At 38.5% G+C, this 59,535-nt stretch overlaps 1 protein-coding gene across 1 annotated transcript; it reads left to right on the forward strand.

Annotated features, from left to right (window-relative positions):
- Positions 1-30,308: 30,308 nt before the first annotated feature.
- LOC128361046 (alpha-2-macroglobulin-like) lies at positions 30,309-54,307 on the forward strand. The gene is made up of 35 exons (XM_053321600.1): positions 30,309-30,409; positions 30,523-30,703; positions 30,845-31,001; positions 31,969-32,021; positions 32,628-32,648; positions 33,725-33,890; positions 33,976-34,060; positions 34,164-34,308; positions 35,022-35,139; positions 35,252-35,361; positions 35,448-35,615; positions 36,050-36,277; positions 37,109-37,172; positions 37,268-37,413; positions 37,808-37,957; positions 38,888-39,028; positions 39,126-39,216; positions 39,579-39,747; positions 40,054-40,279; positions 40,744-40,870; positions 41,035-41,156; positions 41,255-41,306; positions 41,468-41,551; positions 42,085-42,261; positions 42,897-42,972; positions 43,246-43,402; positions 43,952-44,026; positions 49,946-50,108; positions 50,428-50,615; positions 52,026-52,238; positions 52,546-52,670; positions 52,874-52,964; positions 53,051-53,119; positions 53,202-53,307; positions 53,460-54,307. Exons 1-35 carry the CDS (start codon positions 30,324-30,326, stop codon positions 53,498-53,500), a joined length of 4,371 nt encoding a protein of 1,456 aa, XP_053177575.1. The 5' UTR covers positions 30,309-30,323; the 3' UTR covers positions 53,501-54,307.
- Positions 54,308-59,535: the final 5,228 nt, after the last annotated feature.

A 59,535-nucleotide genomic window follows, 5' to 3' on the forward strand; every position in this document is an offset into this window, starting at 1 on the left:
GATGGTCAAATGGGCATATACATTTGCAAAATATATCTCCCTTTCAGAAGCTAATAAGCAGCATTGCAGTAGCTAACATCACCAGTTTTTGGAGGGAAAAAAGTTTCCGTAAAACTTCTACAATACTTCTGAAAAAAAGACACAGAAATGCGACAACACAGCTGGGACCAATCACACACAAACAGGCATGCTAACATTACTTTTATAAAAAGTGAAGCTAACGTTATCACAAGCTGTTGTAGTAATGTTACATTGCTTGCAGATAGCCAGCTTTTGTGCTTATAGCGTAAAGTTGGAACGAATGCAGGATTAATGTACACTGTTTACAATCTAAATCTTTCCCTTTCAGAAGCTGATTTGGCTGCAGCTAATATGTAGCATTGCAGTAGCTAACGTCACCAGTTTTTAGAGGGAAAAAAGATCACATAAAAATTTGTCTACAATACTTCTGAAAATAAGACAAGGAAAAGTGATGAAACAGCTGGGACAAATCACGAAAACAAGCATGCTATCACTGCTTTTATTAAAAGGGAAGCTAATTTTATCAAGAGCTGTTGTTGTACTGTAATGTTGCGTTTCTTGCCGTTTGTTAGCTTTAGTGCTTATAGCGTGAAGTTGGAACACAGTGCAGGATTAATAGACACTGTTTGCAAACTAAATCTTTCCCTTGATGTTTGCTAACGTAATAAAATATAAACACAAGGTATAATTCGGTCATGTTCTTGGGACAAAATAACAAATGAAGATAACAAGCTAACAAATCAAAATCCACCTCCCTGAGCTGTCAGGCATGGGTCCTGCTGGCTGAAGGAGTGGGGAATGGAGGGTTGGGGCAGCTACAGAGGAGAAAGAACATTTATTCGAGCTCACATGCACCTCTCACACGCCTCATGACAAAATAAACATTGTCTGTGGTGCTTGGCCCAGCGCCAGTATTCAAGGAGAAACAGCTAGAAAAAACCCCAAGAATAAATAAATACATCTCTCTCCATCAGCCCAGTGTCACGCTTCTGCTCAGGACCTGGCACATCGTTCATTATTGCATTCAGCAGGAAACCTGTTACTAAACATCAGATACAAGACAGTCACCTCACCTCTGATATGATGAATCTGATGAATTTGTAACAAGACTAACCAGGGATAAAGACTTCCCATAGAAAAGTGGTGGACAAAGTATTAAGATCCTTTACTTGAGTAAAAGTACCAATACAGCCACCTTAAGATACTCCAGTAAAAGCATTAAAAAATCCTACTCATGTTAAAGTACACAATTATTATGAGCTTGAGTAGTTGTGGGTTACAGTTAAAGGGTTACAGTAAAAGTACTGCAGTATTATGAGTGATGTAGAATGCAGTATTACAGTAAAAGTACTGCAGTATTATGAGTGATGTAGTATGCAGTATTACAGTAAAAGTACTGCAGTATTATGAGTGATGTAGTATGCAGTATTACAGTAAAAGTACTGCAGTATTATAATTGATGTAGTATGCAGTATTACAGTAAAAGTACTGCAGTATTATGAGTGATGTAGAATGCAGTATTACAGTAAAAGTACTGCAGTATTATGAGTGATGTAGTATGCAGTATTACAGTAAAAGTACTGCAGTATTATGAGTGATGTAGTATGCAGTATTACAGTAAAAGTACTGCAGTATTATGAGTGATGTAGTATGCAGTATTACAGTAAAAGTACTGCAGTATTATATATAACAATATTATTATATATGAGATCAACAGATTATTAATAAATAATTAAACAATTAATGCTGTTGTAGCTGCTGGAGGTGGAGCTAGTTTATACTACTTTATATACAGTTAGCTAGTTTATAATACTTTATATACAGTTAGCTAGTTTATACTACTTTACAGTATATACAGTTAGCTAGTTTACATTACTTTATATACAGTTAGCTAGTTTATACTACTTTATATACAGTTAGCTAGTTTATACTACTTTATATACAGTTAGCTAGTTTATACTACTTTATATACAGTTAGCTAGTTTACACTACTTTATATACAGTTAGCTAGTTTAGTCCAGTGGTTCCCAACCTAGGGGTGGGGGCCCTCCAAAGGGTCAGCAGATAAATGTGAGGGCTGGTGAGATGATTAATGGGAGAGGAAAGAAGAAAAAACAAAGTTCTGATACACAAATGTGTTCAGTTCTTGGCCTTTTTCCTCTAATCTGAAATATTGGACCATGTGACCATATTGGACCTTCTTACCATTTGTGTTGTATTTTAAAAGCTTGTTATTACTATCCATTGTGGCAAATCTTCATCTGAAAACTAACTAAAGCTGTCAAATAGTGGTAGTCAAGTAGTGGAGTGAAAGTATAATACTCAAGTAAAGTACAAGTACTTCAAAACTGTACTTAAGTATAGCAATTGAGTAATTTACTGCATTTGAGAGACCTTAAACATGAACACCTTTTAATCAGTTTCTGCATACTGTAAGTACAATTGATACTGTTCAATATATAGCTGTAGTTGTTTTTGTTTTTAAATCCCATTTTTAGATGAGAGTTGTAAAATGTAACATGTAAAACCCTAACTACATGGCATTTGTTTGTGTGGAAATTGTTCAATTTAAGGGGTATGGTACACTTTAAAGTCATGACAGATTTAACATAATTTAAGATTAATAAATGAAGGAAATATTACAAGGGGTAGGTTCAGGTTTAGGTTTAGGTTTTAGAAGGGTTTTTTATTAGGGTTTGACATGGCAGCTACCACTGCTCATGTTAACTAGTATATAGTTTCTAGTATATACCTATTTTTGGGTGCTAAGACGTGGTACACTCAGGTACTGTTTAAGTGGTCTTTATACATCATCAGAAGTGATTGACAGACGGTCCAACGGCTTCTGAAAACCCCTCAACCTGTACCTTTATAACATCTGAATCAGAAGAGCTGCTTTCAACAATTTCTGTAACTTTCTCAAACCAAAACTACAACATTCATGCTTACTTGATGCAATGATTGGCTTGGTATGCCAAGATAAGAAAGAACTTACTCAAGGTCTTCTTTTCATTAGTTGATGACTGTATATGCCACTTCTCGTGTTAACAACAGGTTGCAACTCAAGGAACGGCTTCCAGGAAAGGCTACTGAAAGTGTGCATCATTATCTCGATATTTAAATGATGACCATTGGCTTTTCACCCCACCTTATGTGGTAGTTCGGAACAGCTATAAATAGTTTTTCATTCCAATGTGGTCATGCAACACGTTGTACAAACTCATTTTTTTCTAACATAATCCAGCCCTGAGTAAGCAGCTAAATCCCCTCAGCTCTACAGAGATTCTTAGCATCTTCCAGCTATTTATTGTGGTTGCTTTGTCCATACGACATTATTGCTTTGGTTCATTATCATCATTCCCATCAGTGTTATTTTCAGCGCTAGCAGACACTGAGGATCTGAATCTTTAGGAGTCTCACGATTTAATTTCATTCTGATCCTTGGTGATGACATTTGATACTGAATCACTTCCATTAATTACATGTAACTTGTTTGTGGCTCTTATTCCAGTGCAATGTTTGCTAAATAACAGAAGGCCAGTGGCTCACCAACAAATACAGCAAAGTAAAATTGTGTGGGAATACACAATTTGCTTTATTTTAAAAAGTCTTGTGCTTGTCTAAGAATAATGAAATTAAAGTGTTATTCATTGACCAGGTGCAGGTCATTTTAAATGAAAAGAACTGTAGACACACTATGGAAATATTTGACATTTATCTTACAGGGCTGAAAGGCATTAAATTAAAAAGGTGGCCAAACACTAAAGATGAACTCTATTGTGCACATTCTGTACACAATCTGGGTTGCGTTCTACCTTCTCCACTCTGTCAACATGTTGTTAACAACCCCACACTTACACAGTGGCAGTTTTCAGACAAAAAACTGTAAAACCCACTTTACTGTATGTAATCTGTCTAGGTTAGAAGCTAATATTCAATTTTAGAGACATATCTCTAAAATGTTAATATTGCTGGATGTGTATATTAGACACTGCCTGCTAACATGCTCCAATATTAACATTATAAGGTGATAATATGTCATCTTTGTTTGGATCAATAAAAGCAGGTTTAAATAATAATTATCAGCGTGCACATTTTATTTTTTTTACTTCTCATAAACTTATCAGCCTCTAATATGCAAAAAGCCCTATTCTGATCCAACCCACATTAGTGCAGGTGTCAGGGCAGCCGTACAGACCTTGCAAATACACATGGGATCTAGCTTTGGGGCTCCCCAGCCTGCACGGCCCCTCCACCCCCACCACCTTTGGGATTCAGGGTAGTTAAATCATATTTAACAATACTGCTGGTTTACTTTTCATCCCGCCAGGAGCCAAATGTGACCGCCCTATAATTGCTTCCATACTCCCCTTGCACTGTACAAATGTAAACACGTGAGAATGGCAGGTAGCGTGGGCTCCTCCAATAGAAAACACAGGCTTTTACTGTAAACAGAATTCTTGTTTGAACCCCATGCACCCTCCACACTCCCTCTCTGACACCTAATATATAACTTGTGTGCATGTCTCAGAGGACCGCTTTGAGAGGCTTGATGGATTCTACCCAGACCATAACTCCCTTTACTAAGAAATAAACAAATATGATTGAATTATGATGCAAGGCGCCTATAAATTTTCCAACACACTTTGGTCTTGTGTCTTTTTTAAATCGGTCTGAGGGCATGTCACTACTCTCTCTGAGGCCTTCAACAACATTAGTTTAGCTGGAAATAGCCGTCTCCTATTTCCCAGAATTACCGCCGTGGGTGGATGTTGAAAGCCGTTTGAAAAATAGCACCTCTCATTTCTTTGTCTTTCCTGAAACAGGACACTGAACAGGAAAATGTGGCAAAGTTAAGTAGAGTAACTGCTTATGAAACGTGTACACCTCAGTCAAGGCTTGAGACTCGTGCTGCCATTTACGCACAGTGAGATTTTATTAACAGGATGTTTTTCATTTCCTGTAAATATATCACAATTAAAAGCTACATTCTTTTAGGACTTTCAATGTCGCACAAACAAGGTGCCTTAACCAGAGAGTGTATGTGTTGTTAACATCTTCTATAAATGTGACAAATCCAGCTCTGACTCATGCCAAGGACACAAATGTGTGTTTTGAGGGAGCATGGCAAAGGGTTGTATTCAGGTCTTTCTGAAGAAGAAAAAATGCTCTCACTGCTATTCAAGGTTACACACACACAGTCTATACATAAAAATAAAAAAAAACACTACTACCTTAACAAGGTCATTCCCACAATTCCCACCTAGGAGTTATCTACCCGCAACCTTGAGTATCCGGCACAATTACTCCACGTGTAATTTCACATGTAATTTGACTTTTACAGACTTGGGTGAAAAGGATAACACACTTTATTTGATTAGAGTTCCATAATTAAGACATAATTTGTGAAAATTGATTGCAGCGTATGATGAAGTGTTCAAACATGTTTACCGGGTTGTGTTGGATGGGGCTGGGGGGTGTCCAACTCTGAACTGACAAGCCTTTCAAGCTCTAAATTATGAGCATGTACACCAATGAGGTATTTCTCTAATCAGCAGCTTGTTTATCTACTATATCAGCTATTTTCTGAACTGTTGGTAGCAATTTCTGAGAGAAAGTGCATGAAGCAGTAAAAGGTCAGTGTGTGGTGCGGTACTGCAGGTCTGCAGAAGAGAAGGTATTATACAAGGAGCTAGACTTTCTTAAATGGATGTTTGCCTCAAAATACAACTAAATGTAATTTTCCTATTACTCAGAAGTGAAATATCAAAGTAGTTTTCAGTGTTAATTGATGAAAATCCAAAACAAAACTGTCTATAACGCATAGATATCACGCCTTCTGGTTTGCAGTACTCCAGAAGAAAAAATATATCTTTTTTTTTAAACTCGCCAGCATTGCCTTTCAAATGACAGACTTTCACATCAAGGCCTACAGATTATCAGCAGTAAACACTTCATAATACCTGAAACTTTGAAGATCGCAAACCAAATGCTATTGACCTGAGGTGAACAACAGTATACAGCTCAGAACGTTGGTAATTCACATAACATTTCAAAAGGAAATTACTCTGATAAAAACTACTCAAATTCCAGGACTAATAGTTTGGGTGTTTTTTTCATATGTCCCTTTTAAATGGTCCTCAGCAAACCCTGAGGTGGCAAAGCCTTGGGTCAAGCCAAATCTCAGAATACATTCAGAATACGTTCACCAATTCAGAAAAGGGCCTTTTTCCTTAAAAGTTCAAAATCTGTTCATCGTCACCCTGCCTTGAGCTGCTGCTAACACAGCAAAAGGAGTTTCATTAGTTCGCTTTTCAATCCACACGGCCATGGGAATAAATTCCATATCGTACAAGTCTACAGCTCATGATTTCTATCCAGCGGCAATGTCAGGTACCGAAGCAGGAGGTCATGTGCCTTCTATGTAACAAACCAGAGACTGTAGAAAAACCAACAATCTGACAAGCATGTCCCCTTCACACAGCTATTGGCCAGGTAAGAAGCAAGCAGGATTCCATTTTTTCCTCTAAAGCTCTCTTTTTTAATTCTTCACACAGCTTCTTCTGACTACATTTCATATACATGACAAAGTGCAACAGTTCAAAATCGTGCGCCATTATTCCCATTTGCACCATTATGTGCAGGTTTTTCACCAGGCTTTTCAGTCTCAGTAATAAACTCTTAAACCATTGGACATGGTAGGACATTTTTCCATTTGTTTTAGGAAGACCCCAATCCTGAACAGTATGGTGGTCGAGATAGTATATGGGAGAACAGAAGTTTACATCAGTGACCCCTAATCCTGATCTGCTTTATTAGTCACTTTTCTTTCCCTAACCAAGTATTTTAGTTTATTTGCCATAATCACAATCTTCCCCTAATGCAAAAATGCTGCCATTGAATGTCAAAGGTTGTCAATGAATGTAACCTGACATTTTGATGAATTGTCCAATATCAACTTTCTTATCAGGTAATAGGGTGGTGTTAAAGACTGTTTCAGTGGCTTTTCAACCACTTCAACATAGATAACTTTGGCATAAACATTGATTAATTGCAGAATTAAGACATCAGTACTAATAATTTGTCTAAATTAAAAACACTAAATTAAAGTCATAAGTACAAAATTTCATTTATCTAGGTAATTTCAAATCCAACAGTCTTCGTATTATTCTTGCCAATCAAACCTTAATTACAAGTTAGATCTGGCATGGTTCCTTTCAGACTTGGCTCAGCTTAAAATGTACTATCCAAGCCTCTCTTACACCCAGGAACTCTGACTACACAGAGAGCCACAGCTTGCACCCATCACCATGGTCAGGACAGTGCAGCCGTGCACAGTCCAGCCCAAGGCCAGACTCACTGGGGAATTTCAGCTGAATTCAATTTCACCTCTGGCCTCTGTCGCGGCAGCTTGAGCCGCGGCTACACAAAGGGCCAAGTTTCACATTGAACGTGAGAACCCCCTCATCTCCTGACCTCTATTACCATATGAATGGACCAGAAAATGGAACTGGGAGCAAAGAGAGAGAGAGAGAGAGAGAGAGAGACAGGGGCGAGAGAATCGAGGCAAAATGGCTCATGTTTTTTTCTGAGTGCTTGTTTACTTTTCGCACTGGCTCAGAATAGGGATTTGTGTCTTTATGTCACCCTGAGACAAACATACATGTACAGATGTCATCCAGAGTGTCACCTGGAGAGGATACTATAGCTATTCAGTGTCTTAAATCCTAAAGGGAAGTCTTGTGAGCCTTTAGCATTCCAAGCACCTCATGGCCAAAAGCTCATAACATCAACAGTTTGAGACCTGAACAATGAGAATCTACAGGAAAACCTTAATCCAAGAATCAGCTCAGACTCCTCACATTGCCTTAGCTCTTTGTTCTCTTACACTACAGCTGTTGTACTCTCAGTATTTGTCAGTATTCCCTCTGCTTTCCCCATATTACACTTCCCATTCAATCATCATGTGCTCCCACTGGAATGAAATGCAAATAAGCACCAACACCAAGTAAGCACACAACTATATATGGCAATTTGTGAGAGTCTGAGAAAAAACAGCATTAGAAGGTCATGTCAGATGATACACACTTAGTCAAAAAATTATATTCTAAATTAGCTGGCAACAAAGAACATGATTTGTCAATTTTGGCTGCTGACTCTTGTTTCGACAGCATCTCCCTATGAGTGACAGGATCCTACAGAAAAATACACTTTTCTGCCAAAGTTAGATCCGTTTTGGATATTTCTCTATTTGTGTTTTTGCTTTCCTTACTGGTTTGAAGTGGGAGAGGCTCAGTTGGAAAAAGGTGACGTCACAGACTTTTTAGCAATGTTAGAATCAGGATCTGATCAGTCTAAACTCAAAGATATATTTTAAGATAGCAAAATAACATATGCCATATTAAAAGATGTGATTATTAGCAGAAAAATGTACAGTTTCACAAGAAAAATGAGGTCTGAGCCTTCCTCAAACTCATATTACTCAACATTTATAGTTCTTGGCTTTTATTTATAGCAACCAGTAGTAAGTTACTTTTATCAGTGTTGTCCTTCTGTAACCCTGAAGCACAGATGGGAGGCAAAGGACGAGAGGTGGAAGTAAAGACAGGGTGTGGGGGAGAGCAGGTGTGAGGATGAATGAAGGTGGTGAGCGGAGGGGAGGGGAGGTGTGTGTGTGTGTGTGTGTGGGGGGGGGGGGGGTATGGGGTTGTGGGGGAGTTGAAGCAGAGGATCAGTAAGAAAGGAGAATGAAACACTCAGCCAGCCTGTGTGAGGAGCTGCAGCCACGCCCAGGAAGAAGTGAGCGTACTCACTAACCTCTGGGTTGGTGTGTGTGTGTGTGTGTGTGTGTGTGTGTGTGTGTGTGTGTGTGTGTGTGTGGGGTGGGGGGGGGGGGGGTACAGTTACAGTTACAGTTCGTGGAAAAATCGAAAATAACACTAAAGGATGTGGAACAAAATTGAACACACTGTACATGTATAAATAGATTAAAGTGTTTAATCTATCTTTACTATAGATTGTGGGCATTTAAAGGCCAGTTCCAACATTTTTCTTCTACTTAGGCTATAAAGATATGAATCACTATCTTTAGATATGAGGCTATGGGGGAAAAAATAACCAAAGAAAGACACAATCTATTTGAATCATTCTTCATTAGCAAGGTAGAACCCAATGGAGCAAGTTACAGTAATAATATAATAGTGCTGATGATAATTCATTCATGAATCAATTACACAACAGATTAGATATATAAAAGATCAGATTATGTATGGTTTTTAATAAAAGTTCAGGCTATAAACCGTGTGAGGCCACAGGTGAAGTGTGACAGGCAGAGAGGGAGGGACACTTGATCTATAACTGAGATAAAAGATAACAGCATGACCCTCGCTGAGAACACACCATATGTTCTCTATTATCTCAACTCTGCAAGACAGGACCATCAACTGCTTCAATTCCTCCTCTGCATCAGTACACGTCTTCCTCTTCTTCTCTTTTACAAGAAGAAGAAGCAACAAACTGTCAAAGTACGTCCAATTTTAGCAAAAACAGTTAAACAGTCAAAGCAGCTGAGATATTTTTAAACCAATCGGTGAACAGGGCTGTAGTTGAAGTAACACCGCTTTTAGTTTTAAACTGCCAGCGTCCGTTTTTTAAGGCTAAAATTCCAAGATGAATTCATCACAGTGAGGTGAGCCGTCTCAGACTGATGAGGCAACATATTGACACTTCTGGTCACACACGTTCCTGTAAAAACCACATATTTTCATATCCTATCCTGTAAAAAAGACCATTTTTTCGTAAATAGAAATTTCAGTTTTTGTGCAATAATTGTTGCCACACCTATGTGCTTCAATTTAGGTTCAAGGTTTTGGGATTAAGGTCAGCTTTTCATTTACTTTAACATAGAAAAATGTAGGTAAAAATATGGTATTTATTTTCATACATATGTGAGATCTGAATCTACTTTAATGCGTATTTCCTACCAGTACCAGTCAAAAGTTGTCTCATTAAAGTAAATGGGAAGGTCCAAACCTTTTATATATATATATATACATATATGATATCATTCTTGATTACGTAACACTGAGTTGGTGAAGTTGTAAGGGCAGGGTTTGGATTATTAGTTAATAGTAATTAATATTTTTATGAAAATATAAATGGTTGCTGGGAAACAGAGAGATTTGGATTTAAAGTTATATAAACACATATGAATATTTTCAGCAGTGGACTTTGAAGGTAACTTTTTCTGTTGTTTCATTGGATATAAGGTGAAGTCATTGAGGCAGCACGGTGAATGATCAGAGGCAGAGCAAGTGGCCAGACAGAGCCTCCTCCCTCCATCCCTCCATCCCTCCATCCCTCCCTCCCTCTTCCTCCTGCATCAGAGCCTGTGGTCATTATTGCCCTCCAGACTGCTTTTATCATCTCTATAAATCTCTGCTGGCTCAGACACGGCGTAATGAGGAGACCTGCGAGGCTGTCAACCTGCGACTCTCACCCCTGCCGAGAGGAAGAAGAGGGGTATGAAAAAAAAAGAAAGAGGTGGAGGGAGGGAGTCTGGAGGGCCGCAGACAGAGATGAAGAGAGGGAGGGAGTTAAAAAAGAGAGGAGTAGAAATTGGTTATACTACACATACACCACACAGCAGCCTCCTGCCTGTTAAAACATTAGAGTCGGCTTTTGGGCATTTAAAGAAATAATCTGTGACACTTTCATATAACTGTCCATTTTTCTTCCCATCTCTCTATCAGTGATTTTAACATGATTCAACCTGCTGCCCCGTTTCATGAGCATCATTAACATTTACTGCTCTAAGGCCTCTCCCGATAGAAAATCCTACCGTGCAACAGAAGCTTCTGGTGTGTGAAGTAGAACGGGAGTCATTTGGACTATCTTTAATGTAACTGAACGAAGATTAGAGTGCCAGCTAAAATCAAAAAGAGCAGTTATTGGAGCCACTCATGCATTGGCAGGTGATCTCTGGGAAGTATGATGCCAAAACACAACCACCATACACACATTTCTCATAAGCTGCTAAATTAGAAAAATCTGTTATAATACAGTAAAATGAAGTACCGTAACATATGTTCTGCGTTCTCACAATTTAGTCATTTGTTCTCTCTAATATTGGATTAGTTCCCTCAAATTAAATCGTTTACACTCACAAAAGTACTGAACTGTGGTGTCAAATCACCTGATTTATCGCCACGATTTACAAGCTTTGAAATGTCATTGCAGTTGTCAGTTTCTCTTTCACACTCCTGCTATCACCGGCTGTAACACACATTTATTTTGATATTGGATTGAGGTTTTTCAGTGCACTTTTTTTTGGCTGTTAAACACAAAGCTGTTATTTTCCTTTTTGAAGGGATTTTTATGGGATGACAAATGATATTTCACAGTAAAAGCTTTGACGTTATATGGGTGTCGGTTCATAAAATCTCTGCTCCGGTGGCTATTCGTCGCAACGTGGCAGATGAAGTTATTTAAAAAGGTGTAAATGATTAATTTTTAAGAGCCTGTTTATTCATTTGAGGCCGAGTATCTCAGGAAATTCAGGAGTGCATCAGTATGTTTAGCAAAGGAAGGCCGTGATATGTAATTTGAGGGGATTGCTAAATTAATAACCTACAGTTTATTAAGCATTTCTGGGCTGTATAAATGTGATATTTGTAAACCGATGTTTAAAATGCAAAATGGGTTATGTTTATCATGTTTAAAAGCTGTCAGTTATGTGTAGTTTGATGCTTGCAGCAGCTGTTCAGGGCCTTCAGCCAATGTAGACAACAAAAGACATGATTTTTTTTTTTCAATTTGATAAATACAATATTATACAACTAAATACAAATATGTAATGTCATTGGTTTTGCAAGTAAGCAAGCTTGTATCATATTTGACATTTGATAATTATAATGTATTTATTCATAAGTAATATTATCAGGTCTGATCAGGTATATTTTTTGCACTTTACTCTTTTGCACAGTAAATACAATGAAACCAAAACTGTACTGAACATAAGCTTCTTTCATGCTTTTTAAATGCTGCTGTGCTGTCCATTAAACATACAATACAATATTTTACACCTAATTGATCAATGTCACCTTTCACTGCACCACAGTGCCTAACACAGCTTTTATATAAGTGATCTCTACTGTTGTGATAAGGAGATATATAGACGCTGTACAGTATGTTTAGGCCTATATTAGTCACATATAGTCACACTAGTAACTAAATAATCCTAGGAGAGCAGGTTTAGGTTAAGTTCTGATCCAGAGAGGCCTGCACCAGCTCTGTATGTCATCACTGTGAATCCTCTCATCCCTTCATATTTGTTTTCTCTTTGGCAATTTGCTGCTACAGATGCCAAGTGTCAATGTGACTAACTTTTCACCCCATTCGAAAAAACAGCTTGAAGACTGATGGATTCTGGTGTGAAGTCTAAAAAAAAACCTGTCCAAACCCTTTTAATGATTTACTGAACTGTCCTAGTATTCTGCGAAAATGTCGTCTTTCTTTTTTCTAGGAACTGCATGTCCACCACAGCTGGCTGGTACAACTGCTCGGGGGGGAAAACGGCTCTGAGAGAGCGGGACCGACGGTTAGCTCGGTGACACACAGTTTTGTGTTTTGTGTGTGCATGAGAGAGAGAGAGAGAGAGAGAGAGAGAGTGAGAGTGTGTGGAAAGCGTGCGAACCCTTCTACCTCTGATGTCAGACAGGGAGAGCCTTTGCGTCGCTGCTGACGCCCGCGCAGCCGGTAAACCAAACACACTCTCCGACAGCTGATGCATAGTATGGACTTTGACCCGTGCTGAACCTCGCAACGGCCCCCGTCATCCAGCGTCAGCCCGGCGCTTCCTCCGGTCCGGTCTGATGCCCTCCCACACTGTCAGGAGCCATCTCCAAAAAAACGCCCACGCTGGGTTATGTAAGGGGATAATCCTGTGCTGTGCAGTCTTTAAAATGATGCACGGCGCTGGAGGTGTAGAGGCGCATAACTATTTGATGCCTATGGGTGAAATCGGTGCATTAATGTTTGATAATCTTAATACCTCAGAGCAGATTAGACCTCCACATGTTTGCCACAGAAATCTCCTTTTAACTTAAACCCTCTCAACCTCCGCTGTATCTAAAATGCAGAGGAATATTTTGAAGTGCTGCAGCCTCTCTGACATTTTAATGACCCCTTGCTCCTCCAGACTCCCTGGCTCTTTCTCAGACATCTCAATCACCTTCCCCTCTGGTTCAAAAAAAAAAAAAAAAAAAAAAAAAAGTGGAGGAAGAAAAAAAAAACCCTCATTTCACATGAACGCTCGCTGTGTGGCTCCTCCAACAGAAACAAAAAGGCAGCCTCTCCATCATCCAGCAAACCATAAGCTTCCCTTTATCTTCCCTCCCTCATTAAACTCTGAATAACTCAGCAGACAGGCAGAAAGAGGAGAGAAAAAAGTGATTGAATTCTGCCGGAGGAATAAAAGCCCCTTGAGGTTGCCATTTTGAATGTGTGCCATGTTGAACAGGCTGGATCCAGAGATCCCAGAGACAACAGAGCTGGGGGGAAAGAATGGTCTATAGACAGAGCTCCAGGCCAGCTGACCCCACTGTAGATAATGTACCATGGATGTAGTGTCATTGTGCTGAGAGACTGGAGTCATGATGATGACCCGTCACGACCTCGCAGGGAGGCAGGCAGAGGCGGAGGAAGGAGGTTTGAAAAGGGAGGTCAGAGGGAAATCATGGCACCACACTTGATATCTCTATTCAAAAGCTGCACTGGCAACCTGGCCGCTCTGAATGCAGCCCGATCCTGGGAAGGGGGGAAGACTTGAGAAAGGGATACAAGAAAAGAAAAATGGCTTTGACATTCAGGCGGGCGGGTTGAGGGAGGTAACAAGTTCACGGCCCTTTCAGAAAACATGGCCGCCTGCTGTGTGATGGATCACGGAGCCTCAGATTGCCATCAGGGGTGGGACCCGGGGAGGAACACATGGGAACCCAAACTCCCAGGAAGAGAGGAGTCACCCTGACGTTTGAATAAGTGAACTCCTGTTGGTTCGGATAGAAGCGGCTCCGACTAAGACATGCAACGATACCACAAGACTGATGCTTCTGACAGCACCTCCACTGGAAGAATTCATTCACTCCATTTTCACGCATTTATTCTGAAATATAAGACTCAAAAGAAGAGATACTATCCTTAATGATACTTGCAAGTGAATGGAGTTGAGTTGAAAAGGTAATTACTGAAAAAAAACACAAAGAGCTCACAATAGTGGGGCCCGGCTAATTAACAGAACAGATGGTTTCATTTAAAAAAAAAAAAAGAGGCAAACCAGATTAGTTGAAGTTTTTCACTTTCAAGGAGTTTTCCAGCAATTTAGCATTACATCCCCATACAGCTGGAGGACTTCAGAGAGACTGATTTAAAGTGAATGGTCAAACTCTAACAACTCTAAAAGCAAAAGGCCAAGCTATCCTTTTCCCCCCCAATATAAGGCACATTTAAAAAAACGTTTCCCATAATGCAAATCAGTTGCATCTTTCATTAGACCTCATGCTCTTGTCTTTGAAACGTCTTGCCTCCTGTTTGTAACACACATTAAATGTCAAAAAGTTGAAGTCCAAAGCCATGTTAGATTTTTCAAATGTCTATTTTACTATAAATCTGCACACCTTTAAATTTGGTAAACTGCTTAGATTTAAGAAAAGAAAAAAAAGACTACTTATTGATAAAGTCTAGTTGTGATGCATTAGTTTTAAAAAAAGTGAATTATTTGAATTTTAACTTGAAATCTCTAAAAGAAAAAACATTGTATGTATGTATGTCTGTAGTTCCAGTAATTTTCTTATGAATTTTGTCAGGGAAATACAAGAGTCCAGCTCACATGCACTAACAGTTTCTAACAGAAAAAATACTGTAACATGGTCAAACATTTGTCAGAGAAGAACACAAACATCTTAGCAATTATATTAAATTGTCAATAAAGAATATTACTCCTTTCTCCCAGACAAAAGAATTATGCCACCAAAAATCCACTTCCTAAAACACAGCTCAATTCTACAGTATAATCATCCATCCAGAACAAGTCAATAGAAAGCAAGCACGATTTACTAAAAAAGTGTTGCTGTGATACTGAAGGAAACACCCATTGTAACCATTACAAACGTCAGGATTGAGCAGAGAAGGTCAGCTAAAGTATGTCTGGTATGCCACAGATGACGACAACAGCCACCACCACTGTAAACATATTGAAGTATTGCTTATCACTGAGAAGTATGGAGGAGGAAGAGGAGGAGGAGGAGGAGGAAAAGGCAGGAATGTACTGTAATACTGACAAAACATTCATCATATCCACACGTTGAACAAAAACTGTGAGAGATATGAAGTCAAAATATTTACATATGATTTAGTTAACTAATGTAAATTTAAAAAATAGCTGGTGGTCATATTGTGCATTAAAGTGTATTAAAGGAAGTTGAACTGAAAGTAGAGTATTGGTGAAATGAATGGTGGATTCTGTGGTTTCAGTTTCTCACATGTGATGATTTAAATATATATTTGACTTTTAAACAGAGGGTTGGATAAAATAAGCAATCTGAAGACATTACTTTGATACTGGGAAATTATAATAGGTATTTTTCACTATTTTCTGACATTTTAAAGGCAAAATAATCAATCAATTAATCAAGAAAAAAACCTTAAACAAATACATTATTAATTGCAGCCCAAGCTTAGTATTTTGCTCACATTGTTGTAGTGAGCCAGCAGGAGAAAAATCTGAAAATGGAGGAGCATCTGACATTAAAAAACAAAATAATAATAATAATAATAATAATAATAATAATAATAATGATGATGACAAGCTTTCAACACCAACCCCTTTCTGTTTGCTGCCCTATAGTTCCATAGTATCCCTGGTGTGCCCCACTTCCACAGTCCACGAATAATAAACCTGTCAACAACAAGTCTCCTGGGAGGCCACTGCTGACACTTTGTTGTCAGTAGCAAAGCATGCTGGGATAGCTAATGGGACAGGTCCTGAGGAGTGCCTCAACAGACAGGTGAGCTGTCTGACAGGTCCAATATAAAATAAACATCATCAGTATATTTACCTTTGTGGGCTTACGGTCTCTAATTGACTGCTGCTGTATTAATGTTATCCCTGGATCACTGTTAATCCACTCTGATTAAATCAAAGAATATCATTGGATTTGGGAGATTTAGGTTTCAGGCCAAGATGCCATGAAACTGAATCAATATGAATAATGAAACCTATTTAACTGTTGTGAGAACAATGCCAATTTACACAGAAAAAAAATGCATCTTTGAAAACAAATGAATCAACATCCTCGCTGCTAAAATTCAAATTTGACATTTCTAAAAACAAAATCGAAGCAACCGCTGCTGAAACACTGACAACTTAAAAACACTATTTTTGTGACAGGACTAGAAAGAAGTTCTCTAACAACCCCCCCCCCCCCCCCCACACACACACACACACATTCCAAACTCCCACCTCAAAACTTGAAATTGAATCAGGTATTCTTTGTACCTCCGCCGCAATCCACCCACCCTCCCGCCCCCACGTGAGCGCCCAGCCTACGGTGCGTCTCCGTTATTTCTCTCTTATCCTAACCACGTGGCTGGATTTCGCTGAGGTTTGTCCTCCCTCAACACGTGCACGAGTGTGAAACATCTGAGCTGATCAACTAAAACGCCTCCTGTATGTAAAGCGCTGGCAGGGGGGGGGGGGGTTGGAGGGGGGAGCAGCTGGAGTTTCGGCACTTCGCTCCGCTTTGGATGAGGTGACACCGGTCGGATGGTGCGCTGAGAGAGAGGCGGTGTGCGGTCTGTCAGTCAGTCAGTCTTTTTTTTTTTTTTTTTTTACACAATTCTTCCCTAGTACAACCACTTTTTTTTTAAAGTCAGAGAACAAGCAGATGTAAAAAGCATCATTTGCACTATGTACACTTAGTCAACAAGAGTTTGGAAGCAGGTAATGGAAATGAGTGAGCAGTTGTTTGGTCTTCCTGGGCACTGACCTGGACAGCATAGCAAACACAGCGCCGGTCAGCCTCTCATGTTGCTTCTCTTCTCAGATTTCACACTCCAGCTCCCTCCTGACTGCCTTTTGAAGTTGGTCCCTCCGCTATTTCTGAGGTAAAAGTCGCTGGCAGAGGAGGGAATGAGGGAGAGGAAGAGGGAGCTGGGGGTGAAGTCTTTCTCTCTTGCCTCTTTTTTTTCTTCCCCTCCTCCTCCTCCTCCTCCTCTTCCTCTTCATCTTCTTCTTCTTTTCTTTACTTCCCCCTTGCTGTATTTTGCACTAGCTGAAATCTGCACCTCCTCTTGCTCTCTTCCATAGCACACTCTCCACACACTCACTACTGGGAGAGGAAGGGAAAATAACATTGCGAGAGAGAGAGAGAGAGAGAGAGAGAGAGAGAGAGCGAATGAGAGAGAGCCAGAGAGAGAGAGAGAGAGAGAGAGAGAGAGAGGAAGAGAGAGAGCAGCAGCAACAAAAGTCTGCTCAGTCACCTCGTCTCCCTCCTGTTCAAATTTAGAGGCTGGATTTCTGGCTGCAAGGCGAACTCTACTGGGCATGCCCACAACCGAGAGGCACACTTTGTAATGAACACTCACTTCCTCTCTAGTTCTTGCCACCCCCCCACCACCACCCACCTCCTCCTCCCCCTCCCTCACAGCTCCTTCTCTCCCTCCCTTTCTCTCTATAGCTCTCAGTTCAGCAGGAATCAGGAATGCTGCTGGGACCAAAGCGCACTTGGCTCCAAGGAGGGAGCCCCCCCCCACCCTTCCCTGCCCCCCTCCCCCGCCCCCCGCTTTGCAACGACAAAAAACACAATCTTACACTTTTAAAAAAACACAACAGGCTGAAAAAAGAATCAGAAAAGCAAGAAATCAAATAAAACCAATCATCTCCAACATATAAGACATACTTTTGGGACTAGCTGCAAAAACACTAATAGTGTCAGTTCGCAGCACATTTCCAATCCATCGAATTCAATCATGTGCACATTTGATGGCTGTCTAGACTTTCAGTGATGTAATATTAAATCCAAAACTAATAGACATGCCACTCAAAATGGCGAAGCAATCAAACAGTCAATTTTGATAATGAAATGTGCTCATGTGAACAATTTCCTGCATCACTTCTGCTTGAGCCTGATAAACATTATCAGGACCTATGTGGCATCCTATTTAAAGTCTGTCTGAACTGGTCTCTACTGTGCCTTCTAACCGATCCCACCAGTACATATACTGATACCGCTTCAATTGGAGCAGGTATGTATCCCATAGGTATGGTAGGTGTATGGGATTTGCTGTTAGAAAAGCAGCAGATCAGTATTGTTTTCTCTAGTCTTTGTACAGCAGCATGTGACGTATTTCTAGTCAGCCTTGTGTCTGTGCTATCTCAGGCTCCCCACACTGACCCAGATTCTCCCCAGCAAACTATCAGGACACTATGTATCAAAACCAGGCTGTGGAATGAGGACAGCGAGTTCAGAGAGCGACAGACAGAGAGCGAACGAGAGACGGGCAGAGAAAGTTCCCTTGGCATCTGTATTGTGCTAGTTGGGGAGGGAAAGAAACACATTGGAAATGCCATCGAGAGAGGCAAGTCATGATTCATTAAGAAATGAATAACATGAAGGCAGCTGATGGAAAAATATTGAACGTACTACATATGAGCTAGCTGCTGCTCAGACCTGGAGCTTCCTGCAAACCCCTCTGTTGAGACAACATGGTAATCCGGCAGACGTCCTGAGCAGAGGCTAATCCATCTGGGCCATCTGAGGGGTGGAGATAGGGGCCAGGTGGAGGAGGAGGAGGTCCAGACGGCTGCAGGCTTGACCCTGAGAGGTCAGAGGTTATGGGAAACAGCGGGTCAATATGAAGATGAGAGGTCAATGCCACGGCTGGATAAGCCAGGGTCGCATTGGTTGATGGATTGGTGGGTGAAGGTGGGGGGAGGAAAGTGTAAAGAGATCAAAATTAAAAGCTACAAAGTCGAACAAAGGCAGAGATGGGCCAGTCAGGCTTGAGGGAGTCACAGTGGAAGCTTCATGCACCGAAATATTGTCAGTATTGATTTAACTGTCGGAGAATTGTTAAAGCAGGAGGGGTCGAACATGCTTCGTAAGACAAGTCGTCCAACCAAATCTAAAGATGGTGTTTATACCTGCTCCCAACCACATCAGCAGCCTCCTCCTAGCTGCATCCCACTGCCTCTACACTATCTCCACAAATCTGTCTTTTGTATGTCTTTAAAGTCTCGACATGATGAATTGTAGACATGGGGATGAGGGGGCACCCTTTCGGACAGTCTCTTCTTGAAGAAGTTCATGATGTTACGCTAGGTTGTGAACAGGAAAAGGTGAAAGCAGTAGTTGTGTGAATGAAAAAAAGCTAGCTAGCTTGAGAGAGATTCTGCGGTCAGATAGTGTCTTTCAAGACACTAAAAAAGATACTGGGGATTTTATACTTCTGCAGAAATGCATGTGAATGTCTCTGTGGATCCACAATGGTAGCTGTAGGTCACACAGGCAGAGGACCTGACATGAACAAATCCAAAATACTATCAGTGATGTTGGCTCATTAAACCAATCCACCTTCCTATTAGAAGTTGGGTTCAAATTCGACACATTAATGTTACAACCAAAATCCATAAAGTTTAAGAATATAAGAAAACATCCACACCAAAGAGACAGAGAGTCATGTTTCAGCTACAAGTCTTCATAGGTCCACTCGGTTCTAAGTATTCAAGATTGGACCCAGGACCCCAGTCAAACAGGGTCCAAACTATATTCAGTCTAATCTGACCTGGGTTTCTGTATGTTTATTATCCTAGTATCACATGGTGCATCACATTCATACAGGAGAAAGTTGCATTGCTGCTGTCTTTGACTGTAAATGTGCTTGACCACTGGTACATAACCCTACTGCCAGTGCCTTTTCTCTTTTACGGTTCTCTTTTACTGTCTATCCTTGGGTCTCTTTCAAATTGAGTCCACTTTTGTTTTTAAATGAATGGATTTTGATGGGTTTTCCACAGGTACTTTTCTGATCAGAATATGTCAGGCTTGAGATGGCATGTAGTTCCAGCTTTTAGACCATGTTGAACAAGCAGTCAGCTGTATGAGTGACTAAACAACTCTCCACTGAGCTCAAATAATTGCCCCTGAAAAGTCAGCCACTGGATGTGTCAAATGGTTGCTGATAAGACCAAAACATGGATGCTCTGCAGCCTCCTGTCAGGAACAAAACAGACGAGTTTTCCTTGGCTTGTGTCAGAACCATCTGAGCCGGGGGCTGCAGACCACACTGGTCTGCTCCTCTTAGCTCAATACTGACTCATTAGCCCTCTCACCCTGGGTCTCTGAGGACCTGTGACCCCAGCTATTGTCTGGCCCAGGCCTATCTTGACAAGAGCCCCAGAGCTGAACAAAGCCCTGTCATTAACTCCAGCAATGCTGCCCCCTTGGCCACAACCTGCAGCCCCTGCTGCCTGTCTAGGATGAAATGAAGTGGGTCAGACAAACACAACGCACCGTTCATCAACTTTAACCCCCATGACAACCACCAGCCCGCTGCCCCTGCCATCTAAAAAAAAAGGGCAGGGAGTGACAAACTGTTTAGAGGAGAATGGAGGAACAGTGTCCATAAACCTACTCCTATGCAAACACAGATGTGTGAGGTATATTGGTGAACTGCAGTGAGCTAACACTAATTGCATAGTGAGGAGGTGTGGAAAGCAATAATGGTGGCAAGTCAGTTGTTTGTTTTCTCGTTCCCTTAGTCAATAAACCAATACGAGTAGCTAAAGAACACACAGACATGTTGAACTTGCTAAGCAGTGTGGTGCCTATATTCAAGTATGACCCTGCCTCGTATTGATTGAATGTTACTTGTATGAAATAAGAAATACATTCTATATACAATATTGACATCAGCTCACTATTATGACTCATGTATTATGATCTAATTTTTAATGGCTATTAAAATATTGTATAAAGCAATTAAAATCAATGAAAATATTTAACTGTTACCACCACAGTGCTATTAGCCCAGAATCAATTGTCACCTTATATTTCAACATTTTTTATAGTTCCCAAGAGGTTCTTTAAGTCAGAACAGGCACATTTTAATAAAACATAAAGGATCCATTTTGGTTAAGTAGGATATCCATTTAAACCTGAACCAGCAAACTCTTACAACTCTAAAAAGATATCGTATTAAATGCAGCAGTTCCTTGAAATAAACAAATTAAAGCAAACAGGCTGGCCTAAAAAAAAACTAAAACCAAGGAAGGACAAAGAGTAATTACATTGTCCAGGTTTAACTAATTGTGAGCGGATCTGATATTTAAATGTGCTCGGAAACACTTTCATCCATTGATAGAACGATTAATTGATTTTGCAAAAGTATTGATCATTGCTCACCAGGCGTTGATGGACGTGGTTATAAGCTTTCATATTGACAAAAAGCTCAAAGCATCATTAGCAACAAATGCCCAAACAACTTGTGTTTTTTTTTTCTTTACCACAACTGCGTGTTATAACAGCACACAACACAAAGACATGTGATATGGGCTTATCAGCACAGGCGGGACTACAGTGAATGAGAGCAGCAACTTCAAGGGTCAAACTGAGATAAAGCATGTTGTGCACTATTAAGCGAGGCTAACACTGAAGACTTTGAGAACTATTCAGATAATATGGTGATACACAGTGTTCAAGACTTCCCTCTTGTGCTTTGCAGTGACTGTTTAAAATGTAGGGTACATCCGCAAACATGGAGCACTAGCGCCCTCATTTGGACCTACCACATACTGCAGTGAGTCTAACAGCAGAATAACTTTCCTTGAGTGTGAGTGTGGCAGCAACTGACCTTTTTGACCACAGACATTTTAGCTGTGTCCCAACTTTATATTACATAGTTCCATATTCTGAGCAAGTTTTGGAAAATGAGGAAAATGAGTATGAATACTAAACATTTGAATTTAGTGTGTTGCTGTTGCTGTATGTTAGTCTCTCAAGAAGCCACCCAATTATGGAGCTACTTACAGCTGAAAATAATTTAAATATTGTGGATGGTTTGATGAAGATCACTTGAAAAACAATAACAAAAAAGCATAAAACATTTTGTTTTCTTTTTATGAAGTGTCTCAATCCCACTCTGACTGCTGTATTGCATTAATTTTCTTTTAATTGAGAAGAGGCTTGATATTGACTTTTTTGTATACATTACCTGTGAAAACAGTATACTATGAAAAATAGAAGTACATGTTGTATAAATTTAGTATGTGGTATGTAGTAGGGAAAGAGATTTTTAAGTATTATAGCAACAGTAGCAGTATTAGAGGTGTTTGGTACATGTACGCACACATATTGAACACCAAGTCTTCAAACTGAAGTGAATCATCATTGTTATGGAACTTGTAGCATTTATAAGTGGAGCTCCTCTCAGTGGTGACTGAGAGTACTGCTGTCAGCTCAGCCCTGATATAAAATATGCTACTTCATGGTTAAAAGCTTATTGAAAGACTACAAAAGCCACAATCATCATAATGCGCAAACTGTGTTGCAAACAGGAGGTTACTGAAGACAGTTGTAAACTATTGATGTATTCCCTTACTAAAGCCCATAAAACAATTAAACTACATAGTCAGTGACCACCAGTCTTTGAACTGAACAAAAAGATTTAAATCAGCAACATGATTCCTAATGTCCCAGGGACCAGCCCACTTGAGTGAAGCACCATCATCATTAATTTTATTAGTTGCACCTGTGATTTTTAGTGCTATAACTAATTAAAGTGCCTGCTGTGAAATAGGCTTGTAGACTTTTCTATAGATCTCCCACTTTTAAAAGAAAACGATCACTTTCTGTGTATTATCCTAAATCTAGAAATTAAAACTCAATGCATTATATTCCCCATATAATAAACACTATATTGTTTTGCAAAAGTTGAATTATTAAAAAGATATTCCAGACAAGCCTCTGTAGCCCCAAAAGCTTCAATAATTATAACTGACAGACTATTATCAAGGAGACTGTTGTTTGTTATATTCATAAACTGGTCTCTTGCACTTCTTCAAGCTTCTGCCTAATCTAAATTACTTTCTATCTACTGCCTTACAGCTTCTTATCATGGCCCTGTAAATTGTTCTATAATCTTCTCATCAAAAATACCTCATCAGCTCTAACAGCCTAAATGAAGTTATTTCATGACCTACCTGCTCAATCTGAGTTTTCCATTTAAGCTGTCATGGGTGACTGAAAAGCCTTCATAGCGCCTCTTCTTGAACCGGCAGCAGCTCTGATCAGCAGCACCACACCAGCTCTACTTTTATAGTCTGGATCCTGCAGCAGAGAGCAAATTGAGGGAATGGATTTCCAAGACAAAACCTAGACCACGATTGATCCAACCTTGAAAAAGAATAAATACATTGTTATCGATGATGCTCATTGTCAATGCTTTTGTTGGTGAGGCCGAAGAGTGATTCACATCCGATTAGCCAACATCAATTGGTGTGCTATTAAGAGAGACTTCTGTCATTACACGGAGAGGGTTATCAATCTGATGTTTTTGACTCAAGGGGCTTGAGGAATAAAGTTCAACAGCTTAGGCGTATGGAATATTATTATTATTATTTACCTGCGCCTCAGAATATTGCACCATCCAAACGGTAATATTGGGTTTCCAATGCTTTATTATTGGGTGGCTCCACCTTCTTTATTGGGAAAAAGACCACAATGATTATTCAAACGTCTTGAAGACTATTGAGCTGCCAGATCAAGGAGCAGAGTCGACTGTTTGAAAGTTATAGCCGATTTCAAGCTGTGAAAAAGGAAGGAGGGGCTCAGCTGTCTCTAGGGGCCCCGTCACCAATAATGAGCGATCAATCACAAATTAGTTTAAAAGCCCGAAAAGAACACTGAGAGCACTATTAGGTTGCAAAGATTCACTGCTGTCCAATAATTGCTTTGGATTTTTTTTTTTTTTTTTTTTTGTTACAGGGAACTGAGATCCTCCTGTTTGTTTATCATGGTGTCCTACCACTGCCATAAACTAGAGCTGAGGAGGATCCACAGTCTCCCAGCATGGATCTTGAGCAAAATATATATCTAAATGTCTATTTGGTTACTTGATGTATTGATCTATGCATATTAATAAACCTAATGAGACAGACTGAACTGCAGAGTTATACTTTCATCTGCTTAAAAGGACAGTGATCAGTGAATTACAACTTTCCTGTATAGAATTAAATCAAATAGACCAACATAGAAAATTGGGTTTAGCTAGGTTCAAAACACAATACCCTACAAATACAAATATACATTTTCTGAAAGAGACCCAGCAAGAAACGTTGTTGAATTCAGTTGTAATTGAATAATGCGTTCAAGCGATATTTTGGGGTTGTATTACTCAATGATTTCATCATGTAGGTCTGGTGCACTGCATGCTACAGCCTCAGTGTTTCAGAAAATGACAGACTTATATCCACAAGTACTATCAAGAGTCAAAATAAGTGTAATATTCATTCTTTACTGACGCTGTTCTGGAAATAACTTTTTTAGCATGCTCTATTTCATACCCAAATTTAGCCCGGCTGACATTTTGAGCATTGATGAAATAACATTCTAGACTGCATCATTGATTAGTAGACTTAACTGTGTTCCCTTATAGTTACAGTTTAAATGGGTCAGAATACAGTTACTTTCTTTAAAAAGATTACTGATTACTATACTGCACCAGGCAGGTTGCACTGCGCGCAAATACGCTGCAAATCAATGCCAGAGCACTTTCCACACAACACCAAAAAAAAAAAGCCTTTTTGGCGTAGAAATACAGAGAACATTTTACCTACACACCTGGTAAAGAAGGTCACAACATCAAAGTAGTGCAAGCTTTGTTTACCATCAAGAAGCTGCTTTCAGCATGGACTCTAATTTGGAGAAGCATCTTGAGTTAAGTTGGCTAATTAGCGTTAGCTAGCCGGTCTGGTGACGTAAGTTATAACCATTGGGTGGGGAGTGGGGACTGACCAGCAACTATTAACCTGTCAAGCCCGACAGCCCACGCCAGCGGGGGCAACAGCGCCCCCCCCATAACTTAAAAACATCTCAGGGCAGTTAAACAAGCACGAATATAGTCATATATGATATATCCCGGAATAAACCGTCAAAGAAAAATCCAAACAAACTTCCCAATGTAAATATACAACCACAAATTATATCATACCTTTGCTATTTCTATGGTTAAAAATTGTGTCTGGTTGCATAATATTCCTAGTAACAGCTACTCCAATGTCTCTGGATCATTTTGAGTCGATTCAAGCCAGTTTCCTCACAGTTTTTGTCTCCATCTAGTGGTTGAACTGTGCTATTGTGACAGATAAAGCCAACTGCAACTACTTTCTAGAGGGCGTGAACTTCCTGCTGGAGGCCAATTTTTTCTTAATCCACCAATATTTAAGAATGAAAAATTTAATTTTAATTTCCCTAATTTCTGAGCTGTGGAAATTAATAAAGGTAAAATAAATTGAAGAATGTTGACTCTTGGATGCCATTTTTCTTTAGATAGTATCAGTTGCAGGACAAAGCGTACTGCATTTGTGTTTTGTGTATTTGCATAACTTTTTCTCTGAAGACAGGAATAAGATCATTCTCTAAAGCGTTAAGTGTTAACTAAAATCAGTGTCCCAGATAAACACGTTCAACTAGACGATTTTGAAGTAAGCTAAAAGTAATCCAAAAGTATTTAGAATACATTATTTTACATTACAGATTACATTTTAGGACATCATGTAATCAGTAATCTGTGGGAATACATTTTAAAAGTAACCCTCCCAACACTGACCACCAGGCACAGACCATGCCAAACATGCGCGCAGTTGCTGTAACCACATCTCCAGAACAGTCTAAATGTAATCTTAATGGTAAAATAAATATAAATTGAATATAAATTAACCCCTTCATTAGAATAAATGAATGTTATATTCTATAGAATGATATAACAAACAAAACTATAAAATCAACAGCACTTTTTTAAAAGTGACATGTCATTGATCACAATTCTGCTCATCTCCTTCTTCAGTTGGCAGTGGAGCTGGTTGATTATTTTGGAGGGATAGGAGGGCTGCTGAGACTCAAGCTGCATCTGTTGGTACTGGTGCCAGGAGCAGGGACAACTGAGTTAGTATGAATAGCTGCTATAAGATTACCTGCATTGATTAAATGTCAGTGAGTGAAATGCAAACACTGAATCTTCTGTGAAGATTTAGCAGTAACTAATGTTAGGAGAGCAAAAATAACATGATGCTGTTTCACTGTGGACTAAGTTTAGCTGTAGCTGCACCTGGTTTGGAGATAGAACTGAACCATTTCATGTAAACAGAGAGGATTGTTTTGGCATTGCAGAGGCTTTGGATGGTAATTCCTTTCCAAAAGCAAGAAATTTAAACCGCTGTTTAATGAGTACATTAAATTAATTTTCTGCCCCTATGGCGTCCCCTTGCCGTTCTCTCTAGGCGACTCTTTCTGAGGGACCATAGATAGGATGCATCAACCGTTGTTAAATGGGACAGTCTAGCCTTCGGAATATTTCCTGGTTGCATTACGAGATGTTAACGCCCTTACCGTTACGTCACAATTTCTGAAGCCCAGGCCCACGAAAGTAAGAGAGAAAGAACAAAAGGAACTTCTAAATTCATGAGACATGCTATAGTGACATGTATGGTTCTCCAATGTTTCTCATCATCAACATTGTGAAAGGCAGAGGCCAAACATACAACTGACAGTCATAGCCTCACTGGAGAGCTGACATACAGAGTAGGTAAAAGCATGTTGAGGATCTCCCCAACTCAAACTTTTGTGTAGGTCTTGCAGTGTGAAGGCAGGTTCACACTGTCAGTCAAGTGAAGGTTATCGAACTATTGAAGTGATTGAATGCTGCCCTCTGCTGAGAACATGTGACACTTACTTTCCTGTGTTCATTTGTCGCTTTATTCTCAAATCGTTATAGCAGAGTCTCTCAATCTTTTCTGGCCTGTAACCTTGAGTACTTTATTTTTTTTTAGAGCAGGGATCTTGTAGTGAGCAGTATCTTTAAGCACACAAGCCCTACATCACAGACACACCCACCAACCATCCATCCATTGCCAGGCTTTCCATTCTCAGGAGTCTGCCACCTAGTTCGGACTGGAGCACAGGAGGACTCTGTAATTCATTCTGTCTACATTTGGGAAGTTCCAATCTGCAGATTGATTGTGAAAACCATGAAAATCTCAACTGAGCAGAGAACATGAATATGTTGTAAATAGTGACACAGACTGACACAAAGACAAAAGATTGAGCAATTCACTCTGAGGTTGGGTTGAACAGGACACGGTTTGTTGGAATTTGTATACAACACTGTGGGGAATATTGAATTTTGTTGTGACGTGCGTTACTTGCTCACTGATGGAGGGGTTAATACCTGTATCAGTGCCTTTGTAGGGTTTTGCTGGCTGTAAACAAATAATTTTTATTTTGTCAGGATGAGACTATGACTGACCAGTAAGAGTCATCTTAACCACCACTGCAGAAAATATTGTATATTTTGAGAACTGCTTGTCTACTGATATATTGTTTAACACAAAAAGAAAGTAAAATAGAATAGTCTGTGCTACATTGCTGGAAGCTGAATAGTATTATCATTCCACCAAGACCAACTGGGCCTGCAGCTGAGTGCCACTAGCACAGGATGCCAATGAGAGAGACAGGAAAGAATATGGATAGAAATGATAAAAACCAAAGTAGGTCTTAATGCAACATACATATGTAGGATATGAACAATGTGATACTTGATACCTGTTGGGAATAATTACGGTATTATTCTACTTTGTAATTATAGTTATCATGTCTTTTGTCCAACTAATAGCACTTATCAAATTCAGGCCAGCAACCAACTGCATCTGGGAGTAACCTCGGCACTTGTCATTTGTGAGTGACTCTCCCTTGGTGTGCACGTGTATGGGGAGACATATGAACTTTTATAGATCTTCTTTAAGCATGTGAATCTGAAGATGCCTTAGCACTTCTTATTTGTAATTATGATTCTTTTTATGTTTTGTGTGTGAGGATTGATACATTTCAGCATATCTTTTAATATTATTAATGGGTGGATATTTATTTCCTGTATATAGGCATCATTCTTGGCAATTACCTAGACCTCCAGCCCACAGGGGCAAGGGTTGATCCCAGACTGCAGGGGCGCTGTTGATCTTTTTTTTTGTTTGACAGTAAATACAGGGCAGATTTTATAGCTGATATACATACACTAGAAAATTATTTTATTGACAATACTGACAGTATTATGTACACATCTGTTGCCAGTGCACTAGACCAACAATAGTGGCAATTTAAGAACCATCCCTTCTAACCTAACTAACTTTAGCAATAAGGATAAGAATACATTTATTGATCCCATAGTGGGGAAAATTCATTGCTACAGAAGCTCAAAAAATAGTGATATAGAAAAAAAACAAAAAAACAAATGTATACAACAATAAAAATTAAAAACTAAATAAAAGACCCTAAAATGCAATTATAACATACATACACACACATATACACACACGTTAATGCTTAACCCTTAGCTTAACAAATACAATTTACACCAAGCTTTGGTCCCCATAAGGACTATTCCCAAGATCACAAAAACATGTGTACACACATACACACACACACAAATGCATGCATAGCATATACTTGTGTTAATGTTCATGTTACTGTGTACTGTCCAAATATTTGGACAACTTATACTTTGATGCTTTGGTAACATTGTTCTTGAAACCTTCATGCAAATAAAGCCCTTTGAATTGAATTGTTAGGGAAAGTAAGTAGGTTTAGATGTGGCAACCCTTCCTTGACTTTATCACAGCACTGATGAAACCCAAGAAGACACCTCAATGACTTTTATTTTCAGTTACACATCTGTCTTGCTTTTCAAATTACAATTTAATTGTATAAACAGACGACTATAGAAACCGATGTAAAAGAGTCTTCTAATTGTTTTTGTCCTTATTTCTCCTCCCTCACATGTGAAGGAGAGATGGGGGGAGGCGTCTAATTTTCCTGTTTATTAACCAAATGTCATGTATTTTTGTTTTTTTCTGAGAACATCATTCATAAACTGGAGAAAAATGATGGTTTTCACACCAAAATACTTCTGTTTCATGCAAAGTAACATTTACAATATTTTCAGATTTCAAAGAGTTTAATGACCTCTCAAAATTGAAAATCCTTTTAGGAGAAGGAGACAGACAGACAGACAGACACACACACAGACACACACACACACACACACACACACACACACACACACACACATACATATATACATACATACATAAGGGGGCGCTGAAGGGGAGTTCACCCAGGCTGCCATACAAGGACAATTATCATAGTGATATTGTTGCATCAAAGAGAGAAGGCCCATAAAGTTTTGGCCCAAAAGTGACAATAAAGTCAGCAGGTCATTGAATGTTGTTTCACTGCAAGCACTCATACTGGTTGATAAACATAATGACATTATTAAATGATACTGAAAATGATTTCAATAAAATAAACATAAAATGTGGTAGAACACAATGCTTTTTATCTTTTGATGTGTAGTGTATTTACTGTTGCACTGTTTCAGACAGCTAACAAAATAATTCAATCAAAGTCAATCAGCAATGTTTGACAACATTATAAGCCAACAGAGTTTTACTTACTGGAATGCTTACTTGAGCTGTTTGCACAAACGTCCTACACTGGGTAAAGGGCAATGTTGCTGAAATCTTCGTAGTGTAATACTCCACATAATTAAAGGAAAAAAGTGACTGCAAACCCTTACATCACGGCACTGTTGCTATTGGAATGGTGAAATATCTTAGATCACATTACAGAAAGTCTTACAGTAAGATATAACACTGCACTATAATTAAATAGCTTTTAAATACTTCTACCCATGTAAATAATATAATGTTCAATTCTTTAAAAACTGCCAGATAGATGTAAATACATGCTCATTATCATTTCCAAAACTGAAAAGTGTCACCTGTTGGATTTGAATTGCAGTCAGCTTTACATACTACATTCAACAACATGTCTACAAAAGATTGACTAACGGGATGCCTGTAAATCATCAAATAAAGGGGTTGCATGGTGTGTCGGCTGTTTGTGTAGAGCGGGGGTGGGTTTCTGTATCAGGCACTATTTAAGAGATGCTGAGACTGAGGCTGATCACAGTCAGTCATGGGTCGTCCTGGAATTCAGCTGCAGACATGGACACTGTGTGTCCTCTTGAGCTGGATTTGTGTGGGTTTAACAGAGGCAAGACCGTAAGTTTCTCTGTACTGTTTCTCATTTTGTTTGTGTAACAACTAGTCGGTGTTTCTTCCTCTATCAGACCAAGTGAGGTATCTGCTGTATGTGTATGTTTCTGTGGCTGTAGGCAGTATATGGTCACCATTCCTGCGGTTATGGAAGCTGGAGCTGAGACCAGATTCTGTGTGAGTCTCCTGCAGTCAACTGAGACTGTGGACATGACTGTCACTCTGATGTCCAATGTGGAGAACACAACTCTCCTCAAGCAGTCAACCGACAAAGACCTCCATCAATGCATTTCATTTACGGTCAGCTCTCATGATAGGAAATATGTTTATTTGGAAATAGATGAAGTTAAATATTACGAGACTCTTGGTGAATTCTGTTTTTACAGTATGAGATTGTGTTTTCTTTTTGGGTAGTGTCTATAAAATATATTTCTATTATAGTCTCCTACAGTGCAGGATACAGAGGTGCAGACATTGGAGGTGGAGGTACGAAGCAACAGATATCACTCAAGAGAAGTCAGGAAAGTCATGTTCAAAGCCTATCGACCAATGACATTCATCCAAACAGATAAACCAATCTACCTTCCTGGACAAACAGGTAACCATCTATGATGTTGAACCCAGTATACTACCATATCCCTGTGAAAACAGCTTAAGATAGGTAGAAAACACTTTGCCACAATGTCAAAATACCACATATATGGACTTTTTCAGAATTTGAAAAACAAAGTTTAAAACTATTTTTATGACTGTTTAGAGGTAAATTGGTATGTGGCATCTCCCATTTCTCAACCCTTTTTTTTCTTATGACACTCGTTGCTACATATGTTGGCTCTGGCTAGCTAACATAACTGCAATATAGAAGTGCTAAATGCCAGCTATAAGCAGTAATAACACTAGTCCACTACACAGAGTTTATACTTACAACTAGTGGGAAATTACTTGTGTCTTTATTTTAAACCATTAATGAGCATTACAGGTTAAAGCTTTTTAAAGTCATGCTTATATATGAAAAAAATTAACATTAGGAAGAAGTTCCTGCTGTTTAGGAGATGCACAAGCTAAGTGTATACATACATACAGTACCAGCCAAAGGTGTGGACACATCTTCCCAAGGCTTTTGACTGGTATTGTACATTACTATATATTAAATTAGTATTGCTAGCATACATAAAAATCATGCTTTTTGCATTAATCAAAATGTACCAGAAATATGTGTCAGATGTGTTATGTTTATGGAATAGCTCATATTGCATACTTAGATTAAGCACTTACAAACATGCACCTTATGAAAATCCAGGGCTTGCTATTCACTCTCAAAGAGATTAAATGGAGGTTTCCTTTTTGTGATATTGAACAATTTCTATGTTACTTTTGCATTTGTGCAGTTTGTAGCATAGAAGCAACTTCTTATGTTGATTATCTTACAAGCTATCATCAGTCATTCCGGTTTGTTTCCCCCTGTCTAACAGTGTCTAACCCATACATGGGATAATAATGATTTAGTCTTAGTAGACAGATGTTTAACACTGTTTGATATGAGCTTTGTGTAATCTCTTTTTCAGTCAGTTTCAGAGTCCTTTCAATGGATACCAAGTTCAGACCTGTCAATAGTGTGGTGAGTGAACTGTCTCTTTTTTCTTTCAGATTTAATTTATACTGGTGATACTGTATGATGCCCCAGTTATACACACCAGTTAGTTGAACTGAACAAATGTTGCATAATAAAATTATCGACATGGGTGTGCTATTTAACCAAGCATGTTTCTAGTCAATCTGATCCTGGACAAGGGTCAATAGTACAACCTAAAGGGGCCCCTTTAGGTAAACCTGCTTGTGCTGAGTCAAACGATTTTCACTGATCCTGTGATAAATCTGTCAACCTCTCTCTGTCTTTTGTATGCAGCACATAATCCTGTTTTCATAAGAAATAACTAGAACTATGCTAAAAATTAAATAAAAATGTCTTTGTTTGTTTTTCCAGAAAGACTATTAATCAGAATGTTTTATTTGAATGTCTGTTAAACCTGTTTCATTCAAAAATATAAGCATTCTAGTCTATATTGACTGTGTACAGTACAACAATGATTGTAAAGTCCTGAGTATGTGTCATCACTGATCTCCTAAATAAACTTCAAATACTTTAACTTGAACTCACAGGATAATGTGTGATGAGAACAATAAACTAACTCATTTAACAAATCTCTCTCTTTCTGTTTTGCAGTACAATATCATTGAAATTGAGGTAAGGCTATAAAGAAAATATTCACTATCCAATATCCATTTTTGGAAGTCATTAGCAGAGGGGGTTGGGTTGGGTTTTTTTATTTTCACACTATCCAATTGCCACCCCTTAAAGCTCATGAAATATTCATCATAAGTGGGACTTAAGTTCATATTTCTCTCAACATTTTTAAACTACGGGTCAGTGACAAATAAGGATTGGCAAGATGAGCATTTCAAAAATATCTTCAAAAATTGTCTTAAAAGCAGCATAAGTTTTTTTTAAATATACATTTTATATTTTTGTTGGTTTTATGTCATTTGAGATGACATTTACACAATTTCTTTTTTACCAAAAGTAAGACTGAATGCTCCTGAAAATGTCAAATGGTGTAACCACAAAATAATGATAAATATTAAATATTTGATGCATCTACAGTTTACTTCAGTGGACTTATAAAAAGAATTACTTCATTTAAAGAAAAACTTGAAATGGTTTCTGATTGACATGATTCCCCAGATTAAATGTAATATTTAGAACAATTGTATTCCATTAGCTTTATTTAATATAAAAAGTTATGATGTCAGATCATGCTATGGTTATACCACTTAGACATTTTTGCCATAATCCTCTAATATATTCTCTCAAAATGGAATAATTAGCTGAAATTTGATGCTGGGTCCACAAAAATAGAATGTGTGCAAGTTATTCATGCATTTATTTTCACATTTTAAACCCTTTACATTTGACTAAACCACATGGACACAAAAAATATAAGTGACCTATATTAAGATTCTTAAGTACCAAATTCTGTTGCAAGATATTATCAATATTTACTGATAACAATATACCTGTCACTGGACTTTTAGCTTGTCAATACATTCATCTGAAACTATTTATTAATAATTTCAGATAATAAATATAATAATTAAATACAATGTCAAGTACAATTTTACACTATGTAAATGTCAGCCCAGTGTCATATGAGTGACTGAGGAAGAAGAAGATTCAGTGAGCAGTATGGTTAGGGCTGTGTTTGACATGAGTTTCCTATTTGTGTCTTAAATACATACTTCCCATTTCCTTTCATTTAACAGGATCCTCAGAGCAACCGGATTGGACAGTGGCAGAATGAAACATCCGATAGTAAAATACTGCAGTTTTCTTACTCCTTGAACTCTGAGGCCCGTGAAGGAGTCTACCAAGTTATTGTGACGTCTGGTGAAGTCAAATTCTACCACAGCTTCAAAGTTGAGAAATATGGTAAGTAATGGTTCATTTCTTTTTCCTTCCATTTGAATCTATTTGTAATGCAGCAAGAATGCTGATGAGTATCTTTTTCCCCCAGTTTTGCCTAAATTTGATGTAACATTGAAAGTACCTGATGAAGTAAGTATTGAAGAGGAATACATCACAGTTGATGTATGTGCAAAGTAAGTAAATATCTAAAATAGAGCCAGTTTTTTTGAGTCAGTGACCCTTTTGGAACAACATACTGATATTTGTTTGTTTGTTTTTGTTTTTCCATTGAACTAGGTACACATTTGGACAGCCTGTGCCAGGGAGTGTTAAATTTGAGATGTGCAGACCTTTGAGTCACTATATTGGACATACTTTTAGAATGACCCCTGAAGGGGGAGTCCCAGACATCAATGCCCCATGCCACAAGGAGACAAAGCAGGTACAGTTGTTATAGTGACCATTTGTTTATGTGCTTCCAACAATGAAACCCTCTGTAACCAACTGGGAAATACATAGACGACTATGTTCTAATCTATGTAATATTTTGTTTTATATAAATAATGATAAGTTCTATATCTGTGTTACTCCAGGAATCCAAAATTCATTTTACAGCATAAATCTTGTCAACGACTGATTTTCCTAAAATACGTTTGGCTTCAGTTTTCTTGTCTTCCAGTTGTTTTTCCCTTTTTGTTCTCCTTTTCCTTTAATTTGTTCTTCATATGGACAAAGAACACCCCCATTTTTCTCTACACTTGACAGTTCACATTCTAATCTCTCATCAAACACACTGAATACTGTTGATTGTGAACTACCATATTACCACATACACTCAAATCTGTTTGGATCCACTTGGGTATTTGACATATTGGCATTAAAAGGAGACCTGATCTGATTAGATCCAATGAGTTGAACATGGACCCGAACTCTCATCAGAGCAAGAACTGCATAAAGCCAATTCCCTTCATGAGGCACCTTTGCTAATCCTGCAGATATTCCTGCCTTATAGACTATATTTCTGAATATCATATATTTTAAAAAAATGGAAGGAAGGAAATTCCAAAGTGTGTGAAGTTGAAAGTTTGTAAAGGAGAAAGTATGAGCACTCCTTCAACTTTTTCTTTTCTTTCTTCATTTGATTTCACTTTCTAGATGGATAAGAAAGGCTGTGCCACTTTGACCATCAAGATGTCCACTTTCACAAAAATTGGCGAAAAGGCAGTGCAAGATGCTTTGGATATCGAAGCCCAAGTGGAGGAGGAGGGGACCGGTAAGTCTTCTTATATTTTATAACATTTATATTTCAAAAATGAATTTGTATATTTTTAAAACAAACAAACAAGCTACAATGTTATGTATGTTTACAATATGATCTTGTGCAGGTATTTCACACCAACAAGGGAAAAGAACAATTATTTCCTATGTTCTTGGAAAGCTGTCATTTATTGACACACCCAAGATTTATGAGGAAGGATCAACTGTGGAAGGAAAAGTAAGTGCAAAACCTGGTCTTTACTTTTCTTCACACAGTGTAACTGAAACAATGAGCGTGCTCAATGATACAATTTGTTCTGACAGGTTAAAGCAGTATACCATAATGATACACCCATTGCTGACAAGCCACTCTACTTGTTTGAGGGACGAGGTTGGTCACAACAACAGCACCAGAATCTCACAACTGACAGCAATGGTATTGCTACTTTCTCATTCAGCCCTGCTACCTTCCAAAGGGACATCTACCTCACTGTAAGTAAGAAGTAGCGTTAACAACCTATGTCAACACATCAAAACTCTCTCCCCCAGATGATAAAGCAAATCAAAAGCTCAAATCTACAATGGAGCTGGTGGCCATATTGGAACTACTTTCTATACCAAAACATTTTCTTTGGTTGTGATCCACCAACCCAATTGATTAATTTTATGGGTAAATGAGATCAGCTTTTAAATAATGTTTGTTAAATGTTTTCATTTATATTTTGATCACACTATGCTTTTAAATATAGTGTTATTAGAAAGCAGAAGGAAATTACTATAGGACACAAAGCATATTGGTGAACAACAGGAGAATGACACTAGTTGAAACATAAAACCATTCACAGAACAATTATGGCATTTTCTAAAGATTGCAACAGTCTTAACCACCATGAGTTTATTTATAAACTTTATTTTCTACACTCTAGATCAGCACCGAACCAACACGGGGGTACCGCCAATATAGAACTCCATACTATGAGGCTGGAGAACACACATTGTCTTTGATGGAAGAGGCATCCCCTGATACAAAGTCAGTGAGCTTCCTGGAGGTGAAGAAGAAGGATGGACCGCTTCCCTGCGAGTCAGAAGAGGACATCTCCATTAAGTACACTGTTGCTGGAGAGGCTCAGGGTTCTGCAGATTTGATGTATCTGGTGAGTGGTGGGCAAGCTATTTCTCAACTTGTTCCCAGTTGGCTCTTCCAGAAACATGGACACTGATTTTGAGAAACCTCCACAAGTCTAAGAAAAGTCATTATTTGCAAAGGCAACCGCAAAGTGAGCAGCAAATGTGCAGTAGTAGCAAGCTGTTTTAAAAAAGTTTGTAGATTCAGTTTTATGTTTTAACATCCTGAATGAACTAATATTACATCAGTGAAGTCAAATCCACAATGCTGGATTCGTAGCTTAACAAAGCCAATATTTGAAAGGACTGCCTTCTCACCAGTCAGCTGTGAGACAAAAGTGAGTCCTACAGGATCCCATTATGGTCAAAATAGTGACAATTATAGGAGATCACAAGTAGTATGACTTTTCTAACCCTAACCCCAAACCCCAACCCCAACCCCTAACTTTATTATGTCTTAAACTTCACATTCCGTGACACAATTCTGTTATAAAACAAAGCCTCAAAAGCAGCTTCAACTCTATTTTCCTATGTTTTACATGCATGTATTGTAACTACACTGATGTATTGAGAGCCCTTCCAAACAAAGGGTGACCTAATCTCAACACTGTACCTGAATGCCTCCAGTGAACAGTAGACACACTGATGTAATGTGAGAATTACATTTAACAGAGGGCTCTCCCACTGCTACCAATTGATTGTTTTTGTAACTTTTACCTTATGAACTCATTACTGACACACCTTTTGATATGGACATTACCCACATATTCCACTAAGAACTTCATAACACTGTTGTAATCTGTTGTTAAAATGAAGGTAAATGATTCATTCTTTGTGTCGTTTTCTCTCAAATGCTTCAGATCTTATCCAGAGGAGCCATTTTAATGCTGGGCTCTAAACAGATTCAAGTAGAAGATAAACCAGGTGGGTGACTTTGATCACAAGTTTGGGTGGAGGCATGTGAATGATGACTGTTAACAGAAAGCAGACAGTTCATAACAGTCGGTTTGCTTTTTCAGTGACTGAGGGTGAGGTGTCCTTTAAGTTGAAAGTGTCTCCAGAGATGGCACCAGGGATTGTTGTAGTGGCTTATGCTATCCTCCCCAGTGAGACTGTGATGGCCCACAGTGCAGACATATCCACTGAGAAATGCTTCAGTCACAAGGTCAGTGGGAGAGGAAAAAGAATGAAGATGTGTCTGTCAAATGTGGCTATGGAATCATACACCTGCTGAATGACAGGGGATAGTAACATGTTGCCCTCACTGAAAACACTCATTTGAAGTAATAAAGAGCAAAAGAATGTTGATTTGCTGCTACTAAATCAATTTTGGAACTGCAATTACTGACCCTTACTGTAAGAGGGAAGGGGATAAATGATCTTAGCGATTCCACTAAAATGCTTTCTATGGAAGAATTAATCTGGTCTGTTGGCATTTGTCAAAAATATAAAGGAATTAAAGTACAACACACATTTGTGTCATCTTGAGGGGAACACAGGCCCTCAGGTCATACCTCTATAGTCCAGATGGTGCAATATCTGTATTGTGTATGTCTCAGGTATTGCTGGAGTTTTCTCAATCTTCAGCTGTCCCAGGAGAGGAGAGCACCATGCAGTTGACGGCTCAGCCTGGTTCTCTGTGCGGTGTTAGTGCTGTCGACCAGAGCGTCCACATCAAGGAGCCAGGGAAGACTGTGAAAGCAGACAAGGTAACTGCTGCATCATCAGTCACACAGAGGTCACAGGCTATAGCCCAGACCCCACCAACCACTGCAGAGATATAGGAAATGAACTTAAGCACATTTAACGATAATGGTAACTGCTGAGAAATGCAGCTCACGTGGGAGTTTTGCCCCATCAGCCACAAGGGAAAGACAAGGAGTCCATTCTAGTCAAGCAGCAACTACTACAGCTTGAGATTGAAGCAAATGCTGAAGAACCTTAAATTGCAATGCCATTGACAGCCACTAGATGCTCCAAATGAATCCCATTCAAAAAGACTCAGCTTCTCTTTGACTTTTTTTTCAGTGACCATTCTGGTCTCAATCACTACATTTCGGCTTTCTAACAAGTGTTCTGTTGGTCATTTTGGAAATTATCGCTCCATTAATAAGATTGGAAAACTTATGGTAGCTTTGATGTCTACAGTGTGTACATTGTTTGACAGCTGTGATTGACAGCTGTCTCACCTGCTGCTCTCCCTGGCTGTGGGACTCTCACTGAGTCAGAGTGTGAAACTTGCTTTCCTTATTTGGATGTTCCTGGCTTCAAACAGAAAAGATGAAGCATAGAGCAGCAACTCTGGGCTTCAAACCGGCTTCAATGCAAACCAACGGTTGACATTGCAACTTGATATGTCCATCTTTTTTATAAAGTCTATGTTTCTAGCCCATTTCCCACCTCAAATAAAGAGCAGTCCACATCCCTTTCCCTAAACATTTCAATGGGATAATTCCAGGTGTGTTTCCCTTTTAGTGGATGAGACAATCCCAATCAAGACTACCAAAAAAATCTGAGGAGTTTATTCAAACTTCTTTTTTATGACCAATTTTAATTGCTGTGGTATTGTCTTAAAATAGAAGCAGTTTTAACAGTCTATTGTGTTGCAGATTATAACTTTGAATCAACTTTCTTTTCAGATTTTTGACTTACTGCCCGTCACAAAAGCATCCTATATTCCATATGAAGTTTCTGATTCTGTATCATGCATGCATGTGAGACCCAGAAGATATGTTTTCCCCAGACGTGACCGGACAGATGATGCTTATACAGTTTTCCAGGTAATTCTTACACAACAACGACACGCAAAACATAATATTTCCTGTTGCACATGTGATGAACTTTTCAGTGACATCTCTGTGTGGTTGGATTATCTAGAATAATGGGCTGAAGATGGCAACAAATGTATTTATCCGAGTGCCTACATGCCTCCAGTATAGAGGAAGAGAATACCACTACAGCCCATATGGTGAGTTTGTTTCGACTTTTTTTCTTTTGATATGATGTTAACTGTGTCATTGCTACCATTCACTTCTGTTTAAATATTTTTAGGGCTGCACCCAAAAAATGGCTGAGTCAATGCATCATTCAATAAATACCCGAGTCGACTAGTACATTGTCAGTGGAAACACTTTTTTCTCTTGGAGGCTGCATTTAATAAAGAAATAAAATAGTAATTTAATATTGATTAATATGTAAACCTATAACAACAAAGTACAGTGTTTGTACCAAGATAAATGCGTACTGTAGATGAGAATACATGAGAATGCTGTCAACTTTGAAAATCCTGAGTTGCGGAACAACTCTAAATATCTTCCGGTTTCTTTTCAGGAGGCGGTTGGGGGTATGGGGCTCCACCTGTTGTATCCAGAATGAATATTGGTGCTGGATCAGCTCCACCTTTAGGAGGCGACCATGTTGACGATCTTCCTCCTTCACCAATAGTCACAGTCCGCTCTTTCTTCCCTGAGACTTGGATATGGGACCTGGTGGAAATTGGGTGAGTTTCTGACACAAAGGGTTTTGATGATCATGAAATGAAAAAATGGGAGTCTCAAGATAATAAACTGTGGATGTCTTAAGAGAATTGGATGCTGTGTTCGAAGATGGTGTCCAATTCATTAAAAGCTATAGAAAGATGTTTTTAGGCTTCCCTGGCCTTCAGTGTTTTAGGGCATGAAGCATGGGCATTAGAGTCCTACTCTAACTATGCTGGCTGACTTCCTTAACACATTGATCTCATGAAAATAATTTGCTGATGTTTCTTTGAGACTTTTTCTTTTTAACCCCTGATCTGCTGATCTAGAGAGTCTGGAACAAAGGATGTTCCAGTCACTGTCCCAGACACCATCACCACCTGGGAGACGGAGGCTTTCTGTTTGTCCCCTCATGGTTTTGGCTTGGCTCCTCGTAAAGAGTTCACCGTCTTCCAGCCCTTCTTCCTCGAGCTCAGCTTGCCCTACTCAGTCATCCGGGGGGAGCAATTTGAACTAAAGGCAACCGTTTTCAGCTACCAGTCCAACTGCATGATGGTAATTCATATTTGTACACACTTATTAGTGTTACATGACAGTTAGACCATAAACCGCCTCCAAAACACCATAATGTTTTTTGTGTGTTGACCATGGTAGCTGTTCTGTGAGGCTGTATGTAGGAAAAGTGGTGCTTTAAGCTACATGATTATGTCAGCAACATGTTCATAAGAGTGGAGCAGAGTGCAGTGAACAATCTGAAAAGACACACAAGGGAAAAGATTATCGACACGTCCACTGATTCAGACCAGAGTAAACCAGCAGTAGGTTTTTTGTCATTTTATTTACGGTCATAGCACATTTTGGTTCATCCCTAGTGTGTTGTATCTTTTATTCTTTTATTCCTTTTATTAGCAATGGGACTTTTTATAAATCAGGTTTGGTTGGCTACAAAAAGGCAGCAGTTAGCAATTGTCATATGCCAATCATCAGTTTTATAATCAATGTCTGTCTCTCTTAAACAGGTCACTGTGACTCCAGGCCCCTCCTTAGATTACAACCTCACTCCCCGCTCTGGTAACCAGTACACATCCTGTCTGTGTAACAGTGGAAGAAAAACTCTCACCTGGACCATGGTCCCTACGTCCTTAGGTGAGTGTCAAACTGTGTAAACTGCTGTCCCTTTTTTACCAGCACAACTCCTTCAGTGAGAACACACCTCTGTAAAAAATCAAACATTTTAGAATATTTTGGAACTTTTAAAATCTGAGAAAATTATCAATCAAGTTTCACACATAGTTTGTGATCATTTAAAGGGGTTATGAACGTGACTGTGAGCGCTGAGGCTGTGGCTTCTCAGGTTTCATGTGACAATGAGATTGTGAGCGTTCCAGACAGAGGTCGCATTGATGTGGTAACACGACAACTCATTGTAAAGGTTGGTAGCCTAAAAACAAGATGACAAAGAAAAACATTTAAATCTATTTAATGTAAGATAAAAGTAACAATGGAACTCACACTGTCCTTTCCTCACAGGCTGAGGGAACTGAGATGACAAAGACCCACAACTGGCTGTTCTGTCCTAAAGGTCAGTATTGTTGATGGGCCATCAAACATTGTGTAAAAGGAGAACCAAATGCTCTAAGTTAAAAAGGGTGGCATAGATGACATGTTAAAAATGTACTTGAGACATTTAGTTGTGATTTCTGCTTTCTCCATCTCAGCTGACTGTTTTCTGTCTGTACACAGAGGAGACATTGACAGCGGATATAGATTTAAAACTCCCTGAGAACGTGATTGATGGATCTGTCCGTGCCTCAATATCAGTCCTGGGTAAACACACATTTTATTTGTATTTGAGTTTTGCTTTAACTAAACAAATCCTTAAGTCTAATACGCTTCCTCCAATCCTCCTCCAATGGACACTGGGGCTGGAGTGTCAGGACATGTTCTGGTTTTATACTTATACAACTTACACTAAAATCATTTTTATGTAACACATGAAACAAATTTCTATGGTCAAAAATGTGCAAAAGTGCTAGTGATTGCAGGATTATGCCTGTACAAGGAACCCCAAAAAAATGCAATACAGTGGTGGGAAAGAATACAGAAACTCCTTGCGTGGACTGCCTGCTGTATCTGTTCTTTTTGAAACTTGTTATATTTAAGAAAAATAGTTTGAAATAAAAACATATTTTCATGCTGTAGTTTGTGTAAAACATTTGACTTGCTGTTTCTAAGCATATTACTTTTTTAACCATATACTTAGTATTTTGCAAATAAAGAAAATGCATTTTTACAAATCATATGTATTTTAATTAGTAGTGTTTATCAGATACATTTAGACACCTAGTGTTTTTGTGCAGGTGACATCCTGGGTCGGGCCTTGAAGAACCTGGATGGAATGCTGCAGATGCCGTATGGATGTGGGGAACAGAACATGGCTCTCCTGGCTCCCAACATCTACATACTCCAGTACCTAAAAAACACAGATCAGCTGACCCCGGCCATCAAGGAAAAGGCTACCAACTTCCTGACCAGTGGTGAGTCTTTGATTAACACCTTCAAACCTGCCATTATCATTATTCATCAAGTTGTTTTGTTTTTGCTATCATTACTTCTTTGCTTGGCAGAGAGGTTATCTGTCAAACTTTCAAATAACAAAATTACATGATAACAAAGTATTACAGTACATGACAAAGAAGAAGGAAGATAACAAGAGACTTGAATTGATGACAATAATTACCATTCGTACTTGTTGTCTCTGGTTGGTCTGGAGGCTGAGTGGATTTCTGATAAGTTTTACTTTTCATTTTCTCAGATTTGTCTTATTAACAGTCCCTAAAGAAAAGAAACTCAGCAATTTAAACATAAAAGAGGAAAATTGTAGGCATTTCCATTAAAGTCCAATATAAAATATAAAGTGAGACTAAGAAAATGACTGAAAGGGATTGACAGAGATGAAGACAGTGTTGTGAGAAAAATCATAGATGAACATAACTGCTGTATATTGTCAGAGAATACATGTGGCATGATTTGGTATAACTGAGGGAAAAATAACTGACATTCAACTGATATGCAGTTTATATAATTTTAATAGAAAATCATGAAGGTAAACCTGACAAATACTTTTGTGGAAATAAAAGTGTTTAATAGATATACTTTCATTGTTACACAGGCTACCAGAGACAGTTGAACTACAAACATAACAATGGTGCTTACAGCACATTTGGAACAGGACAAGGGAACACTTGGTGAGAACATTGCTCAATCATATCTACATATACTTAGGGTACAGTATATGATGTGATCACTGGCAGCTGGTGGCTTTTGTCTTTTGGAAGCTTTTAGTACTACAGATTAATGATATGATTATCACTTTGAAGCTAATTACTACATGAATTATTGCAACCTTTCAATCATGTTTGTTATGGTTATTGTATTGTGGTGACTATCATGAGTGCACACTTCAAGTGCTTCCTCTTGTCATAGTTTCTCAATGTCTAACCTTGTTTCAATATCCTCAGGTTGACTGCTTTTGTGCTGAGATCCTTTGCCAAAGCACAGTCTTTCATCTACATTGACCCAGAAAAGGTTCAACAGACTAAGATTTGGCTGGAGAGTATTCAACGCAATAATGGCTGTTTTGAACAGTTAGGAAGACTCTTCAATAACAGAATGAAGGTACCATAAGATCAAAGTTTCCATTCATGGTACAAGTCAGTTTATCAATCAATCAATCTTTATTTATATTACACCAAATCACAACAAAAGTAATCTCAAGGCAGGTCTAAACTGTACTCTTTAATTTAATTTAAAAAGCATAGACATCTAGGCATCTACAACTCCAGGTTTCCTGTGAGATGAGAAAGCACAGAGAACTCCGGGGGAGAAGTTTAAGTTAGTGAATGCATTTATAGTACATGAATGTAAATGGATATAGATGGATAGAGAGAGGGAAGAGGAGAGAGGAGCCTAGTGCATCATGGGAGTCTCCCGGCAGTCTAAGCCTATCGTAGCATAAACTAGGAGCTGGTCCAGGACAAGACTGGCCGGCCCTTACTATAAGCTTTATCAAAAAGTAAAGTTTTAAGCCTACTCTTAAATGTAGAGAGGGTATCTGGTCCCTGGAAGACCCTATTCCCAAGTAAAGGGGATAGGGTCAAGAGTATATGCAAGCCTGAATATTTTCTGTACAATGCTGATATTATTTATAATGCTTCCTCTCAACAGGGTGGTGTGTCTGATGAAGTGACTCTCACTGCTTACGTCACTGCTACCTTCTTGGAGATGGGCATTTCCAAAGATGTGAGTACTGTCTTTCTAAATATCTCCAGTTGTGTTCACTGCCAACCCCATGTGGTAAAACATGTGAATATATGACATAAACCAATAACTTAAGTAAATTTGCCATAATCACACTTTCATCATTGTCTTCCCAATGTGTTTTTATTTTTATTTTTTTATTTTTTTGCAAGGAACGGTATCTTTCCTAATAAACTACTGTATAGCTTTAGTATACTGCATTTCACAGCATGTCCTGCAAGAGGAACTCGTTAAATGCTAACAACATTACTTGGTTTTTCAGGAAAGTGATGACTGACTTTTTTGATTGACTTTAAAAAAAAAATCAAGTTTGGACATGTAAGAACAAATTACATGTAGCTTAGCCCAAAAGCACAGTATAGAGTCAACACTATGCTGTTTGTTGGTGGTGCTTGTGTTGCCTCACTTTAAGTTAACAGATTTCAGACGTCCTGGTAATATTACTGCAGGCAGCTAATAGCCTCACTGTTATCCACAATTTTTACATCTTTGGTGTCAATTCCAAAATGCCTCCACCACAGATGAGTCCATTAGAATAATCAAATATACAATAAAACAATTACCCATTTTAGAAAAGGTAACAAGATTACATCAGTGTTTGCTAGCAGTCACTTACAAAAGTGTTTTTAATAGCTGTGATAATGCAAACCCAGACTACATGAAGTGAGAAATGTGCTGTTATTCCTACTGTTAGTTTGCAGCAAAGATAACTTAAAGAAACGAAATGTCACTATTTTTGATACCACACCAACAAAGCATCATGGTCAACGTGATTATGATTATTTACCTACAAGGAAATTAGTTTTCAGAGTCGATTTATACACCAGTGAAGATTCAATTAAGATTCAAGCAGAGACCGACGAGAACATGATATTGACCCGGACAACAATTTCTTCTCTTCCATCAACAATAACTCTGACTATTATACTGATGAACAGTTCAACAGGAGAATTAAGACAGATAGCAAACTATCGATCATCCACTTCAATAGCAGAAGTCTCTATGCAAAGTTCGTTCAAATCAAGGAGTATCTGCATCACTTCACAAAACCATTCAGCATCATTGCCATATCTGAGACATGGATTACTGCAAATAAAGGCTTAGACTTTGAGCTTGAAGGCTATGAATTTAGATATATAAATAGACAAATTAAAGGGGGAGGAGTAGTTGGTATGTATGTGGATAAAACTCTGAAATTCAAGGTGTTTGACAATATGTCTGCAGCAGTGGATAATATTTTGGAATGCATCACAGTTGAAATTTATAAGGAACAAAATAAAAATGTAATCATTAGTTGTATATACAGAGCACCAGGCTCTAGTATTGATATGTTTAATAAATTCTTTGTAAATGTTGGACCTGATCTGGCAGGAAAAATCCCTGATAATGGACTGTATTAGTAGATACATAGATATAGATATGAGTGTATGAGCTATGAGTGTAAAAAAGGTAATTGAGGGGATTTCTAAATCATTATCATTATCTTATCATTCCAAACAGGCACATTCCCTAATAAAATGAAAATGGCAAAAGTCATACCACTATACAAAACTGGCAACAGACACCACTTTTTTAATATACTTCTTTACTTCCACAATTCTCTAAAATTCTTGAAAAACTTTTTGACAACCGACTGGACAAATTTATAGAAAAAAACGAACTCCTCACTGACAGCCAATACGGATTCCGGGCAAACACATCAACATCACTGGCATTAATAGACTTAATTGAAGATATCACAAACTCTATAGACCATACAAAAATATGCAGTTGGGTTATTCATTGATCTTAAGAAAGCATTTGACCAAGGGCGTCAGTTTGGTTTTAGAAGTGGTGGGGACAAACCCCCCCCCCCCTCCTTTCCGTTTTTGTTGTTTTAAAAAAAAAAACTTGTTATATCCACAATGAGTCTTGAATTAGTGCAGCGGTTCCAAAACTGTTGCCCCACGACCACCCACCATCCGACACAAAAGTAACGCATTCTATTGATGTAGCTATTCCAGCGTCATGTTTAATAAGCTGCCCTTTTTTTGATGAACACCTACACAGTTTATAAGTGATATCCTTTAATTTCATGTTTCCATATCGTTATGATCCGATTCGAAATTATGTATTTATTCATGAATTAATTACAAAAGATTTAAAAAGTTAATTTTAACACCTGTCCGCCATAGCCCTTTTCATCTCGCGTACGTACCCCCTAGAAGCAGCTCGCGTACCACCGGGAGTACGCGTAGGCCTACCACAGTTTGGGAATCCCTGCTCTACAGTGTATTGTCAGGTGTTGAAAATTGTATTCGAACAATAAAAGTTGAAAACCACAGATTGTGTTTTGGCTTGTTTTGCAAAACGGCGTTGGAAACACCAGTGTATTGGCTCGGGATATGTAATACTAATACACATAGGACAAAGAACAGTGTTGGCAATTTAACACTTCTCTTGACATCAACAAAGTTTACCAGACAAACAATGCCAGACTGTAAAGGGGGTACGAAATGAAACGAGGTACTGAGCATCAGCCTTCTGAGAGCCAGGGCTGCTGGCAGCTTATGTTATACTGCATTAAAAAAAACAGAAGAAAAAAGCACCCAGACGAGAATTGCATCTGTCAAATCCTGACCACCAGTAAACACTTGCGAAGGACCAATGTAGACTTCACTCGTTACATCATAAGCAAATTGCCCGCAAATAAAATCCTACAGTTTAGGATAATCACATAGGTTATGCGAGAACATATTGATAGGCCTACCAGGCTTCAAGTCTAACGTCACATATCTCAATCAGACAAAACAACTATAACCACATTGGTATAGCAATCCCACTGTGTGTAGCTTGTTAGCTGACCACCAGCCAGAATCAGATCACAATCGTAGTTTAGGACCATGGGTTACCTTTGGCCAGGTCATCATGAGCAAACAAAACCAGCAGCAAAATTACGTAAACCAATTTCTTACCTTATGTGGCAGTCCACATGCAGGCTAGATGATGTATCCATATCGTTATCCAGGGTCACAAGCATGCTTTTTACAGGAAGCAAAAGGACCGGCTATTTTCTGAATAAAAATGTCAATTTTGTCTGTTTGTCTTGAAAATGATTTAAGCCACTTCTCCATTATAACGCCGTGTACAGACAGCACACGTTTACCCTCCTCCCCCTCCCCCCTCCCCTTTGCTATGACGTTAAATATTTCTTATTTCATAAATTTTACAAACAAAAATAAAGGCAAGTCGCAAAGCTATTTAACTGGATCCATAATGTCCAAGAGAAAAGCCGGAACGGATATCAGATCCTTTTTCAGCAAGCAAAAATGCGCTGTAAGTGCAGAGAAACCTACAAATGACCTTGTTTTACAATGTTTGATATTAACTCCGTTAACTGCTAGTTCTCATCTATCGCTAACGTTAACGGCAGGTGTGCATGCAGTGAGGATGTCATAGTGCGCGCCTATCGCATGATTTAGACTCGACGATTTCGGTTGAGTATGTGGGGATTTTTTTTCGGTCGCAATTGGTTTGCACATTTTAAAAGTGGTGGGGACAAAATTCAAATTATAAATAGTGGTGGGGACATATCCCACCCGTCCCCCCCGTAATCTACGCGTATGCATTTGACACAGTAAATCATGACATATTAATAAAAAAAACTGGAACGTTATGGTATCAGGGGGGTAGTTCTTGTGGTGTCCCCCAGGGGTCAGTGCTGGGCCCCAAACTTTACATTATGTATATCAATGATATAAGCTATATCAAAGATATTTAAGATTATTTTGTTTGCAGATGACACAAATATCTTCTGTACTGGTGATGACTCTCAGCTGTTATTGGACAAGATTTCCTCTGAATTGTGCAAATTAAAGATATGGTTTGACATAAACAAGTTATCACTGAACTTGAACAAAACTAAAATAATGATATTTGGTAACTGCAGAATGAATTCACAAGTTAAGATACAGATTGATGGAGTTATTATTGAAAGAGTTGCTGTAAATACATTTCTTGGGGTTATAATAGATGAAACACTCAGCTGGAAACCACATATAAAACATATACATTCTAAAGTATCAAGAAGCATTGCAGTATTAAACAAAGCAAAGCAGTTCCTAGATAATAAATCACTCCGCATTCTCTACGGTTCATTAGTCTCTCCTTACTTAAGTTACTGTGCAGAGGTTTGGGGTAATAATTTCAAAAGTACATTACATCCATTATTTATTTTACAGAAGAGAGCAATTCGAATAATTCACAACGCTGGTTTTCAGGATCATACAAACACACTATTCTTACAGTCAAAAATACTAAAACGTGCAGACCAGGTAGAATTACAAACTGCACAAATTATGTTTTGGGCAAAAAACAATCAACTACCAGGAAATATTCTAAGATTGTTCACTGAAGGAGAGGGTTGCTATAATTTAAGGGGATTGTTTAAATGTAACTGTGTTAGGGTGCATAGGACGAGGAGAGGTTTTTGTTTTTCTGTCTGTGGGGTGACATTATGGAACAGTCTGAATCTAAAGCTCAAGGAATGTCCAAACATAATACAGTTTAAAAAGAGGTATAAAGAAATGATTTTTATGAGGTACAGGGATGGAGGTGTTTAAGTGACTCAGGTGCCCGTTGTTTGTATGTGTGCGTATGTATGTTGTATGTATGTAAGTATATCTGTCTATGTATGTATGTGTACATATGTGGATGTGTATGTATATATGGGGATGTATATATATGAATATATGTATATATGTATGTATATGTGTACGTACGTATGTATGTATGTACATATGTGTATGTATGTATGTATATAGCTATTTTTGATGGAAAAAATGGAAAAATGTAGCAATGATTATAATATTGATAACAGTAAATATAGATGCAAATATTGACATTACATATAATATTAGTAACAATTGTAGGATGTTATGAATTAATAATTAAATTAGCAGCTAGCCAGCAGCGATTTAAGAAGTAGGGGTGGGATTCAAGAAGTGTTGACTTCTTCCCACTCCCTTTCGAATGTGGTTGACAATGCATCATATTTTCTGTCAGGTGTAAGTTCACTGTTTTCAGTGAGAATATTGTGCTTTCTTTTTTATATGTTGTTTTTGTTTTTTTGTTTTTTTTCTTCTATCACACATTCGAAATTAAAATAATCTTATCTAATCTAATCTAATAAAAGAAATGATTAAATAAGTATTATTTCTTTTATATTATTATTATCTTATTGTTTACATAAAATTCATAGCTGGGACCTTGGCCACTTGATATAACTTCTATTTTTGCTTGTAACACAGTATTATCTGCCCAATTTAAATTTATAGCTTAATAATAGATACTTTTCTTCAGCATCTGGGAGCAGTTTGATGAAAGAATTAGTTCTGCTAACTAGCTACGGTTAGCAGCTAAATAGAGGCATGGCACACACAGCACAGAACAAAACGTTAACTGAAGTTCTCTGTTCTGTTGGTTAGCATTGTTGGCTTAATTTAGGAAAGTCATTGTGCTAGACTAGGTTTATGTTGGTCTGTGTTGGCAGTAATGTTGCTATCTCTGTATGAGTCTTTGTTCAGTTTAGTGGTGCTGGTAAACAGTTTTTGGCTGTCAGTGGTTAGCTGCCAGCTTGTGTCTCTGTACCTGCTATTTATGGACTTTATCCTTGAAGTCAGAATTGTCTCAACAACAATAATTAGTCTTTATTGAAACTCACTGAAGAGATACTTGATGTCTTAATTCATTTAAATGTCTTTGAATAAAATTATAATTTAACATGACAGTTTAAGGCATTTTAAGAATTGTCTTTGGTCTATGAAAAGACATAAAAGAAAATTAATGAGTAGGTTTAAGATAAAACAAAAGCAGTTGAGTCACAAGCACATACACTATAATGTGTATTTTGATCTGTTTCAGGATGCTGTGGTGAATAAGAGCCTGTCTTGCCTCAGGGAGTCCGCCAGTGAACTGGATAACATCTACACTACAGCTCTGCTGGCGTATGTCTTCACCTTGACTCGAGACATGGAGACTCGAGCTCAACTTCTGGAGCAACTAGACAAGGTTTCATTAAAAGATGGTGAGTCACCCTCCTAAATGGCATCACTCTGGCTTCATTACTGTGAATGTAGCTCAACTTGTGCCTGTTTGTTGTTTGTTGTCTGTTATGATCTGAGTAAGCATGTTATTCTCTTGAGGACAGGAATACTATGCCTGAATATGGACATGTAGTACTCTCATGCTGCTCTGTCCACCTAAAAACAATTTGATGCAGTTTACGACTGTGCACTGCACTTCACTGTGTCACTGTATTTGGATCTCTCTTGCAAAAGAGGTCCTGATCGTAATGAAACCACCTGATTAAATAAAGGTTATATATTGTTATTCGCTGTCTTTAGGGGGTTTCCTCCACTGGTCTCAGTCAACAACAGAATCATCAACCTCTCTGTCTGTGGAGATCAGCTCCTATGTGCTGCTGGCTAAACTCAGTGCCTCCCCTACTACTGAAGACCTGGGCTACACCAGCCGCATCGTCAGATGGCTGACAGGGCAGCAGAACCATTACGGAGGCTTCTCCTCTACACAGGTACATCCCAAACAGCTGATAAAATGGCATTGCACAAATGTGAGCTGTGGTTCATTGAGCTTACAATTTCTGTGTTTTCATCATCTGATTTACTAAAACGGCAGCTCATTAGGCAAATTAGCGGTTTAATTGCGCCTAGCACTTCCCTCCGGATGAAAACTCCAAGTGAAAGAGAGTTTATAGTCCCAGTTCTCATATGGGATTTATGTGTTATCAGAGTGGTTTTGATTACGACATAGTTGCAGGTCGCAACTCCACCTGAGAAACCGTTAGGCCATAGCTAATACAATTACAATCTTATGATCTTTAACATATGTCAATGGATTAATAAATGGTCTGTACTTATGTAGCACTTTTCTAGTCATAATGACCACTCAAAGTGCTTTTACACTACATCTCATTTACCCATTTACTCGCTTTCATGCACTGATGGAAGGGGCTACCACACAGCATGCCAACCTGCTGGAGGAGCCAGGAATCGAACTGCCAATCCTGAGCCCGCCATTATATCTGTTAACTTTTTTTTTAACAAATCACCTCTTTCTGTGAAGCCTCAGAAAATCCAGTGGAAATGTATAATCTAACTCTCAGTTAGAAGTAGGCTTTACGCCGATCTGGCTATATCGGATCGGCCGATATTTAGCATTTTATGCAATTTGTGAGATCGGCTGTAATGTCTTAATTTGCCGATCCGATCAATGTCGATCAATGTCGTAGATTGCAGATGGCTTGTGTTTTATCTGTCTCATTTACTCTGAAGAAGTTCCACACCACCGACATGTTTGTTTGAATCTGACAGTTAGTTTTGAGCCCTGTCGCGATGAGACAGAGAATAAAGTTTTTTAATCTTGAATCATGAGCTGTCGGATTCAAACAAACATGTGGGTGTTGTGGGCAGACAGATAAAACACAAGCTATTTGCAATCTGTGCAACACTAAAGTACGTCGTGGGGAAGCATCTGCAAAATGTTTCAACAGCACAAATGTACCTGGAGGGAACACGAGGAGGAGCATGCCGAGTTTAAGAAATGGAGCGTGGACAAAGAAGACGTGATCGGATCGGTGATCGGTTTATTTAAACTCACTGATCGGTGATCGGCCACAAAAATCATGATCGTGTAAAGCCTAGTGAGAAGCATGTATCTAAATATCACCCGATCATAAAGATCCCATTTCAAAAATGTGACAGGAGTGTCTGTTATTTTATGTTAGTTTTGCTAACTAGGAACTTTGACCTGCAATTTTTCTAAACCACACAGAATGCAGAGAGAAATTGTGTCTAGGTAAAGATAGGTACATATGCACTTAATGTTTTGTGTGTGCGTGTGTGTGTGTGTGTGTGCGTGTGTGTGTGTGTGTGTGTGTGTGAGTGTGTGTGTGTGTCTGTGTGTCTGTGTGTCTGTGTTGTAGGACACAGTGGTAGCGCTTCAGGCTCTGGCTCTCTACTCCACTCTGGTGTTCAGTCCAGAGGGTTCAAGCACAGTGACAGTTCAGTCTCCCAGTAGCCAGATGACATTTGATGTGAACCAGCACAACAAACTGCTCTACCAGGAGAAGACACTGCAGGATGTGACAGGAAAGTACAGTCTGGAGGTGAAAGGAACAACATGTGCTGCAATGCAGGTCAGTGAACACTAGGGTAGTTGTTTCTTGTTCCAAATAAGGAATGAAATCTGACCATTTCATTATCATTTAATCATTTTGTCAAAAAGATTGGGAGACACAAAAATTAAGGATTTATTAATTTAAAATATTCTTTCTCCTACCTAACGAAAGAGGCAGTATTGCTCAAAATCATTTTCCAATCAAAAAACCTTAAACTACAATCATTAGCTTGTGAAAACAAGATTCTCCAGCGGTAAAGGAAATTCCTAACATTCCTATTCACTTTTTATGAATATTAAACCTTGCTTGTTTACCTGTTTTACAGATTTCTCTTCATTATAATATCCCAACTCCTACTGATGTTACTACTCTGAGTGTTGAGGTAAAACCAGAGGCCACCTGCTCCAGCACATCCACCAGACCTAAACTCACTCTGAAGCTAAAATCACTGTGAGTGCATCCACGGTACAACGATGATAGAAGAATACTGTAATTTTAAACAAACATGTTGGAAATGTTTGGAAAAACTTTGTAGTTATATTGTAGTACTGTCAATGCCTTATATTAAAAACTCTCTTTGCATACAACTAGCACAACTATAAAGTACATAGTGATATCTCACTGTGTATCACATTTTTATGTCTCCATCACAGCTATAGGGGAGAGCAGTTAATGACAAACATGGTGATCCTGGACATCAAAATGCTCTCTGGATTTGTCCCAAATCCAGAGTCTTTGAAGAAGGTAATTTATTACTATAGTTTTAACTTGTAATATTTGTGTCAGGTGTTGGCGTCATGGTAACCCAGCTGAATATCATGTCCTCACAGCTCAAAGGTGCTCTGCTGGTGGATAATGTTGAACAAGAGGAAGATCATGTTCTTTTGTACATACGGGAGGTAAGAGGAATTCACAGTGGACAAATCTACATGATGCTCTTTAGATTTATTACTATTTATGTATTTGTTTTTCTTCTAACAGTTACCAAAGATCGTGGCCATCAACCACAGCTTAGAGCTCATACAGGAGATCCCTGTGCAGAACCTAAAGCCAGCCGTGATCAAGATCTATGACTACTATCAGCCAAGTAAATGACATTAACCCCAAATCTACTTCCAGACAAACTGACCAGTTATCAGAAGTATCATTTTGAGTACTACAAGTTGTAAATGTGTTGACAATTTTTTTGTTTTTTCTCTTCTTTTTTGTCTTTCCTCTCCTTCCTCTTTTTCCTCTCAGGTGACCAAGCTGAGATAGAATACACCTACCCCTGTGCTTAAGGTTACCATCTGCAATGACATACAAGAACACTTAAAACTATAGTTTAATAAGAAAACCAAAAAGAAGTACTGATTTAAATTGGTTTGAAAAATAACAGATAATCTAGGTATGTACAATGATTTGGAAATCAACTGCAGCATGAAAAATGAAGGGTGGTCAGGATATGTATCTTGTCCCTGTCCTTGAGGTCAGCAATTCACAAATATTGGGCAGACATGTGGGTGTTGTAATCCATCATCGCTGTTTGAGGATGACCACACAGGTATGTTCACTAGGAAATGGTTTACTTTTACCTGAGGATAACCGCTGTTGATATGGCACAATCAAACATCCCACACAATTTAAAGTGCACTGTTGGAGAACTGAACAAGTTTCTGTGACATCAATATATAAATTAGATTGAGGAAAACCTTGTACCCTTAGCTGACCAATCCTAATGATGGAGATTAAATTAAAATAAATTGCTGAGAGGACTTAAGTACAATAAGAAAAAAATAAATCAATAAATAGGGTGCAAATCACATCACAATTAAAAGCAGTACTTTCTCTACCTCTAGTCAATAGTCATAGTCATCTCATAAAAAAGAATGCAATCAGATAGTGCCTGGTGGGTCAAGAATCAAAAATGTGAGTCCAAATTACTGGACTAGGGCTGCAGTGGTCTATAATGCCCATTACAGTGTCCTAGTGTCTCAAATCCAATAAACAATGTATTTACGATTAATTAATTAATGTAAAACCATTTCATGGACGACTTCTTAACATTTTTTACAAACTTTTGGTTAATATTTAAATTAGATTTATTAGAAAGTTAGAAAGTGTTAGAAAGTGTTAAATTGGTGTTTTAGATTTACCTAATTACATAAAACTGCTTTAGTGAAGTGCCTCTCTGTCCTACCTTTGAAACAAAGATAAACATGTCTTTTGAAAAACAGTGTGTCAAGTTATTATTAGAGAACCAGATAACAAGCTCAGTTAGCAAGAAAAGTCCTTATTGAATGAAATGATTTACACTTCCAAGCACAAAATGTCCGGTGGGAGGAAACAGCACAGTACAAACAATAGATAGAAGTTCATGTCTGTTATGAATGACTAACACTGGCATGTCACAGCTGGCTAGCATTTTAGCAGTTAGTTTGCCAGCTACACCAAGTTTCCTTCTAATAGTCAATATGTAACCAAGCTTCTATAACCAAATGTTAAAAGACACACAGATAAATGGGCCTTTACTGGATGTGAGAGACACTGTGGGTTAAACTACACTAGTTTGAATTATTACAAGAGTAGAAACTAGATCCCATTTGGGACCAGAAAATCATTTGCATGGTGACGAAAAAGCCCTTAATGAATGCAAAGTGAGCAAAGAATGCTCTCAAGGATGTAGCCGGGAAATGTGTCTTTGTTAACGATCAAGAGAATGCCTCATAACCTAAACCCCAGAGGAGTCACCACAACATGCAAACCCCTGGTAATCCACAAAAGACCAAAGCAAGCAAAGAGCTTCAAGGGGGAGGGATTGAACATCCTCAGCTGGCCAAGTCAACCACCTGATCTCACTCTGATTGAGCTACAGTCAACATGCTGAAGACCACTGTGTAGTAAAGGAAGAGAGACTCTACAACCAGCAAGAGCTGAAGATGTCTGCTGTGAAGTTCTGGGAGAACATCACCAGGAAACATACAAAAGACCTGCTCTGGTCTGAGCTCTTAAAATTTAGCATATTTTTGTTTTTTTTTTCAAATTGAATGGGCTTTAGTACAGAGCCTGAAGAAGAAAACATGTATAATAATAATAATGTTTTTTCATCTCAGAGATTAAACAAAAAACGCTCATTTTCTTTTCCATCAATTGCAATTGAAAGTATTTGTAAAAATACACTAGACAAAGCTTAAATATAATTATGTTTACCTTGTTTATGGTAACATCCAGAGCCCGTTTGAATGACCCACTGACAGCTTTGTAAGTAGAAAGTAAGGGTAAGCTCAGCCAGGCACCCATCTTTTACAAATATTTGTTGTACTTCCATGAAGGTGACACCCCTTTGGTGAAGATATATTTTCATAAGGGGTCATGCATAGAGTCTTATGATAAAAAGTAGGAAATAAGGGCTGTAATTTTCCAGGAGATATTCCATTTAATGGATTTGTATGCGGTTCCTGACAAATGGTTAGATAAAATAGAACCACTCGCAGTTGAGCGGGGGCAACAGCGCCCCCCATAACTTAAAAACATCTCAGTGCAGTTAAACAAGCACGAATATAGTCATATATGATATATCGCAGAATAAACCGTCAAAGAAAAATCCAAACAAACTTCCTATTGTAAATATACAACCACAAATTATGTCATCCCTCCGCTGTTTCTATGGTTAAAAGTTGTGTCTGGTTGCATAATATTCCTAGTAACAGCTACTCCAATGTCTCTGGATCATTTTGAGTCGATTCAAGCCAGTTTCCTCACAGTTTTTGTCTCCATCTAGTGGTTGAACTGTGCTATTGTGACAGATAAAGCCAACTGCAACTACTTTCTAGAGGGCGTGAACTTCCTGCTGGAGGCCAATTTTTTCTTAATCCACCAATATTTAAGAATAAAAAATTTAATTTTAATTTCCCTAATTTCTGAGCTGTGGAAATTAATAAAGGTAAAATAAATTGAAGAATGTTGACTCTTGGATGCCATTTGTCTTTAGATAGTATCAGTTGCAGGACAAAACGTACTGCATTTGTGTTTTGTGTATTTGCATAACTTTTTCTCTGAAGACAGGAATAAGATCATTCTCTAAAGCAAGTGTTAACTAAAATCAGTGTCACAGATAAACACTTTCAATTAGACGATTTTGAAGTAAGCTAAAAGTAATCCTAAAGTATTTAGAATACATTATTTTACTTAAGTATTCCAAGGGAATACATTACAGATTACATTTTAGGACATCATGTAATCAGTAATCTATGGGAATACATTTTAAAAGTAACCCTCCCAACACTGACCACCAGGCACAGACCATGCCAAACATGCGCGCAGTTGCTGTAACCACATCTCCAGAACAGTCTAAATGTAATCTTAATGATAAAATAAATATAAATTGAATATAAATGAACCCCTTCATTAGAATAAATTAATGTTATAATCTATAGAATTATATAACAAACAAAATTATATATATTGGCAGTGGAGCTGGTTGATTATTTTGGGGGGATAGGAGGGCTGCTGAGGCTCAAGCTCCATCTGTTGGTACTGGTGCCAGGAGCAGGGACAACTGAGTTAGTATGAATAGCTGCTATAAGATTACCTGCATTGATTAAATGTCAGTGAGTGAAATGCAAACACTGAATCTTCTGTGAAGATTTAGCAGTAACTAATGTTAGTGGAGCAAAAATAACATGAAGCTGTTTCACTGTGGACTAAATTTAGCTGTAGCTGCACCTGGTTTGGAGATAGAACTGAACCATTTCATGTAAACAGAGAGGGTTGTTTTGGCACTGCAAAGGCTTTGGATGGTAATTTTTTTCCAAAAGCAAGAAATTTGAACCGCTGTTTAATGAGTACATTAAATTAATTTTCTGCCCCTATGCCGTCCCCTTGCCGTTTGCCCCTATGGCGTCCCCTTGCCGTTCTCTCTAGGCGACTCTTTCTGAGGGACCATAGATAGGATGCATCAACCGTTGTTAAATGGGAGTATTTCCTGGTTGCATCACGAGATGTTCCCGCCCTTACCGCTACGTCACAATTTCTGAAGCCCAGGCCCACGAAAGTAAGAGAGAAAGAACAAAAGGAACTTCTAAATTCATGAGACATGCTATAGTGACATGTATGGTTCTCCAATGTTTCTCATCATCAACATTGTGAAAGGCAGAGGCCAAACATTCAACTGACAGTCATAGCCTCACTGGAGAGCTGACATACAGAGTAGGTAAAAGCATGTTGAGGATCTCCCCAACTCAAACTTTTGTGTAGGTCTTGCAGTGTGAAGGCAGGTTCACATTGTCAGTCAAGTGAAGGTTATCGAACTATTGAAGTGATTGAATGCTGCCCTCTGCTGAGAACATGTGACACTTACTTTCCTGTGTTGATTTGTCGCTTTATTCTCAAATCGTTATAGCAGAGTCTCTCAATCTTTTCTGGCCTGTAACCTTGAGTACCTTATTTTTTTTTAGAGCAGGGATGTTGTAGTGAGCAGTATCTTTAAGCACACAATCCCTACATCACAGACACACCCACCAACCATCCATCCATTGCCAGGCTTTCCATTCTCAGGAGTCTGCCACCTAGTTCGGACTGGAGCACAGGAGGACTCTGTAATTCATTCTGTCTACATTTTGGAAGTTCCAATCTGCAGATTGATTGTGAAAACCATGAAAATATCAACTGAGCAGAGAACATGAATATGTTGTAAATAGTGACACAGACTGACACAAAGACAAAAGATTGAGCAATTCACTCTGAGGTTGGGTTGAACAGGACACGGTTTGTTGGAATTTGTATACAACACTGTGGGGAATATTGAATTTTGTTGTGACGTGTGTTACTTGGTCACTGATGGAGGGGTTAATACCTGTATCAGTGCCTTTGTAGGGTTTTGCTGGCTGTAAACAAATAATTTTTATTTTGTTAGGATGAGACTATGACTAGCCAGTAAGAGTCATCTTAACCACCACTGCAGAAAATATTGTATATTTTGAGAACTGCTCGTCTACTGATATATTGTTTAACGCAAAAAGAAAGTAAAATAGAATAGTCTGTGCTACATTGCTGGAAGCTGAATAGTATTATCATTCCACCAAGACCAACAGGGCCTGCAGCTGAGTGCCATTAGCACAGGATGCCAATGAGAGAGACAGGAAAGAATATGGATAGAAATGATAAAAACCAAAGTAGGTCTTAATGCAACATACATATGTAGGATATGAACAATGTGATACTTGATACCTGTTGGGAATAATTACGGTATTATTCTACTTTGTAATTATAGTTATCATGTCTTTTGTCCAACTAATAGCACTTATCAAATTCAGGCCAGCAGCCAACTGCATCTGGGAGTAACCTCAGCACTTGTCATTTGTGAGTGACTCTCCCTTGGTGTGCACGTGTATGGGGAGACATATGAACTTTTATAGATCTTCTTTAAGCATGTGAATCTGAAGATGCCTTAGCACTTCTTATTTGTAATTATGATTCTTTTTATGTTTTGTGTGTGATTTATACATTTCAGCATATCTTTTAATATTATTAATGGGTGGATATTTATTTCCTGAATATAGGCATCATTCTTGGCAATTACCTAGACCTCCAGCCCACAGGGGCAAGGGTTGATCCCGGACTGCAGGGGCGCTGTTGATCTTTTTTTTTGTTTGACAGTAAATACAGGGCAGATTTTATAGCTGATATACATACACTAGAAAATTATTTTTATTGACAATACTGACAGTATTATGTACACATCTGTTGGTAGTGCACTAGACCAACAATAGTGGCAATTTAAGAACCATCCCTTCTAACCTAACTAACTTTAGCAATAAGGATAATGATACATTTATTGATCTCACAGTGGGGAAAATTCATTGCTACAGAAGCTCAAAAAATAGTGATATAGAACCCCCCCCCCCCCAAAAAAAAAACAATGTATACAACAATAAAATTAAAAACTAAATAAAAGACCCTAAAATGCAATTATAACATACATACACACACATATACACACACGTTAATGCTTAACCCTTAGCTTAACAAATACAATTTACACCTGATCCCTAACCTTAACCAGCAATTCAGTACGGACCTTTTGCCTCATTAGGACCAAGCTTTGGTCCCCATAAGGACTATTCCCAAGGTCACAAAAACATGTGTACACAGGCATCTAATTTTCCTGTTTATTAACCAAATGTCATGTATTTTTGTTTTTTTCTGAAAACATCATTCATAAACTGGAGGAAAATGATGGTTTTCACACCAAAATACTTCTGTTTCATGCAAAGTAACATTTACTGTGATTTTCAGATTTCAAAGAGTTTAATGACCTCTCAAAATTGAAAATCCT

This window comes from Scomber japonicus, chromosome 6 (assembly GCF_027409825.1).
Source record: "Scomber japonicus isolate fScoJap1 chromosome 6, fScoJap1.pri, whole genome shotgun sequence".
NCBI lineage: Eukaryota > Metazoa > Chordata > Actinopteri > Scombriformes > Scombridae > Scomber > Scomber japonicus.

Coding starts and splice junctions, on each gene's coding strand:
- LOC128361046 (XM_053321600.1), top strand. CDS start 30,324: ATGGGTCGTCCTGGAATTCAGCTGCAGACATGGACACTGTGTGTCCTC. Junction 39,748..40,053: donor TGGGACCTGGTGGAAATTGG/GTGAGTTTCTGA, acceptor CTGCTGATCTAG/AGAGTCTGGAACAAAGGATG. Junction 40,871..41,034: donor CATGGTCCCTACGTCCTTAG/GTGAGTGTCAAA, acceptor GATCATTTAAAG/GGGTTATGAACGTGACTGTG.